We start from the raw sequence: 62385 nt of genomic DNA on the forward strand, positions 1-62385 counted from the left end.
ACAATGCAAATCTCATCAGAACTCATGAACCTGATCAACAGGCCAAGGAACAAAGATTAAACTGGCTTAAAAATTAAGGGCACACAGCACAGTTAGAGATAAACACTTTTTAGTACAGGTTAAGCCAGTTTAAGATTTAAATATGTACTTAATGTTCATGTCAAAATCAGTGGGATTTAAAGGTGCTTAATTTTGATTGGATTATGGAGTAAGCTAAGCATAGCTTGGAAACATTACATTTTTCGACTACAACTCCCAGAATTGGCCAGCCAGCATGGTCTAAGCAATTTTTGCTCAGAAAGACAGATTCACCATGAGAGGAATGCATCTGAGGAAGTAGATTTAAGTTTACGAAAGCTCTTGGACTACAAATCCCACCAGACCTAGACAACACAGACCTAACATCCACTCTCTGTCTCATTTTGGCAGGGAGAGTCCTGGTTAATCCTCTGCCATCCCAATTTTTCAGCTGCTTTAAAAACATCCCAGTTTCTCTCTCCTCCTCCCACTTCCCCCTTTGACCTCATCTGACTTCAATTGCTGCAAAGTGAAGTCAAAGTACAAAAGTAGTTTGCACGCAGTTAACTGTGCAGAAGTGAGTGGCGAGCGAGGGCATCCTGTCCTTCCCAGGAGTTTATCACATGGGAGGAATTTCTCTTAATTTCGAATGAAAAGAAAGTGGGGCCAGAACGCATTCATGTGAATTTGCTAGTTCAGCGAATTTACATGAATCCGAATTGCATTCGAACTGACTTCCCATTGCCCGAAAATAGCTTGCCATTGCCTGAAATTGCGTGTGATCACCTCTCACGCAATAACATGAAACCCCATGATTGCATTTGGATTGCCATTGGATTATACTTCCAATTTCCCTTGTCTCCCCAGTAGATTCAGGGAAATGTAAAACTGCAGCAGCCTGTCCTAGGAGATTATCAGGAGATTATCAAACCATAGCTGCCAACTTCTTTATTTCAATTAGTCTCAAAGGTGCTACAAGATCTCTCTCTCTCCCAACATGGCTATATCTCTGAATCCCCCAAATTCCCATTTATTCATAGCAAGGTCCCTTTTTAACTTTCATGGAGGTGACACCATGAGTTACCGCACTGGGTGACACCAATCCTGGTGACGCCACTGTTGCCAGGAAAACTCTGTCATAGTGTCAGCATCCCTTGAAGGGACACCAGAACAAAAATGACTCTTCACAACCGATTGGTGATAACAATTACAATCAAGTTAGATGTTTAGCTTTCTCTGTCAGAGAGCTCATGTGCCACAGCAAACTACAGTTTCCAGAATCATAGAATCATAGAGTTGGAAGAGACCACAAGGGCATCCAGTCCAACCCCCTGACATGCAGGAAATTTCAATCAAAGCATCCCTGACAGATGGCCATCTAGCCCCTGTTTAAAGACCTCTAAGGAAGGAGACTCCACTACACTCCAAGGGAATTTGTTCCACTGTTGAACAGCCCTTACTGTCAGGAAGTTCCTCCTAATGTTGAGGTGGAATCTCTTTTCCTGTAGCTTGCATCCATTGTTCCGGGTCCTGTTCTCTGGAGCAGCAGAAAACAAGCTTGCTCCCTCCTCAATATGACATCCCTTCAAATATTTAAACAGGGCTATCATATCACCTCTTAACCTCCTTTTCTCCAGGCTAAACATCCCCAGCTCCCTGAGTCGTTCATCATAGGGCAAGGTTTCCAGACCTTTCACCATTTTAGTTGCCCTCCTCTGGACATGCTCCAGTTTCTCAATGTCTTTTTTGAATTGTGGTGCCCAGAACTGGACACAATATTCCAGGTGGGTCCAGACCAGAGCAGAATACATAGCACTGAGCCAAAGCAGAATTCCACAGCACTGAGCCAGGGCAGTTAAAGCAGTCTCAAACTGGATTATTTCTGCAGTGCAGATGCAATTTTGGAAACCTCTTTCCCCCACACCTTCATATTGCACAGTTCTGCACAGCAAGAGTTTATCACACGGGAGGAATTTCTCTTAATTTCGAATGAAAAGAAAGCGGGGCCAGAACTCATTCATGTTAATTCGCTAGTTCAGTGAATTTACGTGAATCCGAATTGTGTTCGAACTGACTCCCCATTGCCCGAAAATAGCTTGCCATTGCCCAAAATTACGTGTGGTAGTCTATCACGCAATAACGTGAAATGCCATGATTGCGTTCGAATTGCCATTGGGTTATACTTCCAATTTCCCTTGTCTGATAACGTCCAGTGATTGAGAAAAACAGAGCCATTCTTAGCACCGCTAGAAATGACCCCTTGGAAAACTTATCCGGGGTTTGCCTTTCTAGGAGTGAAGTAACTTGAAATTTTAGTTGGGCATTTAGACATCCAAGAGGCGTAGGCTCAAGTCTAGGGAAGCTCATGTGAGCAGTTCAGGATGACCAGACGCCCTCCTTTTCCAGGACATGTCCTCCATTTCCAGGAGGAATGCCAAAATGTCCTCCATTTCTGAGCATGACTAAGAAGCATGAATTTATATTTATATTATTGCTTCGAGCTTTTATCTGGTCACGCCCTACATTTTTTCTTGAATGTCCTACATTTTGCGGTGCCTTGTCCTCTTTTGTGGTTAGGACATCTGGTCATGTTGTACCCCTTTTTTTCTTTCAGATAGGTCCAAAACACACTGCAGAAATAATCCAGTTAGAGACCATTTTAAGTGCCCTGGCTCAGTGCTAGGGAATCCTGGGAAGTGTAGTTTGCTGTGGCACCAGAACTCTCTGACAGAGAAGGCTAAATGTTTCACAAAACTACAGTCCCCAGGATTCCCTAGCACTGAGCCAGGGCAGTTACAGCGGCCTCAAACTGGATTATTTCTGCAGTGTGTTTTGGATCTTAGTCTCAAAGGTGTTACAAGGTCTCTTTGTATCCTGGTCTTTAGAGATGCACCATAAACAGTCCCTTGAAATGGAGGACGTGCCCTGGAAAAGGAGGACATCTGGTCACCCTGAACTGAACATGAGCTTCCCTAGACTTGAGCTTTCCCGGAAGTCCCGAGCAGAGGCGGTTCTCTAAATTCCTCTCTCTATGGGCTGTTCTGCCCACGTGACACACCCCCTCTGTGCGCAGGCGCAGAAGAGCCGGTTTCTCTAGACTTTGGCTCCTCTGCCGCAGGAGGAGGGATGGAAGAGGCCCTGCGGGACCGAGGCGTTGCGAGGCCAGAGGCGCCCCAAGCGAACGGGGTCAGTGGCGGCGGCGGGGACGTGGCAGCGCGGGGCCCCCCGCTCTCCGGCACCTCCTATTGGCTGGACTTCTGGCTCATGATCCTCTTCGACCTGGTCCTCTTCGTCTTCGTCTATCTGCTGCCCTGAAGCCGGTGAGTCACAAGAGGGGCCAGTGACGTCACTCGGGGGGTGACGTCACCTTGTGCCTTGACTCAAAGGGCCGCCCCCTCCTCCTTTGGACTCCATTTCAGCCCAAAGAGGACCCTGAGCAGCAGCGCTTTCTGGGTGCACTCGCCTTACTTGCCCCAGTCCTAATTCCCATATAGACCACTGAATGGCATGCTAGGAAGAGTTGTGACACAAAAGACACGGTTGCTATTATTATATTGGAAAACAATAGTAATAATAATAGTAATGTAGGGGCTCAAGGCACTCGCCTTACTCTTCAGTCCTAATTCCCATATATACTGCTGAATATATGGAGGGACTCAAGGCAGCTCACAGATAAAACCTCTCTCTCTCTCTCTCTCTCTCTCTATATATATATATATATATATCTCACATAAAACATGCACAGTATAAAAATCACATAAAATATAAAGGCAAAGGTATCCTATCCTAATGATCCTATGGTAGTCCCTTGACACAAATGTCTAGTTGTCACTGACTGTAGGGTCAGTGCTCATCTCTGTGACTAAGCCGAAGAGACAGCGTTGTCCAAGGACTGCTCCGGTGGGCATGTGGCCATCATGACTGCACTGAACGCTGAGAAGCTGTACCCATTTGCCTTCCCACTGAGAAGCGGTACCCATTTATCTGCTGGCATGCTTTCAGACTGCTAGCTTGGCAGAAGCTCATCCCATCATGCAGCACTGGGGCCTTGAACTGCCAACCTGCCAATCTTCCAGTCATCAGAACTGGCGTCTTAAGCACTAAGCAGCTGCATCCTGTTGTGGCAATACTTGGGACATAAACAACTGGCAAAATGTAAATTATATTGTTGCTGTTGGGTGCCTTCAAACTGTTTCTGACTTAATGAGACTCTAAGGTAAACCCATCATATAAAACAACTTTTCATAAAATAAAATAAAAAACTATGGGGCTGTTTAAATACTTGAAGGGATGTCATATTGAGGAGGGAGCAAGCTTGTTTTCTGCTGCTCTAGAGAACAGGACCCGGAACAATGGATGCAAACTACAGGAAAGGAGATTCCACCTCAACATTAGGAGGAACTTCCTGACAGTAAGGGCTATTCAGCAGTGGAACACACTTCCTCAGAGAGTGGTGGAGTCTCCCTCCTTGGAGGTCTTCAAACAGAGGCTGGATGGCCATCTGTCGAGGATGCTTTGATTGTGATTTCCTGCATGGCAGGGGGTTGCACTGGACGGCCCTTGTGGTCTCTTCCAATTCTGTGATTCTATGATTTTCATTTCTCCTCCTTCTGAACCTCAGTCTACTCACAACATATCTTCAGTGTTTTAAAGGGATGCAGGTGTGGCACAGTGGTTTGCACATTGGACTAAAACTCTGGAGACCAGGGTTTGATTCCCAGCTCAGCCATGAAACCCACTGGGTGGCCTTGGGCAAGTCACACTCTCACAGCCTCAGAGGAAGGCAATGGCAAATCTCCTCTGAGCAAATTCGTGCCAAGAAAACCCCATGATAGGGTCGCCTTAGTGTTGCCATAACACACACACGGAGGCAAAGCACAATGGCCCATTTCTGCCAAAAGGCAGATATTTGGGGAGAATGGTGTCCTCCCCCCCCCCCCCTTTAGAGTGCCACCTTTTGCAGTCTGAAACTCCTATGTCATGCCCCTGGTGTTACACACACACACACGTGTTGTTCCTATTTTTAAAACAAATAATGTAAAAAAACACCTTGCTCTGCGTAGTGTAATGGTTGTAGTATTGAAGTGTATACATACTGGAGAAATAGCAGTTTGATATAACAGCCATGACTATCTCCTACAGGATCCCAGGATTTAGAGTTTGGTGAGGCACCAGAGCTTTCTGACAGAACAAGCAGAATGCATCACCAAACTACAGATTCCACAATTATGTAGGATAGAGTCATGACAGTTAAAGTAGCATTAAACTGATTTATTCCTGCAATATGGAAACGCTGCTAGAGTGGGATCTGGCGGATCCTTGTTCTGTATTCTCCGAATACCCCAATCTGGCATGGATAATCTCAATTAATCTGCCTTTTCACCTTCTCAAATGATTTTAAAATGTACCCATTTATTCCTCTTCCTCCCTTTGTGATCACTTTACTTCAGTGGCTGGAGACTTGAATTCAGAGTGCAGAAATGTTTGCACTCTGTAAACCAGGGAGGAGGCAGAAGCTCGTCCTTCTCAGTGGGGTCAGGCAAAAGTAAACTGCTGCACCCTCTCCTTGCTTGGGGGTTGTCATTAATAACTTAGCCATCTTGACCACTCTGATGTTGCCAGGCTGCATATATCCTGCTTTTCCTTTGGGAGATGTTGAAGTGTGTGCTTTCTGAAACACTTTAGGTGATCTATGACCAGCTTCTTTTGTCCTAGAGGACAAAACTGTTGTGAGGACAAACTGGAAAGGAGGAGAATCGTGTATGTTGGCTTGAGGTTTTTGGAGGAAAGGTGGAATGCAAAGGTAATGGATAGATACAATGAAATTCAGAGTGATTTATTATGGTTAAACTGGAAGTCATAAAAGAAAGCACAAGCTCTCTAGAAGTTTCCATCACATTGGAGGCCTAAAGGTGCCAGGAAAGGAGTCTTTTTAAGGGATGCATGGTAAGGTGGAAGTGTGGGAAGAGACCAAAAGTGGGATTGTGTGCACATCTACTCAGGAGTAAGCGCCACTAAATCTATTGAGGTTTCTAGGTAAGGGGATCTAGAAATGCACTCATTAGAAAAGACAATGATGTTGTGCTGTGTTGATGTTCCAAATCAGAGGAGAGTGGCTGAGAAGTGGAAGGCTGCTGCTACTGAGCCCTGTCTTCCTCCCATGGTCCAGAGCCATGAAAGGGAGCAGTGTGAAGACAGGCATGACCAGGTTACAGTGCAAGTACCAGCCTTTCCCCCAGTTTGCTTTGGCTGAGAAGGCCAGCCAGGGGAGTGGAGGGGGTGGCTTGTATCTTCAAAAGAAATACTAGTAACAGCACCCCTCCCTGGTGTTCTCTTCCATGCCTGTTTGGCCTGGCCAGGAAGTGATGCCACCCACAGGAAAGCCGTGACAACACAGTAACTACACACCCAGCTCCAAATCAGGAAAGAGAGCAGCTGAAAAGTGGTAGCAGAGGGAGGTATGGGTTAGAAAAGGAGATGGATGACAACACAGCAGGATGTTTTTGCAGCAATGTAACTATCTTAGAAGGCAGACTTGTAGAATGGAGGTGGAGGCAGCTACATACTCCTGGATAATAAAATTCATGAAAGAAAAATCCATGGGCTGTTTTAATGTTGGTCATCCCTGTGCATTAACCTTGTTCATCTCAATGTCTGCTTCTGAGAGTGTGCCTTTAAGAGAACATTCATAAGCTAGGAACATGTTGTTAAGCAGACAGCTGATACACTCATAATTAAAAAATGTTTTCATTGATGTATTTGTATGGTGCTTATTATGCTAGAACACGGCTTCACAACCTGTGCTGAGAGGCCCTTAGGGCTGTGTGTGCACTTCCCAGGTGCTCCGTGGCTGCCCCAGGAAAATGAAAGAAATAAAAATGGAATGAAATTAAAGAATAAGAATATATTCTTATATATGCTCCTAAACGCCATTAACTTGTAAGACATAGGGTAGGCCTCATAAGGGCTCCATGAGTCAAAAGGGTTGGGAACCCTTGTAGAGAATAATACAGATCTTGATTACGGGGCTATATAAAACAGGCACAGGTAATTCCCTGTTGACAAGGTTGTTGTGTCCAACCATAGGGGGTTGTGCTCATCTCCATTACTAAGCTGAAGAGCCAGCGTTGTCAGAGACTAGTCTGATCATGTGGCCAACATTACTGCACAGAACACTGTTTACCTCCCCACTGAAGTGGTACCTATTTATCTACTTGTGTTTGCATGCTTCCAAACTGATAGGTTGGCAGAAGCTGGGACTAGCGATGGGAGCTCAACCCATCATGCAGCACATGAGCCTTGAACTGCCAACCTGCCGATTTTGCAATCAACTGAGTCAGCATCTTAATCACCTGAGCCACCACATCCCTTTGGGCCGTATAGAGACTAATAATTAAAGCAAACTTAAAATAAATCACCAGATTTCAATGGAAATCTTCCTGGCAGCTGTTATTTCTGAGATTGTTTGCTTCTGACTGGAAAAACTGAACGTACTCTATTGCATGGGATGTCCTGTCTTTTTTGGTTCATAAAATTAAGCTAAACTCCAGAGGAAAATTTAAGTAGGAGAAAAAGGAATCCATAGTACATAACCAGCTTAATGGAATTTTCTGCATGTGCTAGTGAAAAAGTGGTCACATTTGTCTAACTACAAATGAATTTAACTTTCATTTTCTTTTTCTGCCAGGGCAACCAGTCAATTCCAGAAAGCCTTTCGTTGTTACTCCTTGAGCAGCACTTCTCTTCAAGACAGGAACTGTGTTATACTCCAGGAAGTGTTACCTGTTTTGGAACTGATGGCACACTTGTTTGAGACTGCTAGATATGGTGTTTCATTGGATGGACTTGGAGCAGATTCCATTTGATATCTATTTTTCACCTGCAAGTTCAAGTTATGCCTGATGTTAAACATTACTAAAGTGGTTAAAAGTTTTCAACTATGTTGAAGTGCTGGTAATCGACTACTAACCTCACTCTTTAATAAAGAGTAATTTAAAATAATCAGAAACAGTATTTTTGTGATGTTATTCAGAACAGCTGAAGAAATCTGGTTTGCAGGTTGATCTCCAAGCAAAAGGGATCTACAGGATGTATAAAATGCTCAATTATAAGGGCCAAGGTAGATATATGGTAGCTTTGTCCTTGTCCATGCTTCTAAAAGTGTGTGATTTTTGTAAGAATATGAGATCAATCCAAACTTTCAGAAATATGTTTGAACAATATTATTTCAAAAATGAACAGTAAATACTGAACTAAGGAAGGTGCTTACACTTGGTCTCCAGAGCCTATTTGCACATGTACTGCTGCAGCTAGACCATAGAGGAAATGGGTATTTAAAAGCATAACAAGTTTGTGCTTAAGAGTTAAGATGGCTATAAAGTACTAAAGCATAAGGCCCTATGTAGTTCTAATACTTTGCGGTAAACATTGTCTTTACAAGTACCTTAATTCTTTGTTTGCCCAATTTTTTTCATTGGATGTGACAGTTTAACAGTTGCTTTAACTATACATTCTGGTGTAAATGAACCTATTCCCATGTTACCTTTATAGCCTTTTGAGACCAACTGGACCAAAGGTATCCATTAGCTTGAATGGATGAATCAGGTCTCTCTGTCCTAGCTATTATTATTATTATTAACCTTTATTTATGAAGCGCTGTAAATTTACACAGCGCTGTACATGCAATACACTGTAATCACTATAATACAAGGACCCAACCACTCCAGGTGAGGTACTCCATCTTACATGAAAACAGAATAGATTGGTATGAAGTTTGTGTTTTATAAGGTGCAGTACTGGTAAATTAGAATCAGATAGCTGTTTATGTGAGAAGAACCTTTCAAATTCTAACAAGCAAAAATTCTGTAGTAACTACTGGCCCAGAAAGACAGTTTCCCCACATTCAAAATGGGGGATGATGTTGCTATTCTTTCCCCTCCTGTGAAGTTTCCATATTTAACATAATCTGTATGTCTAGTATGGGGATATTTTCAACACTGACAACAATTTAATGTGCTGAAACCTAGTACTGAGACTTTCTCTTTATATTCCTGAAATGCTTTTTTCCATAAGTTTTCCACTTTCTATTGTTTTAAGTTGTCTGACCCTCAATTCCTCAGCTACCACCACCCTTTATGGACCAGGAGAGCTGTAGTCTTAACAGCTAGAAAGCCACCATTTCCCCCAGCCCATTATATTTTAATATATAATGATGATCCAGCCCCTTTATAATATTGTTACCTTTTCCCAGCCCATCAAAGGGGGGGGGGGGGGGGAACCATCATCTCCTTGGCTTGGACTGGTGGAGTCCAATATGTAGAGAGCGACATATTCCCCCACTTTAGGGTATTCACCTCTTTCCCCCTCCTCTTGTAATTGGTTAATGTTAATGGGAGTTGGCCAGGCAAATCCAGTTCCATCAGGACTAGCCTGGAAGAAGGAAGAGCCCTCCCTCCAATCCATCTGCCTTGGTCCAGGCCTTAGAGGAAGAGAAGAACCACTGGACCTCATCCCCTTTCCCTCCATCATTCCCTTCTCCTTTTGTTTCGTGTCTTTTAGATTGTAAGCCTGAGGGCAGGGAACTGTCTGATTAAAAATAATATTGTAAGCCACCCTGAGAGCCATTAAGGCTGAAGGGCGGGATATAAATACCTAAATAAATAAATATAAATAAATATAAATAATGTCAATATGTAGTGCTGTTACAGAGAAATGATGAATTGAACTGTATCTAGAATTCTACCTATAAAACTAGTTGCAGTTATTTGAATTTGAGTCTTGATTAACTATTCACATTTAGTTGGAACTTAATTCACCCTCCAAGTGTTTAAAAAGAGAATTCTATACATCAGAATTCCTGGTGTTTAACTACATCCAACATCATTGCCAGTGTTAGTTGTATATAAAAGTATTTGAAAGAGACCAGGTAGGGTAAGACAGCTATACAAACTTACCTAAGAGTACGGTAGGTTCTGTTGAACAAATTAGTATTTAATCCTAAATTTAACATGTCTACACAAAAGGTTCTATAGGAAAAAGAATGTACAATTCATTTAATAAGCTCTCAGACAAACATAAATAAGTTCCATTAGATAAAAACTACCTGCATAATTTATAGATGCAATAGAAAATGCCACAGAACAACATGTCAGTAAGGAATCTTGTTTCATACTAGATAGTTTGGTCATTGTGTTATTTCATGGTAAAGGCTCATGCTCCTAAACTAAGGAGTAGCTTTACTGTTTGGATATAAAATTAAACACACACCAATTGAGCTGCTCATGCTTGCTTGAAAGAACAAACCTAGCAGCAGTGAAACAGACCTTATTTGGAAATATGTACATGTAAGCTAAGTACTGTATAGGCTAACTTCATTTATCTGACAAGTTGAAACAAGCAGAAAAATGCACCTTTGGATCAAAACTTTCTAAAGACAAATGAAAATATTGTTTACAAGACATGTTAAATGCATTTAGCATTACAAAAGTCATACAAATCTATAATCTTAAGGGAACAATTATAAAAATAGGCACCCTGGAAAAAAAATTCTGCACATCTGCTAGCAAATATTCATCTACTTAGAGTGCAACGGTCTGTTATAAAACTGACCATAATGAAATAAGCATTGTTTTGATAGCCACAAATCTGTACAAAAGGTTGTCAAAAGACTGAAATAAACATATAATGTACAAGAAGAATATATACTATTGAATATCTTTCTAATAAGCATAATCGATTTACTAATTGTGCTTCTTAGCACTTTAAAAACACATTTACAGTTAAATGTTTCTCATTTATACAGAAATTTAACATTAGCTATGCACATTTTTAAAATGTAATAATGCTCTTACAACAGATCATTCACATTTGTTAATGTTTATATCAATACTGCAAATTCAAATACGTAATTTCTAGTAAGAGCTTTCAATTGTATATTTACAGATTCCAGTATCTTACAATTCCATTTTTACACATGAAGGCCTTAAACTATTAACACATTACCTGTGTAAAAGTCATGAAATGAGATTTTTAAAATTTCATTTTAAAAATTAGTATAAACAATAAGTTTGCATAGCTGCTTTTACATGAACCTTCTGGCCTATACTGAAGACAGAATTTTAGTTTCACTTGTAGTCATACTAATATTACATAGCTATTCTTTAAACAAAACACCTTCTGCAAAAATATTACTGTTAGGGACAAAGGTAGGAAACAACATCTAAAGCAACTGATGCACATGGATTTGGTCTGCTGCAAAATGGTAACAAATCACAGATTGCATTTACAGTAAAGATACTGTCAAAATAAAAATCAGAGTGGGCAGCAGCTGGGGGTGTTGGACTGTGCTCCTACACAGGGGACCTTGGAAGGCCAAACACTCTTACATTCTTGGGGGGCTGAAAATGATCCCCATGCACCTCTGGAGAGTATTTTCAGTCTCCAGGCCGTTTTAGATGAATAGGGGCTTTTATCTAACTAAAAAGCTTGGTTCCTAGGGTTGTGGGGGGATCATTTTTTAGGAAAAAAAGGGGTCTCAAAAGCAAACTTAGTGACTGCTTTTTTCCACACCCTCAATGTGGGTCTCTTTCTGTGTGTATACTCACATGCACACACATATATTGCTCAGATGAGACATGGTTCCTACAAGGCTATACGGATTATAATTTGAAGGGTTAGAAAAATCCCACATTCGGCCGAATAGGAAATTTCACAGTTTTCAGTCTACTTTTTCCTATGACAAGGGAGCAAGCAAACCCAAGACTACTCCCCCCCCCCAACTGCATTACAGTTAGAATCATGGAGCAAAGTAACATTTTCAGTTGATCAAAAGTAGAAGTAGAAATTTGCATTCTGTACTTAATACAAGTCCAGTGCAAGCATATGATAAAGTGTTTTAAATCACATCAGCTATCATGATGCTTAAAGCAAAAAGGCATGTCCAGTGGACCCTTGTTATATGCTGGGGTTTGGGTCCAAGATCCCTCGTGTATAACAAAATCCGTGTATGCTCAAGTCCCATTAAATATAATGACATAGCAAAATGGTGTCCCTTATAAAAAATGGAAAATCAAGGTAAATTTATACTTTTTTGGAACATTTCAAACCGTGTATGCTGGAATCCGTGTATAAAAAATCTGTGTGTAAGAAGGGCTGACTGTATATTTTCTCAGAGCCATGATCTTTGTAATCTTTGTATCGACCCGATGAATTTCATAGAGTTTTCTTAGGCAAGGAATACTCAGAGGTGGATCTGCCAGTTCCTTCCTCTGAAATATAACCTACAGAACTATTTATTGGTGCTCTCCCATCCAACTACTAACCGGAGCTGACCCTGCTTAGCTTCCAAGATCAAGTTGGATCTGGTGCCTTTAGGGCAGTGGTCCCTAAAGTGCCCTTTAAGAGATTTTGGACTTCAGCTCCCAGAAGCTTCAGCCATGTTGACCAACAGTCTGGGATTCTGGGAGCTGAAGTCCAAATCCCTTAAAGAGCACAGTTTGGGGACCACTACTTTGGGATATTTAAATGCTTACCCAAATTATGAAAGTATTGTGCCATATAGTTTATTTTTATCCTACAGCAACTAAATAGGAATTCCATGTAAACCTAAAAGAAATTAGTAGTTTGAATTAAGACATTAAGAACACCAAAAAGCACTTTCCATTCATGCAGAGAAGCATATGCTGCTTCACTCAGCAACACTGATACAAAAATATATCTATACAATTTATGATATGAAAATCTTTCTTGCAGCACAAGGATAGCCTCAAACAATCTTACTACATACAACTGCTTTGCAGTAGTTAAAGAATGCTGTATAGAATACCTATTATTGTTTTTAAAAACTCCTGTTGCCATTTTATATATTAAAATAAGATCTATATCATTCATTAAGGCATCATTTCACGCAATTAAAAAACTACTAGACAGTCATGTGTTAAAGAAATCCCAGACCACAGGAATAATTGACTCAACATTTTCAGATAAATTACTATTTTGAGTAATATAAAATATATGTCCATAATATTTTTTTCTGATTATATGTACCATTCTGTGCATAATTCTGATCCTTCAGTACATCACACCAGTATTTAAAGGACTCCAGGTTAGGCGTAAAATAAAAAGTTCTAAAGTGAGTCTACAAACTTCCATCTTACAATTTTAACAAGGCAAACCAGTAGTACTACTACTATGACTCAAAAAGATTACCTGAAAGTAAGGGAAGGTCAAAACAACACTTCCATTAAATGCACTTTACTTTTCATGTTCTTGCAAGGGATTCTAAAAAAGGATTCCTAGATAGAACTGGTGCTTGAAATTACCTTATGCAATAATTTCTTTTTATTCTCTTGACTGCTCAGAACACCTTAGCAAGAGCTGCTCACTCCCTAGGGAAGACCATCTCATATTACTAAGGTAGGGGTAGGCAACTTCAGGAAACCTAGACACCAGACCCATTATGGGTCACACCAGCTAGCATCTCCTGGCAAAACCAGAAGTTATTAGTCACTTCTGATTTTTTTTAATGGGGTTGTATGATAAAGGTGGGGGAAGACCTTGTATTTTTGAGGATACTTGGGCCATTTGGATACCTTTGGAGACACAATTCTTCTTCCACCACTCACTTTGGGGGCTACATGATTCCCACTACTGGTGTAGACAATGTGTGACACAATGGCTTGTGGATCCCCCCCCCCCCCCCTTGGTGCCCTGGAAGTGACTAGCTAGCTACATAGTGACATCACATAGCTATGAAAGCCTTGATAACAGACTTGGCAGAGACAGATGCAGCATGCAATCCATACATAGCCACCTTTCCCTGAACTAGTATATTTGTTCATATATACAAAGGGTAGAATGATACATGCCATGGTGAGGTAGTACAGTTCACATGAGAGTATAACTTTTAAGGTGAGTGTGTGAAAATGCCTCCATAGGAAAAATCACATCTCATAAAAATTCTGATAATTCAGAAATAATACCCCATGAAGAGCTTTACACAAGGGACAATTTTCATGTAGGGGCTAAAACTCCCAAGTGAAATCTGAGGTAGTGTAAGCCCCTAGTGGAACTGTACTACTTTGTTATTGCATGTATCCTTTGGCTGTCAATTTGCTCATTTAAAAATAAAGATATTCCCTATATCATTTCAACCAAATTTAGGCAAGTTAACAGAATTAATGGGATGTATTTCCCTTCCACTGCTTCAAACTTGTGGATGATTATTCAATATTAGATTTATCTAGATTGCTCAAATTCACTGAACAATTATGCCTAAACATTTCCTAATGTGCAAACAAAACGACAACTGAAGATTAACAAATACATGATTTCTAAGATGTAATCTAAAGAAAGTGCCTTACAATATAGTTTAATAACTAATCAACTGTGAGATCAGAGCCGACTGTTATGAATTTGAATCAATCTTATTTTAAGTTGATTTAAACAAGTCATGCCATGAAGGAGCAGCAATAATTGGTTGCAAAAGGCAAGCTATTCCTATTTCTCAAATGAAATACAAGTATAGATGGTATTTCTTGCATCAATTCTGGTTGAGTTTTCATTAGCTTATAATGGGCACAAATCTTGTTGAAGTAAAAAAAAGACAAATATATTAGTACAGGACCAAAATACCATGCATCTTTCTTGATCACACATGCATGTGCTAAGCACAGTTCAACAGCTGTAATTTCTAAATTAGGTGAGATACAGAAACCTAAACATCCCATCATGTACCAAGTATTTGTATTAATTCATTACTAATTTTACCTATTGCAATACACATTTCCAATGTTAGGTTTATGTCTTTGCTCAGTTGTGGGATAATCTGATTCACATGTATGGTATGAAGGGTTCAGATGCAGAGAATTTGGTGGTAATGATGTTTCTTTGTTCAATACACCACTATCTGCAAAATATAGCTTGGGTCTCTGGTGGTATTTTATCCTGTATGTATCAGTCATACAATTATCAACTGAAAAGTACGTCGTAAGAGATACAATATCATTTGCATTTGCATCGAGTGAGCTAGCATGGGATCCCATAAGACAAGCCCCCTTATTTGTAGAATTACCGGAAACAGCCCACAAATCATTTCCTGATAAACTTGATGGAACATCTGTCTTCAAGGACCCATTGTCCTGAAATGATGTTTTAAGTCTTTCTTCATCTGCAAATGGATTTGCTTCAGTTGTAGCTTTTAAAGTAACATTTGCAATATGCCTTTCAATATTTGAAGGATTTGTGCACAGTATTTCTGTTAGTTTTGGATCTACAGCGGATTCTTGTTCTGATCCATGCAAATTAGTCACACTATATTTCTTTGGTGGCAGAGGAGGAGGAAGATTTTGGTAAATTGCTTCAGGAGTATCATCAGTCTTGCTTCCATACAAAGGAATTTTACGCTCAACTGATAAAGATGATTCAGGATAGGAAGGTTTGGATATATTCTGTTGTAAAAAAAATGCAAGTGCTGGCTTGGATCTCATTGTCTGTGTGTGAGATAACTGCAACTGGGCAGAGAGAGATTCCCTATTTAGAATCCTGTCAGGCATTGTTGTGTTCTCACCATTGTAAGAACTTGAACTCTCAGTACTGTGCACTGGTATGATTGTTTCCTCAAGTATATTGTCCTTAGGCCATCGTGCAGAGCTTTGCTCACTTAATGCACTGTTGTTCTTCATTTCTCTGTCAGTGTGGTCTTTTAAAGTGCTCTGTAGCGTTAAAGGAAAAAACTTCTTATTGCAATCAGGTACATCAATCCTAGAACATAAAAGATTAAAGTGACAGTTAAAACTACAGAACAACCCAACAGACATTTCATATTATTTCTGTTATTCTAGCTGAGCTGTGAAGAGGTACACTAAGATGGTCGGGAAAAAGTGGCTTGAAGCTAACTTTTCCGAAGCCACATTGAAACCCCACCAACCGCACCGCCTGCTCCAAAGGTGGCTGGAGTGCACATGTCATGACTATATGACGAGGCTTTTTAACTGTTTCCCCCATCATCATGTGCATCTTCACAGGAGCAAACCAAGGAGCAAGTACCAAAGAGCCACTGCTGTTATTTTCCTGCCCAGGCATTGAAAGGCAAGAAATGCCGCCACAGCAGAAAGAGTAGAAGAGGTCAGTGCTTTTAGGTTCTCCCAGAACGCACTAAGCTCTCGCCTTTTGCCACTCTACTCAGAGAAGAGGTATGGTTCCGTATTTGATAAAAGTTAAGGTACAGAGTTTACGATGACCTGTGGATAAGCTGACCAAACTTTTTGGGGTAAATTTTTTGACTACCACTTCTAGACTTATACATGTGTACATACAGTATTTATATTTTAAAATTATTTCTTTTGCTTATGCATCACCATCAATCATTTCATTTAAAACCTGCCCTCATAAAAGCTGAGAGTAGCTAAAAATCTAGGTATTTTAACTGACTAAAATTATACATCATGTTAAGTTATTGAAACACAGTTGTAACCACAGAAATAAAGATATACATGTTCACCCTCCTTCCTCAGATGCTCTTCTTAACAATATTGAATTGCCCTCTCAAACACTGACAATTCCATATATTTTTTCCTACATGCCATCTACATAATATTTGAATGCAGGGCTGCTCATAGCAAGGTGTCTGATTATTTTACAACATGGACAAGGTGAAAGAAAAGAAGGTGCTATTTATGAACTTTTAGGTGAAGAACAGCACTTTGAGACCATACCCAGAAACAAGCTAAGGGCCTTTACAGACTGGGGGAAAGAGGTGGAGAGAGGCTGCCCCTTCCTCCCCCGGATTGTGGCTGCATCAATCAAATGGTGCAGCAACGATGCGCCTGGAAAAAGGAGCTGCGAAACGCTGAGGCGCCATTAGCACTGTTGAGCAGCACGGTAACATCTCTTGTGCACCATGCCGTTTGGTGCGCAGACAGCGCTGTAGGGCTCAGGATCGTGCGGATGCTCTGCTCTCCCGAGCCCTAAAATCGGGCCCAGGCTGGTGCAAGGCGCCAGTCTGTTCCGGGCCTAGGTCTTCAAAGATCATTAAACACTGGAGTAACATGTCAGACCTGTGAATGACAGTTAATAACTTTGACCACCAAACCAACGGTCATTTCCAGATATTTTACAAAATTGTCGTACAGTGGCCCCTTGTTATCCGCTGGGGTTTGGTTCCAAGATCCCCCGTGGATAACAAAATCTGTGAATGCTCAAGTCCCAATGAAATATAATGACATAGCACAATGGAAAATCAAGGTTTGATATTTGAAATTTATACTTTTTTTGAACATTTTCAAACCGTGGATGCTTGAATCTGTGTATAAAAAATCTGTGTATAAGAAGGGCCGACTGTACTTGTTACAGTTCTGTAACTTGAATTTTTCCAAAACTAACAGGTGCAAAACCAAACCAAAACCAAAATGAATGGTGCAAAACTAAATATGAAAAGCTTTACTTTTGTAACATTATTTTTTAATTAATCTGTATGGATGACAGTGATTAATGAAACAGCTGAAACAGCATTGCTGGTTTCCCGTTCATTTCTGGGCAGAATTCAAACAGCTTCATTTATATACTGCTTCATATTGAACTAACAGTGTCTAAACAGTTTACAACTGTAAGCTAATTGCCTCCAACAATCTGGGTACTCATTTTAGCAACCTTGGAAGGATGCAAGCCTGAGTCAAGCTTGAAGCCCTTTTGCTGGTATTGAACTTGCAACCATATGGTTTTGAGTGAGTGGCTGCAATACAGGCATTTAACCACTAAGCCACCAGGGCTTCAAAGTATTGTAGGTCATTACCTACAAAGCCCTACACAGCTTAGGTCCAGACTAAGAGAGACCATGTCTATGAGAGACCGTATCTCCCCATATGAACCTGCTCAAGCTCTATGATCCTCAGGAGAAGGCTTTCTCTTGGTCCCGCCAACATCACAGGTTTGCCTGGTGAGGTTTTGAAAAACAGCTTTCTCGGTGGCTGCTCCCACCCTCTAGAAAATGCCCTTCCGCAAGAAGCAAGGTTGCCCCACCTGCTTGCCTTTTGTTGGCAAGCAGAAACGGTTTTATTCAGGCAGGCTTTTAATTTGTAAATAATGGGATGGCTTTTATATGGGGTGTTTGTTATATGGGGTGGGTATTGTGGTTTTAATGTTTGTAACTTTATATTGGCCTGTTACAGACAGCCAAAATAAAGCTGCTTCGAGTCACAGTGGAGGTATGGTGTTTCAATGATGCATGCGTCCTAAGAGTCCAGAAGTCGCACCAAAGCCACGCTCCAGCCCTAAGGACTGGAGCATGGCTTTGGTGCAGCTTCTGGACTCTTAGGGCTCATGGATCATTGAAACACCATGCCTCCACTGTGACTCGAAGCAGCTTTATTTTGGCTGTCTGTAACAGGCCATTGTTTTTAGCTGGTGTTTTTAATTGTTTTATTGTAGCATGTTTGTAAGAATTTTTATTTGTGAGCCACCTTGGGTCTCTTTCTGGGTGAAAGGCAGCACAAATCAAATAAATAAATACATAAAATAAGTTTTCAAACTCTGAAAAATGTTTCAACTTAGGTATCCAAAACATGGGATCGAAAATATTAATACACAGAGATTTTAGACACATAGGTTTCATTTGTCTTCAAAGTTTTTTTTAAAAAAAACATTTTCAAGATATTTATTACAGTGTAACAAAGTGTGGTTTCATATCCGAACTGCTTTAGACTAAATTTGGGAAATCCATAGTCCTTGGGAGGTCTCTCCTGCACCCCACCCTCCATGCACCCTCCAAAATCCCCTCCTCAGGGAACAGTGGGTTCAGACAGTTTAACCTACATCCTCTCCATGTAAATTGGGGTCCACCCAGCTCAGAAAACAATTGCTTGCCTACTCGGGGAATGCAATTTACACAGACAATTCTTTGTCGCCTGACCATAAAGCACAGCGGCTACAATGCCAAATAGATATTCTACTTGGTGTGTTCCACTACTGCTCTCTGAAGAAAGGATCCCAGAGCATCTGAGCTCAGAGGGCAAACACAACAATACATACTTAGCCATGGCATTTACTTATTAGTCTATCTGGTATGTTCTACTGTGGGACAATTCAACACAACTGTGTCTTTCCATTCCACGAAGCACCTATTTGGCAAGTAGGAGAAGCTAGCTTATGATGGAAAGGATGGAGTGCAAGGATGGTCATTAACTGCATAGCATCTCCTACAGGTAAACTGCAGCTGCTTGGTGGGGTAGGCACAGTGTGTGCATCTATCTATTCTTCTGTTGCAGGAGTATATGTCCATTTGTTAAGGGGAAAGGGAAGGGTGTATGTTCTTGTCTGGCCTGAACTGGAAGCTCTCTCTCTCTCTCTCTCTCTCCCCCCTCTCTCTCTGGACTTTATCACACAGGGGAAATCGAGGGGTTTAAACAGTGAAAACTGAATAAAATTTGTGCAATCACGATTAACATTTTCACACACATTGCAATTAAAGAGTCATTATCCTGGGAATAAACAGGCAATAAACAGCAACAAATCATTCACAGGATTTCCCTGTGAATGATTTGTTGCTGTTTACTGCCTGTTTAATCCCGTGATAATGACACTTTAATTGCAACGTCATGTGAAAATTTTAATCGTGACTGCATGGTTTTCATATGATTTTCACTGTTTAAACCTGTGATTTTCCCCATGTGATAAAGTCCTCTGTTCTAGGAAGGATGAATATGTAGGACTTCACTCACCACCAGCACTGCTGCAGCACTGCAATACCTAAGAGGTTCACCAACTCTCCACTCAGAAAAGGTTGCCCAACACTGCTTTAGCTGTATAGATAGAGTTTTAAAATAGTTACCTTTTCAGTGGCATACTGTGCATCTGTAGATGAGATGCTGACGATGTGTTATGAGTTCTGTAGTTCACATGGGTATTCACCTGGTCTTTCTTCAAACCTACAAAACAGTGTTCATATTTACCTTCAACACATAGTATTGACTTGGTTTTGCCATGGCTTTCCTCTGAGGCAGAGAGTGTGTAATTTGTTCAAAGTCACCTAGCAGCTTTTCATGGTCAAATGGGGATTCAAACACTGGTCTCCATGGCCATAGTCCAATACTTAAACGATTACATTACACCGGCTCCCCTTTCAACATATTACAGTATTCCAAAAAATCTCTTAAAACAGCTTTATTTATAAGGGTAAAAAGATACTCCCTCTTTCCAGGAGCCATAAATGTTGCAAGCTTTTGACATTTTAACATGTTTAGATGTCAATAAAAGTACATGGATTCTTTTTAGACACTAGAAGTCAGCCAAATTTAAGCCCTTTTAAAGTCTGCATGAGTGCAACTGGAAAGATTTAAGCACTTATTTTCAACTGATGTAGCTCACTTGTGATCATGGCTGGCCATCACTATATTAATATAGATTTCTGAAAGTGAACATTATCTGCTCCAGGATATACAGCTCTCTGGATGCTTTCCAGAGGCAAGCTGAACATATGTTTTAGGGAACTGCTCACTAATCCTATCTATTGAACATTTTCCTGCTGTTCTGCTCTGATGATGAATTATAATGCATGCTGTAAAATGCATTTAGGACAAGATTTGGGATGCATGGAGAACAACTATATACACATGAACAAATAAATCTGGGACATACTTATAAAATTAAAACATATGATGTAACATATGTAATATATGACTTGAGAAAATAACATCAAGGTGTCAGTGTGGATTCTAAGATTGCTGCATTTACAAATACATGTTTTGGAAGTGAAATTCTGCTATTTTGCCATCAAAGTCAAATGATACTAAAAGAAGAAACACCAAGGAACTAAAGGCAACCATGTTATCCTACAAGAAACTAATGTGAAACTATTGTGAAAAGATTTTCTGTATACATTTGCATGTCACTGTACTGATGTTTTCCAAACATGCTACAGACACAACTGGTTACATTTTCTATACACATTAAAGAGTGTCGTTCATTGCTATGCAATTGCATGCACTCAACAGGAGGAGGCAGCAGATGCTCATAATATGAGACTCCTATAATATGGCAAGTGTTCAATCAAAGCTGCTCACTGACACCAGAAGGTTTGTGCCTTCAAAATTCCAGCTAATTTAAAAATAGAAGTGTTATTTTTCTCTTCTGCTGACATGAAGATCCATGCATGGTTAAAACCAGAGACAGTCCAATAGGAATTTGGCTCTAGGATCTAGTCAAACTAAATATGGCAGACATCAGGCCTATAGAGCACAGCATTCATTATTATCAGTGAAGCATTAACAGTAACAAAAAATAATTTTTGCTTCTGTTAATTTTAGAATTCACTTGGAAAATTGTTTCACTATACAAACACTTTAAAGTTCTCCCTGAATGGATGGAGAGGCAGCTATCTTGTCCAAAATCTTGAACCATCTTTCAGAAAACAATTTAGTTTATAAATGATTGTGTCATTTTTACATGACTTTTTGCCAGATGTTAGGAAACCAGAAAGCATGCTGAAAAGTGTAATAATGATCAGAGGGAAGGGAAAAAGAAATAGAAAATGTGTTACACAGCTGCAGCAATTGTAAGTACAAAGGGGATTACATTTCATAGAATCATAGAGTTGGAAGAGAACACAAGGGCCATCCAGTCCAACCCTTTGCCATGCAGGAACTCACAATCAAAGCATCCCCGACAGATGGCCATCCAGCCTCCACTTAAAGATTTAAAAATTAACTATCATTTAACAATCAGATAAAACAGCTAAATACTTACCATCCAAAGAGTTTTTGTCCTGCTGAGAGGTAGACTGCAAGACACACCCAGAATATCTGACCGATAGATTCTGATCACTATAATATACAATGATGTGTCAAACAATTAGCTGCTGCCAAAATGGAGATTTCACTAAACTTAAGTATCAAACAACATTTCACTAAAATGTTAATTGAACAATTATGTTTATCATATTGGAGACTTCCAAATGGAAAGCTCCTGTACAAGAAGACATATGCACAATAACTCCTCTTAATTTTCCTTTCTCTCTTCCAATCCTGGAAGAGATGTTTGTTAGCAATTCTGTCATGTCATTTGTCTCCCTTTCAGAAGACAAGCAGCCAATGCAGAAGCACCAATATAGTGTACCTGACCAAGCAGAAGTTAAATTAGAAATGGCAAGCAAAGACACTTGCAAGGTCACTGTACCTTCACTCTGCATGAACTCTCCTTTCTCCCCCTCTCTCTCCCATACACACACGCACATACAAACAGAGAGAGAGATTATGCTCTGGATATCCTCAGACATTTGGCAGCAGTACTAATATTTCAATGAAAGTATGTAAACCTTTGGAGCAGGGAAAGTTTTTTGTTTGTTTTTATTTTAAAGCTAAGAAGCAAGGTAAAATGCTGTAAATAAAAGTCAAACATTACAACATGAAAATGCAGGAGCATTATTATCAGTGCATATTTTCAAAAGGGAAAAAAGGCCGTGTTAATTGATACCTTTGTTATGTTATTAAATAAAAAATACAGGAAACTTTACTTAGGAGACATTAAATCCAGTAACTATTTTATTCAGAGTTTTGAGTACTATGAGAACTAGGGTTTTTTGACATTTCCCCCCACCAGGATGAATTTACATTGTGTCATTACGGTACCAGTACTTGTTTCCTCAGTCAAGGTTTCAAGACAAAAAAATTAAAATTTCTAACAGTATTTTATTACAATAGATATATATTAATAAATTTTATTTTTGTTACCTGGAAGAAGCACTTTCTTTACTGATAGTGTTATCAACTGGGCTGGTTCCTTCAATGACAGGTGAATCCAGATTGGCAGATGCATTGCTGATATGATCACTGCTTTCATAGCCAGACTCAGTCCTTTGTATCTGCCAACTGTCAGTATGAACTTTTCTCTCTGTAAATCCTTTGCCTTTCTCTGCATTTTCCTTCCCTTCTGAATCAAAGGAGTTACGGTTCCCTGTCTGCTTTGTTTCATCTTCATAAATAGTCATCAAGGCTTTTTGACTTGCATTTTCTTTTGGCCAGTTGTTTGAACTCAGTTCTTTTTCATGTTTTGGTTTGCTATTTGCATTTAGTTTTGGCTTTGAACTATGCTCTTTTTTTTCAGATTCACTAAAGATGCTATCTACATTCAGTGTTTCTCGCATGGGCTTCCACCCTCTACTTCGACTTTTGCTGCTACTGACACTTCCTTTGTCTTTGGAGTCTTGGCTACTGTCTGTGTCATAACCAGTGATGCTGTCAGCCTTCATGCGACTTATCTTCTCTCCATCAGGAAAGCCATCTGTTTTATTGGATCCCAACACCTGTGTAGTGGGTCTGATTTGGTTGTGAACCTTTTCATGTCTGTATGGCCCTTTACCCTGACTACCATACACACGCTCATTGGAATTCTGTCTAAATCCATTTCCAGATGGTGGAGATCCTGGTTTAAAATGTGTGCGTACTTCTCCAGGCAGGTCTTTAACAGAAAAACAAAAACAGAGAGAGCACTTTTAAATTTGCCTTCAGAGTGTTAATAAATTCTTGTTTTTTAAGCAATTTATTCTTCTAGTCAGATCATTAGAAATTCAAAGCAAATATTCAAAGAGAACGTTTAAAGACAAGGGATTCTTTAATCAGGGTGTGTAGGAGAGGTTAGTCATAGGACATTTTCCTTGTCAAAATACAGTTTGTCACCTTTCTGTTTTCCTGAGTCTCTCTTTGATCCTCTGTCCACATCTTTTCTTAAAGAGGATGAGATATTTTTCATCTCAGCAACCTTCTGAGCACACTCTCTGGAAATGTCCTTTGCCTTTTCCCTGTGGTCATTATACCCTAATTTTCCTGAAACAATAGAGGTTAATATGCATTAAGGATTCACAGACATGGCGGCAACAAACAGGCCAGCTTGCCATTAATTAGGACCATATACAATAGATCAACTCAACCAATTATAACTGATAGCAGAATAAAATGAATAAACAACATAAATATAAATAGTTCTTGAAGTATGTAAGTAAAAAAATATTCTACAGAGGAAATCCCTACTAGATGAAGCATCCCATTTCACAACAAAAAGAAAATCTGACATGAGTTGCCATTTTGTCCCCAGGAAGTTGGACTTTATTCAATGTTCGATTCTTTTGATTATTGCATAATACTGAATACTATATAATATGAGACATGTAAATTAATTTTGATCAAAACTAAAATTAACCTTTAAGCTGCAGGAGGCATAAAGAGACTGGGAATTAGTACCCCTCCCCAAAGCAAAATGTTTTATTTGATGCTTTGTTTGGTAATTCCTCAACTGTAGCAACCTTAAAAAGTCCAAATTTAGGAGGAAGGCTACAAGATCTTTTGGTACTGAAATGCAATCATCTTCAGAATAGAAATCATGATTAGACTTGGCAGCTTGCTGCTGCACTTAAATCACAGCATTTCAGAAGTGTAGTAGCAAAACATGTCTCAACCTTCCCTGCTGAAAGACAATATTATTCTAGTGTACATCAAGCTGCAGCATTTTTCATTCAAGTCAAGATTAGGTACAAGACTCTTCCCTTGGAAAAGGAACAACATCTTGGTAAAAATCTATTTTTGCTTGGAGATAACCAAAGCCAATTAGTTCAAGACGACATTTGTTTTCACTTAATGCTATATGGACACTAGTCAGTTAACAGTTCAGTATAATAATGTAACAAAAATTTAATGTAATAATGTAACAGTTTAAGTATGTATTACATAATTATTTCCAGCAGATAATTTTAAAAAGTTACTAAACTATGCAACATGTTTTGTAAATAACAGTTATAAACTAGTTCAAGTAGTTTTAAGATATATACCTGATCCTCTGACACCGCTACACTGAATATGGTTCCGATTAAAAGATGAGTTTTCTGGTTGGATTTTTTTAGTGCTTTTCTGAATAAAAGGTTCTCCAAACCCATTCTCTTTTATATGGTCTGACTTTGGAAAACCATACTTTTCAAACCCTAGTAAGAGGTATATTAAACAAGGTTAGTACCCCTCAAAATTCTGTATTCATTTTTAATAGAAAATTAATTTTCTTATCAGCCCCAAATCATTTATTCATCAAGCAAGATGTAACCATGCCAAAGTAGCCCAGCTAATACAGGGAGCAAAAAAGAGATGAGGAATTGAAATACCCAAAATATCAACATCAAACTGCTTCAGCATTTCAGACAAGCCTTCCTCCCTGTTCACTACTAACAGAAGGTTATCTTAACCTATCCTTCAGATTAACAGAGTGGACCAGTAAGTTAATGCAATTTAAATGAGCAAGAAGAAAATTTCTCAATGATGTGTTTTCCTATTTTTCCTTAAGCACCAGTTCAAATTGGACAGCTTCACAGTGGCTTCCTGCCGGCTTGGGGTTGTGCATCATCTAAATGATATGACCTCAAGCCATTGGGAAGCTGTCGGAAAGAGGCCGTCTGTTTGGCCCCTTACAGTGCAATTCTATGTAAGACTACTCAAACGTGACTCCCTCTGAGTTCAAAGAGGCTTACTTGTAAGAAAAATGGCTACTGGAGTACAGCCTAAATAAAAGGCTATATTTTTATATTCCTATAATCTAACATTAATTTACTCATTTAAATCGGCTCTAAATAAATAAATAAATAAATTACAATATTGATTTTTTTTAATCCATCCAGCCCTTGAAGTATATGCAACACCTCCATCATATCATCCCACTTGAAATTTTAATTGCCCTTAGCCCCATTTTTTTTTTAAATTTTCCCTCTCTATATAGCATGTTAAGAGCTGAATTACGTTCCATCACAGGGATGCTGATCTCCATGACTAGTTTCCCTCTCCCAGGCTGTATCATGCAGCAGAATTCAGCACATAGGTTTGGCCCACCATGCATTCAGATTTCCTGCCTTGTGATTGCCAGTGGAGAGGGACAAGCAAATTTACAACACAAGAAGAGGTCTGTAAAATTATTTTCCTCTTAGGAGTAGTGATCTCAGGTAATAAGTGCATTAATAGATTACATACAGATTCATATATTTTTCTTACAGTACTAAGTAATACATCTGTAAACATTTAAGTCTTTATTACCAGATTCTTCTCCATTTCCTGCAGAGGCTTTATAATGTGACCAGTTAATTATCTGCCTAGGTGCATCTTCAGTTGATACAGGTGTACCATCTGGGTTTGCATAAAATAACAGCAATGGCTGAAAGTGACACCGAATGCACTTGGACACCACATCCTTCCATTTTGTTCCAACCTAGATGTTTTCAGCATACAAGTATTATTCACTTAATTCAGTTACAAGGGAAACATTTAATGCACTCAAAATGAAATGGTGATCATCTTTAGACATTCAATGAAGTCTAACATCCTATTAATGATAACACAGACATATGAACAGAAAATGACTGCTATTTGCATGTTTGCTTTTTAACGGTAAAAACAGATAGCAAATTTCTTGCACAACTCAGTATTACAGAACATTTTTCATTTAACTGCCACTTTCCCAGAAAGTGTGTATGTTTAATAAAAAGTCAGGTAATTTGATTTGAACTTTAAGCATGTCATAAATTCCTATAAATCTCCCTCAAGAGTTCTACAATACATCCATATGTTCAGTAAAATGCCAAGAATGAGTACATGAGATCTTACCTCTTTCACATTAGCATCGTCAAATAACACCCATTTGCAACTCTTAGTATGAAAGGCAAAGGCACAGTAATGTTTGCTTGCATAGCAAATCATTCCAACAAGAAAAAGCTCACTATTTTTGGCATGTTCATCTGTAACCCTATAAAATAGCTGTAAGAATAATGTCAGTCAACAAGGGGCATGGCACAAAAGCATGAAATCTATGAAGCTAAGCTAAAAATTGTGTTTTAAATTTTGGCAGCAGAACAGATAAAGCATTTTTATGATTCCTTAACACATTCAAAATTCACAACATGGTTTGAAGTCCATCAGTGCTGTTGTTTTTGTTGAGGCTTATTTCCAGCACCAGTCAATACAACATTCTCCTTCCCTTCCTCAATGCAACCCCAAAGCCTGCTCTAGAGGGTTTCCCATAAAGTTTTGCAGCACAGGACAAGGATCTGGCTGTGGGATGAAGAGATGTTTTACTAAATTTCAGTAACTGTAGCCTACCCATTTTCCACATAAAAATTTAAAAACCATCTTACCTAGAGATGTAAAATTTTCAGGTTTTGGGAAAAATGTGATATTACCACCCTTGAAAGACTGAAACTCCCTTTGCTACTTTATGAACATAATATGTATTATGACTAATTTGGTTTGGCATAAAATTATAAGTTTTGTTATGTTAAAGAATAATTTATTCAGAAAATAATTACAAATTGAATTTCCTTTTAAATTTTTTTATTATTTTGTTACAAATGGGAGCTACAGGGTCTTGAACCATTGAAAATTTCTTTGGTTTTGCCAGTTTATTAAGAGGAGGTAAAAACAATAAACAGAAGAAGTCATTAACATTAGTAAAACAGAGGATATTATTCTGTCTTCTCTAGTTGTTCACAGTGTCAAGCAAACATAAAGCACTCAAGTCCATAAAAAGAACTGAGAAAAGGAAACCCAGCCCAAGAGAATAGCAATGATCAGATGCTATATATTATCGTACATAAAAGTCCTTCTGTTACGTTGTTCTTCAAAATAATTTTTGGAGAATACATATGTGAATATACTGTCTTAAACATTTGCTTCATCACTTTAAAAGGAAATATTACATAAACCAATCTTTGCTTTCCATCACCTCCAAAATTTTAATTTTTCTAATATTTCCAGAATAAAAAAAGAATTTTGAAAAACAGATAATCAGATTTTACCAATTTCTGTTAGTCCCCAAGGCCTTCATATCTCTAATCTCACCATATTATTTTATGAAGCCACTGTGTTACTTTCTCTTACAGTTAAAAACTGTGATGTCAGAAAAGGTGGGGTGTCTCACACACACTAAGCTCTTAAGTAATTTAGACTTTTTTTTAAAAAAAAAAATGCACATAAGAATACAACTTATGCTAAATAAGGTTGTTTAAATACCCCTGGAAGATAGAGTTGTGTCGCCAGGTTTCGGATAACATCTTCTGTCAGGTCAGAATGTTCTGAATCCCAGACTAAACCAATTGTGACAATTTCTGGACAATTCATTAGAACACGACGGATTTTTATTTTTTGGCCACAGTTACTCTAGAAAAAGATAGGAAAAGTACCTATGTTTAATTCACATGGCTTCATTTTAACATGACAGAATCCAGATTCAAATTGCAGCACACATGTTTATTAATATTTTCTTACTTTATTTCTAACCTAAATGGCAAGTAGCTAACACTACACTGCTAGTACTATGGCCCTACTGATCTGATTTTCCTGCTAAAATCTCTACAATGTGTGCCTGGAGAGACAGAGATAAATAACTATTATTTAGTTCTGTGATCACTGCTATTTAACAGTTTGGAATATATCTACTACAACATAGCTGAGCAGTGACAGAATGAGGAGGGAAACCACTGAAGGAAAATGGTTATGTTTAAAACAAATTCATGTGGTGAGCTAAATGAAACAACTGCAGAACATTTAATCAGGATACCTTAATTTCTAGTTTAAGCCATTTAATATAACATAATTGCTGCTTGTACGATCCATATACTGTAGCAACAGTTAAGACAAAACCCTCCATAATGAACTCTTCTATACTTGTAACTAAGTATGCACAGGGTTAATACATTTTATGAACACATTCATCCAGTTGTGAAAAGAGGAGAATGCATTATAAATATGGACAGTGTCCACATACAAAGTGTAACAGCTACACTAAATTTTAACAACAGTGTCTTACTTTTCTGTATCATAAAAATTCCCAAATGTACTTCATCTGACAGCCTTAAAATATAGTTATTGGTTTCATCTACTGTTCCAAGGGATGGCTATCTATCTGCTCTGATCACTGCACTTATTTTATGTCTCTCTTAAACTCAGAGTGCACTAATCCAAGGCAACTTTAAGACTTTGAGGGCAAAGCAATGAGACACTACATGAATTTGAAAAGTCAACATTTTAAAAAGGTGATATTTCTTTGTCCGTTCTGTCTTGACTGAGTATTCAGCTTCACTACTATCAAAGACAATTTGGTGAAACAGAAAAGTATAGTTGTTTTTAGTTTACTTACAGGACAGCTCCTGAAGTCATCTGTAGTATTTGCAGCTTGAAGCAGTTCTGCAAACATTTCAGGCTTGAGACGTTCATGCCTTTCAAACATTTTATCTACTTCATTGCTGTTTAGAAGAATGAGTAACATTTTTTAAGTTTGTATAAAACACTGTGGTAACAGCAACCTACTATTAGGCATTGCTTGTTTCTTTTACATATTTAGCTTTATTTAGAATTGTGAATTTTTAAATTCATCTAAGTAGAAAATATTATGGAATAATGAAAAGTATAAAAATACAATATGTGAGTCAGAATAGTACCATTAGTCAATTAAATGAACAACAGGAAATAATCTCACGTTACTTCCAAAAGCCCAGGAACCATATATTGTTTTTTTTAAAAAGCACTACAAGTGTATAAATAAACAGACTACATGCCCTAGTGTTACTTGGATCCCTAAAATTTCCCCAAAGGATTTTGTAAATAATTGTTGAATAACAAATTCTGATCATATGCACCAGAACTGGGCATGCAGTAGATTAGAAACATTTTAATTTCTCAAAGAAACTGCTTGTGGCATATAATGGAAATACTTGTGAATATGATGAAGTCTAAGAATTTTGTTTAAAAGATATTTCATATTTTTATCTCTAAATCTCCATCCTACTTGGGCTGACATGAAATCAAGTCATTTGGGATGGCAGGAGGCAATTAAGTTATTGCTTCATTTGCTGTCTGCTCAGAGCACTTGCCTCTCCTATCCTGCTCTACTGAAATAGGCGAGGGATGGGATGAAAGAAAAACCTATAAAGCTTCTTCTAATTCTCTTGCCTTTTTTGGATATCTGTATCTATATGTGTGTGTGCCCTTAAGCAGGTTTATGTAATTTTTGCTGATTCTTCAGAAGCAGGAAACAGAGGTTTCTAAAATAAGTCCCTGCCTTGACACAGAGTTAACTTTCCACCATCCCAAAAACAGTTCCTCCTTATCAGTTCATATGGTGCCTTGAAGACATACAACAACTAAAACAGGCCTTAAACAAGAAGCAAGCTGTGAAATGCTAGTACTGAATAAGATTCCATTTACAGTACTTTAATTTTTTCCAATTTTTGCAAAACCTTTAACTAATTCTGTTATTTTCTTTAATATCTAAATCTATTATTACCTCATTGTATAAGCCTGTCTAAGTTTTAATATCATCTGGGGAGGGGTTTCTCTTGGTCCCACCATACTTACAGGGGCATCTGGTGAAGACAGGCTTCTCCATGGCTACTCCCAAGCTGAGTTCCCTCTCACAGGAGGCTTGGCTCTGCTTTTTTTCTACTGGTAGGCAAATATCTTTTTATTTAGAGAAGCTTTTGATTGTTAATTGGTTGTAGAACATGGGTGTTTTAACCAGTGTGCTGAACTTTTATCTTCTTTACTTTTGGTTTTAAAGGAGTGTTTTAATAGGACTGCTAAATTACTTATTTTTTTAAAAAAAAGTTGTTTTTTATCAGGCTTTCATCTTTTTGTTTTAAGCTGCCTTGGATCTCATGTCAGGAAAAAGGTGGGATAAAGAATAAGAATAGAATAAAATAATTTCCTTGAATATCTTTGGTTATCTATGATTCAATAACATGATAAGGAGTTCATCAGATTGTTTATCAAGCTAGGAATATTCCAGATACAGACTTACACTCAATGTGACACTGGTTTTGTATTGCCTAAAAACTGGCTTCAATAAATCCTTCACTGTAGGTTTTGGGGATGCATGGGCACTGCAATGGTAAAAAGAATCCCCCCCGCCTGACAGAAGCAGTTCTGTCAATAGAAGTTCCCTATTAGATCCGATCCATACCTGTAAAATCAGGCTAATATTAACCTGAAATTCACAATTCTAATGCCATGAGACTGTGGAGAGAAGAAACTTCCAAACTGGTTTTGTCGTAGTACTTTTATTAAGACAAAGAAAAAGGCACAAAGACAACACAAAAAGAAAATAAAGCAACAGCTCTTACCACAAGGCTTTAGTTGAAATGTAACGCACAAATTCTGTGAAAGGCAAAGGATCTGAAGATGCCCCACAACTGCGACATACACACTATAAGTTTTAAAAAAAAGTTTTAGTTTTTACAGCTTTTAAAAATATCTTCAAAATAATAAAGTAATATCCACATCTATCTTACCTGTTCATATAATGTCATAGCAAACTTCTGATGAGTAATGCAGGATTTAGAAGTACACATATCTGTTTCATTGCTTGGCACTATATGATAGTGAATCCTTTCAAGGATATTTTCCTAAATGAAAGAAAGCAGCATTTTAAAAAATTTATATTCTTCCTTTCAGGTCTTCAAGGTTGCTTACAAGCAAAAATAATAATAAGTAAAAGTTGCTTACAAGTACATTTGGGGGAAAAAAGTTTTTGTTTCTGCAGGTGCAAGATTTCATATCAGGATCTTCCAGTTGCTCCCTTGTTCTACATCTGATGCCCATTCCAAACTGTTAGTACCCACTCCAGGTCATATAGCAAAAAGCTAAGAGCAAACTAACCAGAATGTCCATCATCTCCTCCATATAGTACACATTACAATATTCAGAGCCAGTGAATTGAGATCATTCCACCAATTTCAGGTATTTGTCAGTAAATAATGTCTTAAAGAATGATTGTATAACACTTTTTATAACCCAGAACACTGTATCAGTGAGGCAGAACAAAATATTTATAGATATAATTTTTTCCTTTAGCTAGTCTATCACAATGGCTACAATTTTTTTTAAAAAGCTTTTAAACATACTGTAATTATGTTAAGGTACTGAAAATCACATGCTTTCAACCTCAAGGAAGGCAATGGCAAACCTCTTCTGAACGAATCTTGACAAGAAAACCCCATGATAACCTTAGAGTCACCATAATCAGAAACATCTTGAAGGCACACCACAACAACAAACTTACAAAACATTCTGCTGCATCATCCATGAAGCCAAGTTGAAATCTTTGTTCATCTTTAAAGCTTTCAGCTAAGGCATGCCTCATATTATTTGATGGGAGTGCTTTTTCTCGACTGTGTTGGAATTGTGTAAATATGGTCTGGAAGTCAATAGCATTGATTAAAATATTTTTTGTATATTTGTTGTTTTAAAAGTATAGCATTTCAGGTTCTTTCTTCACCGAAAAGATAACCCAGTAACGCTTGGGTATCAAGAACACAGTGTACACTTGTCAAATAATACCTAATACTGCATTTTCTTTTTTTTATTATAGAAACTATAAAAAATAATTACTTGTATGTCCTATGCTGTGTGGAAGGTTTCCCACACACCTAGATCTTAATGAACTTAAAGACTGCCAGGGAGCAGCATTGTTGCTAATGCTTTAGTAATAAAACATTTGTAAAAACTCTAGCTGACTCAGAAAGATATTTCTGGCATCCCACTTCCCACAATAACTAATCAGATGCCTTTAGGAAGCGCACAAAGAGGGCATAGAAGCAAGAGTCTTTCCCCCTTTGTTGTTCCCTGGCAATTGCAAGCACAGAAGAATATGACATAGTCATATACAGTACAGTTCAAAACATGTTGTAGTGTATTTTGCCCACTAACAGGATTGTTCCTGTAGAAGGTTCCAACCAGCCCTGGCTTCCTCCAGGATACTCCAAGATGCTAGGGGCTTCAGCTGTTTCCTCTTTCATTTCATATTTTTCTTTTCTAATCAACATTCCATTGCTCTGCTTCATTAAGTCCTGAATATAATTTATGACAGCAGTTAAAGCTGTCAGCAAATGTTACCTTAAAAAGGAATAAATTTTAAACTACCCTAAACTTGTAAGTTTTACAATTTCAATGTTATTAAATTCATTTTCCTGTATTATTCTTCAATAAAATGAGAAGACAATCAATTATATAAAATCAAAATATGTTGATTTTATTTACATCATATGTTGGAAATGATTATCAATTAGACTTTATTCTGCCATACTTCGCCCTCATTCCATATGAAATGGGTAACACAATTCTGTTTACCTTTAAAGCACAAAATATGCAAGCATCACCCTGACAAACATGTCCAGTTAGTCCTCTTAAACTCCGTCGAAATATGTCGAGTTGCCATAAAACCTAGAGGGAAGATGAAAAAGCTGAAAATGAAGGTTTCTACTTCTTTCCCAAGGATTTTCCTGTCTCAGAGTCAAAGGACTACAACAAACATATCTGCCACTGATTTACAGACAGAATACATTAATTTAACCTTTTTTGTGAAATCGTGTTAAAATTCAATACAAATATTGAACATTATCATTATTCAAAATTGCATCTTACTCCCTCTAACCAATTCATTATTGTGCAATCATCTGACGACTATTTAAGAAACCATGAACAATGTTTTACCCAGTAACTATCATGGTCTTTTACTGATACTTATTTTTATCCCCTTTACATTGTACTGCGCATAACAGTTTGGAACCACCTTAATTCCTATGGCTGCATCCTGTGGAATCCTGAGATTTGTACTTTGGTGTAACACTAGAGTGAGCTAGCACAGAATTCCAAATAGAGTTCCAAATAACAAATCCCAGCAGCCATGGTGGTTAAAACAGTATCAAGTCTTAAGATACATGTATAAGATGAACTAATATGAACAGTACACACACAGAAATTTATTTTAATGGCTTAAAAGCAATAATTGTCATTTGATTCACTGCAAATATCTTGTGTTCATAAAAATTAAATCATGAAAATCCCAATAGCTATTGTTAGAACAAAGGAATGTTCTTTGCATTCTTGTACTATGAATAATACTCAGATTTAAAGGGTTTAAATTTTCACTGAAACAGTAAAGCTATTTTTTTTCTCATAAAATAAAGGGTAAAGTCAGCATGGTGTAGTGGTTTGTGTGTTGGATGATGACTCTGGAGATAGAGATTAATTCCCGGCTCAAATATTTTAAAAAAACCACCCAGGTGATCTTGGGCAAATCACATTCTCTCAGCCTCAGAGGATGGCAATGACAAACCCACTCTGAAGAAACTTGCCAAGAAAACCCTATAAGTTACGCTTAGGGTCATTATAAGTAAAAAATGATTTGGAGACACACAACAACAACAAATATTCATGCAAATACAGTGTACATCACATTTGGAAGGGACAAATGTGATCAATTTGGGGCAGAATCAGCAGAACCTAATAGATTAATAAACTATGAATGTTAGCTGAAATCTGAAGTTATGATGCTACAGATGTCACTGTTTCAGAAAGAAAAATTAAAAAATCTAGAGGTCAATTTAAACAGTGGCTCATTTCAAACAAAGCAAATCCAACTGAAGAACAGATGAGATGAAGCTGTTTGCAAATGTACTTCTTACATCTCATATGAAATAACAAACCTTCATATCCTGGTTATCTTTTGAAAACAAGTATTAGAAATGAAGGAATATGTCAAAAATGAAAATGAAAAAGTCTTATGGCTGCTTCAGCCTATATAAAAACTTATAAAAGAATATATGTTCATTAAATAGTTCATTCATTTAATAAGCTGTGGGGAATGTTAGACCTTTGGGGGAGTGCCAGGCTTTGGAACCACACATGGCCCTTTGAGGGTTGAGCACAGCCCTTTGCACTCCCATTACAGCCTCCTAAGCCAACATCATCCCCCCAGTTCTCCTGGTGGAAAAGAACAAACAAAATTGTTTGCAACACTCTGCAAAGTGATATTCTGTGTTTCTGGGGGACATCTGGCTGTTTTGGAGGAAGGGAACATCCCAAGATGCCCTAAAGATGAATGGGAGTGACATGACGTCCCCTGGAGAGTCACAAAATCGAAAAGTGCCATATTCTGAATTTGAGGTCATGACCACCCCAACTGCAAAATTATCTCTATAATCACAAACACATCTGCACAAACTTTTCTACATACTGGTCACAATAAAAAGAGAAAGTTATGACCCTTCTGAAGATTGTGGCAGCTGAAACAAGAGAGGCCATAAATTTAGAAATAGCTGTAATCAATTCTGTGTAAGCAGTCAGTGGTGACATTACTACAACTAAAGCTAGGTTTAAAAAACTGTTTCTTACCAGATGAAAGTTACTTGTAGTGATAGAAACTATTATTATTATTATTATTATTATTATTATTATTATAGTTTATTTATAGAGCGCTGTAAGTTTACACAGCACTTTACATAGTCATCAATCAAGATACAGATAAAACCTGCCTACGGCATACAATCTAAAATCAAAAGCAGCAAAAATTATAAAATAACAACTTATAATAAGACAGTATGTAAAAAATACATAGCAAATAACAATAAGAATCAAATAACATGGCAAATCACAATAACAATAAAAAGCTAAGTTTGGCTTGGAGCTGGATGGTAGTGTTGAAGGCAGGGCAGAAGAAGCCTCAGTCCCGCCCTCTGTCCAATTACTTAAAATCAATTAAGCAACCACTTAAGTTAGATTTTTTTGCAAAGAAAAGAGGCAAATTAATTCAATTTATTTTTAAAGTAACTGATGACATAAACTTCAGCATTTTCATTGTTACATGAATACTAAATATAGATTGTACTTTGCATATGAGTCTTTGCTTGCACAATTGGAGCACATTTTAACAAACTTCCCAATAATTAAAATGGCTTTTACTATTCATATCTTAAGATACTAGCACTGTGATTTAAACAAAAGGTGTGTTGATGGATGCCAAGTAGCAAATTTTTTAGTCATACTCACAAAGTATGAGATGCCACTTGGAAGCCTTTTTGCCAGTTAACTAAATTACACATTAACTAAATTATGAAAAGGTTGACTTTTGATTATTTATACAGACTGAATTCATTACTTCATTTGGTTTAAATAGGAAGTACAATTTGATGTACTTGACTGATATATTTAAGTTTTCACATGAAGGTATTCTGTATTTTATTTGTTTTTCATTCATTTTGTAATTTTCATTGCTTAATTTTATGGGACAATGTCATGTGAAAGTTATCCAGTAGTAAATGCATACTGCATTTCTTTTTAAAAGTTACGGTAGCACCAGTCATTTTTATTGGGCTAAATCCAATTGCTAGTCCCAACCAGAGAAGACGCATGGAATCAATAAGACTTACATAAGTGCTGACTTACCATTTAACAACTGTTTCAATATGTCTCTATAGCAATTGTATTTTATTCACTGTTAATACATTTCAGAATTGGCATCTTTACTGTGGCATATACAGAAACAACTTTAGCAAGCTTGGAAATCAATTTTGCATCCCATGAACTCTTCATGGGATCCAGAGATTAAGAAAAATTACACAAATAAATAACTATAAGAAGCCAGAGGTCCACTTCTGATTTGGGGGGGGGGGAATGTGGGGGCAGATTAAACAGTTTTTTTTTGGGGGGGGGGGGTTGTGACATATTTTACAGCTGAATTGTCAGTCCTGGAGCCTTCTAAGAGTGGCTCTTATCCTTGTTGCTAGAAAAAGTACAGTCTTGGTCCACCAAAACTGCCTTTTCCCACCTCTGCTTTGTAAATTTAGATTTCAGGATTTACAAGCGTTTTGTCTTGCCTCTTTGTAGTTCTGACTTGTCAAAAATGTATAAGGACTGAGTAACTGTCTGCCGACCTTCACTCATAAACAGTGAGTTGCAATAATAATCAAAATGTCTTGTACAGAATTTATATTAATTTTCGATTCATAGTAGGGGCAGATATCTACCACAGGAAAACTAACACATAAGTATTCCAAAAATAATTCTTTCTCTCAGAATAGGGAAGGGGAACTGAACTGGCACCAGAAGCCAGATGGCCCACTATGACTAAACTTCTAGAATGGACGATGTTACCACAAGAAGCTTCCATTAAGCCCCCCCAGTCCCCCAATATCATTTATACACTCCTCTGACATACGTTCCCCCTTCTCCAGAGTGACACACAACACTCTCTAAATGGAAAACGTACTTGTTTCCAATTTTAGATAGAAGATAAGGGCATTCCTACCCAATAAGGAACACAGGTGGTGGTGATGTTGGGAAATGTCACTGTTATTTCTGGTCTGAAAGACAGCATGAGGTCCCTTCTACCTGTGTATGTATTTCCAACAGGGAAAGCAAACAGAGACAGTAGCATCATGTTGCTACATCTTCTCTTACACCAGAGGTGGTGGAAGCAGAAGGAGGATTTCCCCACAACTGGCTTGCAATCCTGGATCAAAAATGGGTGAATTAAGTCTCCTGGGAGCCTCCAGAAACAGCACTTTAACTGAAAAAAACAAATGGGTATACTACAGCGTGCCCGCGCCATACGCGGGCATGCCATTCGCGGCCTTGAGCATACGCGCTCAAGCCGTGGGGTGCGCGCAGGGCGGAGCGTCCCATTCGATTGAATGGGCACGTGCGCCCGTTGCACCCTCCTGCGCCGCCGCGCACGAGCCCCATTGTTTCCAATGGGGCTCAAGCATAGGCGGAATTCGCCTTACGCGGCGGGATCCGGAATGGATCCCCCACGTAAGGCAAGCACGGACTACTATTATCCAATCTTACACCAGAGATAAGAGGGATGCTCCTGTTTGGTGGAGGGGCGGGGGGAATAATTTGGGAAGGACGTTCGCATACCCTTTGCAGGCCAACTCCAGACATTTTACAGACAGAAAATTATTTTCATCTATGATCATTCTTTAAGAAGTCACTTTGACCTACAAATTTGGAGGAAGCTTCTGTAAGAGTTCCTCAACAGGGCCAACTCTTGCCTTACTCAGAACTGCTAATTCATTTGCATTCTCATTCTATGAAACCATTTTTTTCTAAAAATAAGAGGCAAGCAAAAATGGACGCCGATGCTGACTTGTCATTGTGTATAGGCAGGGAGATGCCAAGTGAACAGGCAGAAACAGTGCTGAGGAGTAGAGAGGGAAACAAGGCCAGGGAGGTCTGGATGACAGCAATGGATCTCTTGTGTAGTATGTTATTTAGCAATTGTCTCACGGTGCGTTGACACTGGCTTTGCTTACATGAGAGGTTCTCAGACCTTTTACCCTTGTAATCCTCTTTACATCTACATATGGATGTTGTGTTTATATAGTCACACATTCATGTACAGTATATTCATATTTTAGTATTTTATAAGGAAATAGCTCTCCTCTCCCTCCCTCAGGCAGAGGCTCCAAGTGCCCTCCTTTCCTCTCTCTTCCTCCCAGGACAGAAAAAGTTGAGCAACTCTCTCTGCCCCACCATTTCCAAACCACTGGCTTACATTTAATGAATCAAAATTACAACTGTTTGCTTTTCCCCAGTACTTAAAGTTCTTTAATAGTAAATTGATAAAAGAAGTTTTGGACACATATATGACCCTGTGTTATTTTGAATTCTTTCTACTCTAAGGATATTGCATGACAACAGTACTGTATTCTGCAACATCCATTCTGAAACAGCTTATATAAGAATTTATACTACTTGTGAAGATTTCTGGAATGTGGGAGCTCACAACTGTAGACTGACTGGTATTGACTTTCATTTAACTGTGGTTCAGTGGAGTCAGCAGGGAGTCCATTTTTCACACATCAATAGGATTTCATTAGTGCTATATGAAATGACACATGAATTGTTTCTAATACTTATGTGCATCTTCTAACCATAAGCACTTTTTAATATCAATTCTTGCGGGCTTCCCAGAAGCATATATCTGGCCACTAATGAACTAGTCTTTTGATGTATCCAGCAGCATTCTTATATTTCTAATTTTATTATTTATGTTAGATATTCTTTGAAGTGAATTTGATATTTATAGTCATGGATGCCTACCTCAGTTCTCTGCCCACACTTTACTATTTTATCTATTGCAAAGGTGAGATAAAGTTATTCAACAGAACATCTTGGCAGACTTTTAACAGGAACCTAGATTAATATAACTGAAGTAATATAGCGTTATAATACATTCTAGTAAAATTTCAGCATTAAAAATAAGGACTGTTATATTTATGCAACCTTACCTGTACAGCACTGTTTAAAAAGCAACTGTTTTGTCCTGGTTCATTTAATAATCCTTTGGTAGGAGCCAATGACATGACACTTCCAGGCTGATATACTTTTCCAAGATTTCCTCCAGGTTTCCTCAGGAATTTTGCCCATGCCATTATTTAGGAAATGAGTATGTGTTGATAAAGTAACAGTAAAGACTCTGAATAAATAAAATAATTTCTGACAACTGCCTTTAAAAAGTTATGGCATTGTGCTCAAACAGACATCCAACTCTTCAGCTCACACCAAGCCAATGTTACTTTTGCTTTGTTTTGTTTGAGAATAGTTTTGGTTTTTTGTTTTATAAAAAGGAGACAAAAATAGAGCATAAAAACTCAGAAGTGAATAAGTTAAAATATACTAAAAAGTCATAAAAATCTTGACAATCTTCATTGAAGGTACTTCTCCTTTACTTTCATCTCAGTGCAAATTACTCTTTGGAAGGGGATTATTTTAATATTATGACAATTGTTCATTACAAGCAATAGGAATTCTTATTATATTTAGTATTTTGTGAGTTGATTTTTGTTCAGTTTAGGCAATCACATTTCTTCTTTCATAAGTAATTCCACCATGCACAATATATATATTTCTTCTTCTAAAGCCTGTGAAGAAAGAAAGGGCAAATAGTTCAAAGTTATAGTATTAACCAAAGGAAAAATGTTCTGCACAAAGAAAGCAAAACATATATGGATACACATGTGGCTTTTACCCCAGCTTTCTAGTGAACGTCCAGATTACTATTACTGAAGATCTCTGGATCAGGAGAAAGGTAATTTACTGAGAACATAATGTTCTAAGATTATTTCAACATTTAGAATGATCAATTCCAGGATTCAAGCAGAAATGCCTTTAAATAAGGTGAAGGTGTTCATAGTGCAAATTACTCCTCTCCATCTGTTTTGACACAAACAATATCTGATTCATTGGCATAAACAGCAGCCTTAATCAGTGTTGAAGCACATACACAGAAATGTTCAAAAAGCAACGTAATCCAGCTAACAGTAAATTTTTGAATTACAAAACAAAATGTATGGACTCCGCCCAGTATCTTTCATTGGATGTGGAGAGTGATTATTTGCCAGAAATGATAAAGTAAAAAGGAGTTTAAATAATGGCAAATATGAAGTTTGCACAGCTACCGGTAAATCAAAGTCTACAATCTATCACTTGCCAATGTTAGAAAATTCTGTCAGTTTAATTTCTGAGGAGAGTAACAGTTCTGATCGTAAATTAGTTTCATATATTCAAAATCAAAATTTCTGATCCCATCCCTCTGGAACTTTTACAAAGCCCCTCTGAAAGATTGAAAGCACTCATTAACATGAACATCTGTCATTAGACCTATATTAGAAGGTAAGGCTTTTGACTAGTTCTCCATGTTCATGTATAAAAAGTACATCTAGGTTTCAGAAAAGCTTATTAAAGATAATTTAATGGACAACTTCTGGTTATCTTTGATGCTTACTGACTTTACAAGCAGCTGTTACAAGTGTAAATGCAACAGCTTGAAAGAAGATTAAGGAGTGGCACCCAGAAATCAGGAGGTGCTGGAATTTTATCCAGATAATTTCTCATCTGGAGGGAGACAGTACCCTCCTGTGTCAGGTGAAAAAGTAAGAATTCACTATACGATGTTCTCTCCTGTGTACATTCTGGTTGAGGGAAGGCCGTTTTTCCTATTCACATCCACATTTAGATTCCTCTGCAGTGTGAAAGAGGGGCAGAAACCTGGAATGTGACATTCATTAACAACTAGGGGTGATGTGCTGATAACTTTCACTTGCTTGTAGCTTGTGAACAAACTCATAGTGATATACTGGAAGTTTCACTAATGCTCATTGAACTGTTCTTTTAAGTCAGGTTATGTCCAACTGCAGCAGGGACCTAGTTTTATCATTGTAGCAGGCCACATCTCCTGATCTGGAGGGGGAATGGGGCATATTCTTCCCACAACTGTATCAGCAATTTTCAATAAAAAGGGTACACAGGCAATGAGTCAATCCAGAAGTCAAAAAAGAAGTGACAAAATGGAATGACTTTTGAAAACAGATTCGCAGCATTCACAGGAAATGTGGACACAGATTTAGGATGTGTGTGTTCAAGTCCCCTGTCAATTTATGGCAACCCCTTGAATTTCATACAGTTTTATTAGACAAGGAATACTCAGAGATGGATTAGCCAGTTGCTTCCTCTGAATATAACCTACAGCACCTGGAAGTCACTGGTGACTTCCCATTCAAGGACGAACTAGGGCTGACCCTACATAGCTTCCAAGATCAGATATTCTCCACACAATGAAGGAATAACATTGCTTTCAACCAGGGCAACACAAGCATTATCACATTTAGGTTTCAAAGCATAGATTGTACCCATGCAACATAAATAATTTGACTTCCTTTGGTTGTCTGAATTTTACTACCTTGGGTAATGTTCAAGAAAAAAAAAACATATGCCAGTTTCAAGAGGAAAGCTGAAAGATCATTCTGCATGTTATCAGATGACCAGAATCGATGTAGCTTGGTATTTCTCTCCCTACACACACACACACACACACACACACACATCCATTATGAATCACACACATTTTGGTTATTATGACTCTGATCCAAATATAGGACTGATACTGTAACATTTCCTTTGCATTATTTGTGAAATATGATGCTCACTAGAACACCATCAGAGAAACCAATGTTTTCACTTCATCATTTCTAGGCAGTGTATCATGGGTGGTCTAGAAACAAAGAACACAGCATGTTCTCAGATAATCAGTAATTACAGAGATGCTGACAAGTACAAGCAAACCAAATTCAAAATGTAAACTCTTTGATCCTAAATTCTCATCAGCTGTGATGGTATCCATTAGAACACCTCCAAATGGGTTACCTGTATTAACAAAGGCTAACACATGCAGAATGTTTTATTTAATTTATAACCCACCTATCCCAACACACTATTCAACCAAAAACAGTATTTAAATACTGCATAATCTCTGGTTTAACAGTCTAAAAAATTCATAGGATGGGATTTGGAGGACAGTTACTTGCAGAACCATTTGCCATCATTTTTCAGAAATGTTGAGAATGGGTGAAGTGCCAGAGGTGGAGCAACCATAGTCTTTCTCTTCAAAAAGACAAAAAAGGTCCAGGAAACTACAGGCCAATCACCCTCACCTTTATAACCAAGAAAAAAATATTAGAAAAGACTATAAAGCTGTCTGTTTGCAATTTCAGCAAATCATTTGAGAAGTTTCTCCCATTATATTTTGACTAGCAAACTAATTAAACATGGAATAGGCAGAAATCCTATCAGATTGACCCGTAAGTGGTCTTAAACCCATGTTCAAACATCTTTATCAATGGCTGTGCCTCAAAATGGAAGGAGATCTTGAGTGGAGTGCCCCAGGCTTCTATCCTAGGTTCATTACTTTTTAACATTTTTATCAATGACTTTGATGATGGGGTTGAGGGAAGCCTTATCAAGTCTGTAATGATACAAAATTGGCCAGGGTGGCTAACACATTGGAAGATAGGAACAGAATTCAAAAAGACTTTGATGAACTAAAAAATTGGGCAAAAATTAACAAAATAAAATTCAACAGAGACAAATGCAAAATACTATTTAGGCCACAAAAACCAAATGCACATGTACAGGATGGGGGATACACGAGTCAGCATACTACATGTGAGAACACCTTGGAATTATTGCTGATTATAAATTGAACATGAGCCAGCAGTGTGCTGCTGCAACAAACAAGGCAAGTGCTATTTTAGCCTGTATTAACAGAAGCATAGTTTCAAAGAATAGGAAATAATAGTCCTACTATATTCGGTGCTGGTCAGGCCTCATCTAAAAGACTGTCTTCAGTTTTGGCCATTTTAAGGATATTAACAAATTGGAGTGGGTTCAGAAAAGGGCAATGAGGATGATAAGAGGTAAAGCAAACAAAACAAAAGGTTAAAGCAGCTAAGCATGTTCAGCTTTGTGAACAGAAGACTGAGGGGTGATGTGATTGCAGTCCCTAAACGCCTCAAGGGCTGTAAGAAGGGGCAGGTTTATTTTCTATTGCCTCACTGGGTAGGACCAGGTTTAATGGTTTCAAATTACAGGAGGGTAGATTTCAATTTAACATTGGAAGGACTGTCTCGACAATAAGACCAGTTGACCTCTCCTTCACAGCCACAAAGGAGAGGCTTGGTTTTCCTCAGCCCAAAGGGAGTCTGCACTCGGCCCAGGTCTTTTCTCGGCGGTTTGGTTTTCCTCAGCCCGAAGGGAGTCCACGGACTCCCTTTGGACTGAGGAAAACCAAGCTTCTCCTTTGTGGCTTGGAACCTCAGCCCTCTCTCAGCCCCGGCAGACTCCGCCCCCCTCGCTAAGCCGGGGCAGAAGCCGCCGCAGAGGAAGCAGGACTCAGGAGGTAAGCAGGGAAGGAGAAGGGGAGGGAACGAGGGAGTGAGGGGTGGGAGGAAGGAAGGAAGGAAGGAAGGAAGGAAGGAAGGAAGGAGGGAAGGGAGGCAATGGACTTTTGTCCCCAATGGCAGCGTGCCATTATCCGACACCCCATGCTTCTTCATGAGCGCGCTGTCTGCAGTGCACTCACGAAGAAGCATAGGACGTCGGATAATCTGGAACGTCAGATGACTGAAAGACAGATAATCGAGACCACTGTAATGCCTATCATGTTGAAAACTTGCTGGAACCTCAATATTTGCAACTTCTCTAGGCCATGACTTGACAACCTGTATTAAGCAATCATAAATATCTTATACATACCCAAAAGATCCAAAACTTCCAACCCTAAAACCAGACTGCTCAATAGCAATAAATATTCCAATATACAAACAAACAAACACCAGTATCTTTACATGTGTTTGAGAGGTTGATGGTCTTGGGGAAAAAATTAAATGTTGCTATTATGTAGGACAGCGGTCCTCAATCTGTGGGTCACAACAGCTTTGGGGATCGAACGACCCTTTCACAGTGGTCGCCTAAGACCATCGGAAATACCGCTCCTCTATCTGTCTCCAGACGGGTCCGCCCACACTTTATAGTTGGGGTCACCACAACGTGTGGAACTGTATTAAAGGGTCGCAACATTAGAGAGGTTGAGAAACACTGATGTAGGAGATCTGTGTCTAAAAACCAAAAGGTTCAGATTCTGTCTGATCTTGGAAGCAAACCAAAGCAACCCTGGTTAGTACTTGGACAAAAGGTCACCATACTAGGTGCTGTAGGCTATAATCAGAGGAAGGGACTGGCAAAACTACCCCTTACCTAAGAAAACATTAAATCCATGGGGTCACCAAAACTAAACAAGTGGAACTCCATGCATCTGCGGAAGTAAACCAAGTCTACGAAAGCATATGCTATGACTTCTTTTGTACCGTTAGTCTCAAAGATGCTACAAGATCCCTTTGCCTACTGTATATTACACATGAACAGTGAATGCACACAGATTAGCCCTTAATTCTAACTAATTTCTAAAACCCAACATAAACTGGAAAAATCAAGAAACTGGAAAAACCAAAGGAACAGGAGATTCAACTGTAAGAATATATTCAAATCTATTTAGAAGCAATGTAGAATGAATGTCATAAACTAATATCAGCTGTAAGTACAGGTAATGAAGTGTAATGTGCTCTTTAGATCCCCAGATGTTGTGGAATTTCAACTCACCAAACTCATAACCAGCATGGCCAAAAATCAGGGATCAGTCAAACAGCATCTGGGGGCCCAAGATTGCCAACAACTACTCCACAAAATCTTATTCAATAAAAACAGTATTAAAGTTCTGTATCACTGAATAGTTAAGCAGCATACTCACTTTCCTACTTATAATCATATTTCATATATGCCGACTGTTATAAAAGTAGCACTACTCTATCATTATTTAATCTTACAATTGAATCCTTGTTTCAAAACGACAATGTCCTGTAGAATTCTGTTTTTTACAACATTTATTATTTTTTTTAAAAAAATTACTATGTGGAATTAATTTATAAAGAAGACATCATCTCTTGGTTCATAGATCTACTTCTTGCATTTATTCATGGACCCTGAGTAAAAAAATTGCAATCATAGGCATTGTTAGAAACAATCAAACTCCACTGAAGTCAGTAGACCTTTTGAGTTAACTGGTCAGGATCAGTTTGTTTCTGTGGCAACCTCCTACTAGTAATCTGTTAATAGAATCTAGTACCTTTTTGCGTTTTCAGTAGTATGGTCTGATCAGAGTAAGTCCTAGCGTGAAAGATAAAATATATAAAAAGCATTATCTACTTCTATTTACGCCATTTCTAATGCATTTAATTTTATCCAGCTCGTTCTAACCTGAAGGACATAATATACTATGAAATCTGAAATTAACCACAGCTGATCTAAATTTTTGCATAATGTTTTGAACTTGTAGAAGGATATTATAATGCTATTATCAGATATTGTATCCACAAAACTGGTTTTGTCCTACAAACAACATTAAAAGGAATTTTGTGATCCCCCGTATGTAAAATCTACACACAATTTAAATTTATGCATGTCTTCATATTTCAAAAAGTAAGAGTGACTTCATCATAATATTAGAACAATATATTTGTAGTGTACAAAAGTGCAGTCCGCTCTTGCCATACATGGGGGATCCTTTCCGGACACCTCCTCCCCCCCCCCCCCCCGTATAAGGCAAATTTCACGTTTGCTGGAATCCCATTCATTTGAATAGAAGTGTGCTCCTGTGCCATTTTGCCCCTCGCCGCTTGTCATCTGTATAAGCTCAAAGCCGTATATGGCGAGGGTGAGTGTGGCAAGGGTGGACTGTAAACGGGATAAGGTGAAACTAGTGTAAAAAATTTCAGACCCTAGTGTCTCAATCCTATTTGCAGAAAGCTTTAAAATATTAAGCTACTTGCAATGAATAGTTCACTAAAAACATTAACAGTAGTAGTGAAAGGGGCACATTTTGTGTCACATATTACTAAAAAAAGTAACATTTGCAATTTTGTGTAGCTTTCTGTGTACGTCTGCTAAAACTGATGCATAAACAACTCATGAAATTTCCTGCTATGAGATAAGGCAAACTCAAGGATAAGTTTACAATGATCAGAATATACAGGTGCTGACTACAAACCATTTAATTCCAGTAGTTGGGCAACAAACAATGAGAAAAGGCTACTGACTTCATGCTTTCTGCAGGAAGGGGGCTTCCAGGAAGCACCTGGCTGAGAGCTTTGGAAAACAGGATGCCTGGCCAGACAGACCCTTCTTCTTATCCACTTTGGCTCTTATGTTCTAAGTTAAAGATGACAGGCCTTTTGCAACACCTGCTGATTACATCTTGTTTAACATCTTCCCCACTATGTCAGCCATCACCATCATTACTCTTCTACAACAAAGGCAGCCCACATTATTAGATTTTATCAGACTTACCTCTCCCATATGAGAGCAAAAGCAAATCTGATCACCATCTTATGCACCATTTTCAGCACAGATGAACCACAGCCACATATATTTTATTGCTACAATGCCTTTATTTTAGTCTGAAGTATGGCTATGTTGCCACACACACCAGTGATTTTTTAACAGTAAATATCACACAGAGGATTCTCTGATCTCCAAAGTGTTTAGTCATCTGGAAAAATAAGGTCCTTTCATCAAGTATTTTAAATTTGACTAAATAACATTTTAAGGCCGAAACAGACAGCCCATTTTGGCCAGCTTGGGGGCATGGCAAGCCAGACAGAAGCCGGACCAGCCATTATATGCCAGCCAGCCTCTCTCCCATTTGGGGGTGTGGTGTTTATGTGCCATTTGCCCCAGAGCCAACTTCTGGTGGGGAAACCAGCTCTTCCAGAGAAGGGGCACCTTTTTTCCACCCGAAAAAGGAGGGGATCTTATCAGCTCCTTAATTTTCTAGGTCTAATTGACCAAGGATACCCTGGACACTGTTACTGTTGTTACCTGCTGTTGAGTCAACCCCAACTCATGGCAACCTATGGATGAGATATCACCAAGCCCCCTATCCTGCAGTCCTCTGCTTTGGTCTTGTAAATTAAAGCCCATGACATCCCTGATTGGTTCTAGCCATCTGGTGTAGGGTCTTCCTCTCTTTCTACTGTCTTCAACCTTTCTTAGCATCACTGTCTTTTCTAATGAGCTGTGCCTTCTCATGGTATGGACAAAGTATAAAAACCATAGTTTCATCATCTTGGCTAAGAGTTCTGGCTTGATCTTTCCTATGACAAATTTGTGTATTTGGCCACCCACAGTAACCTCAGCACTGTTCTCCAGCACGACATCTCAAACGAGTTGATTTTCTTCCTATCTACTTTCTTCACTGTCCAGCTCTCACATCTTGCACATGCTGATGGGCAATACAATGGCTTAGACAATTCTAACTTTAATACTCAATTTTCTATCTTCACACTTCAGGATTTCATCTAATTCTTTCATAGCTGCCCTTCCTGTTCCGAGCCTTCTGATTTCTTGACTGTAGTCCCCATTTCTGATCATTGTTTGATCCAAAGTATGGGCACTCTTTAACTATTTTGATTTCCTCATTATCTAGGTTGAAGATATGTAGATCCTCTGTGGTCAATATTTTTGTTTTCTTGATGTTCAGCAGCAAGACTGCCTTTGCATTTTCTTCTTTGATTTTCCTTATTAACTGTTTCAAGTCTTTGATGTCTTCTGTTAGTGTTATGATATCATCTGCATTTCTTAGAATGTTGATGTTCCTTCCTCCTACTTTCACTCCTGGGTATCTATTATACTTGATAAGATTTTGCAGACATGAATCCTACATGAGAAAAGTAACTACTAGTATCCCAAGCAGGACTGGCTGCTATTACTAAAGTTTAGGGGGGTAGGTTGTTTGTTTGTTGTTTAAAAAAAATATTATTCATGTCTGATTATACAGTTTGAGTACCCCTTATCAGAAATGTTTGGGACCAGAAGTGTTTTTTGGAAATTCCAGTATTCACACAAGTATGATTCTTGGATCCACAAGAACCAGGAATTCAAAGATAAATCTAAACCAAGGGTGGGGATGCTGTATGATCAGAGATGGGATATAATACATGACCACAAGGGGGGAAAGATGGAGGCAACACAGAGAAGAGCTTTATAAAAAATGTGAAAGGATGAATGACACACGACTTCCTGTACTCTGTTTTGCATGACCATGTTTAACACGTATTTTAAGTGACAAGAGCAAATGATCGGTTCTGTTACTTGATTTTTTTTGTCTGAAAGCTCAAAGTAATCTATTTAAAGGACAAAATACTAACGTGGAGGAGGAAAATGAAAATGAGAGATCGTTCAGATTTTTGCTCTCATGAGTTACTATAAGACAAATATTCCTTAGTTGAGAAGCTTTAGTATAATTCACCTTCATACTGCAAAAATTAATGAGGCTTACTGTTCTAAGAGTTCATTACTGTAGAAGGCTAAACTGCTAAAACACTTCACAGTCCCATGTAATCAGACTTATAAATGTAAGATCAAGATGCTGTAATAATACATTGTGCTGGACTGGAAACGGTCCAGATTCCTATTACAAACATAGTTCCTTGTTTTTTAGCATGTGGATCAAAGCTGGCTCTGTGTTTAGGCAAAGTGCAGCAGCCAATTCAGGCAGCAGATTTGGGGTACGATTTCCCATTACCACCAAGAAATCCTTCAAAGTAAACCATTAAAAGGTGCTTAAGAGCACATTTTTAAAATTTAAGTCATGAGCATTCTCCACCTATCTTTTATTTTTCTTAGGTCTTGAAATAATATGGGGGTTGGTTTATATGGAACTTAGAAAAATAAAACTGATATTGACTATAAATAAATATTTAATAGCTTCAAATTAATGACTTATAACAATGCATTATGAATATTAGAAAACATTTTAGTATCTATTAGGAATGTCACAAATATGAAAGATTTTTAGCTTCCTCGTTGACAATGATATTTGGTGCTGAGGATAAATATTAAAAATGAATAGATAATTGCAATATTTTTTGCAGATGTACACAAGGCAATTCAAAACTGAAAATATTTCACAACTGAGTCACTTCAATTCACAAAAATATATATTGGTGCAAATATTACATCTCCATTTTGTGGATATAAATCCCAGCATGGTAGGAGTATCAATGCAAATCCATTTGGTATTTGTATATGTGTGTGTGTGCGCGCTCACAGGTGTGCAAAACAAAAACAAATGTCGTGCATCATTCTTAAAGTAACAGTTTTCAACATGCAACCTGAAATTATAGTTACAATATTATCAAAATGAATTAACAATTCTGCCACATTTACACACAGTGAACTACCTACAATCAAAAAGAACAAGCAGGAAAATTGTACTTTGGTTCAGCGTAACTAACTAACTAACAACAACAAAAAACCTTGAAGATGAGATCTTTTAAATATAATGTAAAGAAATATAGCTTAAAACATTAAAAATGTAAAGTATCAAGCAGAATGGTATGGTGGCTGAGTGGTCTAAACCTCTAACCTTTGACTGTGCACTTCAAAACCAACCTGCACCTGCATCTATATGACTTTTCAGTGCCTCCTGTACTTTATACTCCCTTAGAAGATTGTCTCAGATGTAACAGCGAAGGATACCTAGATGAATTAACAACTGCACCACACTCCCTTCTTAAGCCAGCCATGGGTACTGTATAAGCATGTTTTCAGTCCAACCTTCAGTTAGAAATGCTACAATAGCAAATGTGAAACATTTATGTAAGATTTAAGATAAGCTATAGCCTACAGCTTGTTAATATCAAGTAGGACAGACCCCCAAATCGATAAAAGTACAGTGGACCCTTGTTATACGCTGGGGTTTGGTTCCAAGATCCCCCGTGTATAACAAAATCCGTGTATGCTCAAGTCCCATTAAATATAATGACATAGCAAAATGGTGTCCCTTATAAAAATGGAACATCAAGGTAAATTTATACTTTTTTGGAACATTTTCAAACCGTGTATGCTGGAATCCGTGTATAAGAAGGGCCAACTGTATACTGCCAATTCACATAATTGTTTGCCTTGACAAGTTCCCATTCATTCAGTAGATCTATTCTAGTTAGAGCCTGCAGTTAGGTAGGTCTTTGTGCAAGTGCTTTCCTCACTGTTCCTAACACAGCATTCACACTTTGATACAGAGTACATTGCCTGTAATTATTGCCTAAATGGATAAAAAAAGTTATTCAGCAATCAGATTTGCACTATAGTTAAAAATATCTGAAAGAGCATCACTGTGAAACTTTATATAAATCTATTACTTAAATCAGTTATTACTTGAAGAGTTAAATCATGATTTTAATTGTAATATCCATCAATCCACCCTGGATGATTATCTTCAGAATATGTGTATATGTGTGAACAAGAAGTTTTTGAACATCCCTAGTAACTAGGGTAAGAGGTTTTTTTACACTGTGAAGTAATCAGGAAACTATTTGAATCCAATGTCTGGATATGTAAGTTTAAAATGCTTCCAAAGTTTGATGAAGGGAGGGAATTTTAGTAGCAGATATGTGACCCGTTTAATTTTGGGCTGTATGAACTATTTTCACATAAAACAATTGCTCTGACATATGTCCTCATGTTTTCACAAGTGACATTATTTAGTATGATAAATAGACCAGAATATCTATTTGATTAAAATGCATTTGTTATCACATTGACATGACTGACATACTGGATACTCAAGGTCAGAAAACTCATTAAACTCAGTGGAACTTATTTCCATGTAACTATACACAGAATAAAAGCACAGTGCTAGGCACCTTTACAAGGAAACAGTTCTACTGAATTCAACAAGACTCACTTGCAAACAGCAGTGTTTTGGAGTGCTCTGTAAAGTATATGCCTTACATCATTTCCGAGACTGCCTTCAGGGCCCAGATACTGTTTTAAAAGTGACCTTACGTAAGCCTGAAGTACAGAGCACTACACTGCATGCATTTGTGTATACACACACACACAATTTCTGATCAAACTTCTGAGAAAACCGAAAGCTCATGTTGGAGAGACAAGTAAAGATGTCAATATAGCAGATCACTTTGTAAAGTATGTTTTTGGGGGTGGGTGGGGGGGGGGGGGGGGGAGGACAGAATACAATTTCATTGGAGAAGACCAAGTTAAAAGGCTTAGGGCCCCTTAGCATGAGCAAAGAAGCCATTATTATTTGAGAGGATTGTAGTGATTCTCCTCCTACGGTTGCAGCCACCTGTGCCACAGGTAGTGAAATGCATGATACTTTCAATAGAAACCAATGCTTATCCTCTGTCTGCTGTCTTACATAACACACTACTAACATTTGGGTGCATTTATTTTCAAGTCAGAAATCCAGCTCTTCAGAAATTCACCCTATTCCCTACATCATCATCATCATCATCATATTCATTTGTATCTCACCTCTCCCATTTGAGGATTGAGGTGGGTAACAGCAAGGAAAATTTCAAATACAAAGTCACAGAAAAAATAACAAAACAGTCCTCGAAACCTCCCCTTTCTACCCCCCTCACATCGATAGAAAACAATAACAATAAAAACATTTAACTGAAATAAAGCTCAGCAAGAAGTGACAGCGGCATGACAATACATTAATCTGGGGAAGCAGCATATCCTGCATATATCTGTGTTCTTCTTTGATATACAATGCTTAATAACCGATGTTCTCCAAGTGGTTTTCAAAAACAGGCAAACCTAACCACAGAAACCACGTTATCACACAGCCTCACAGAGAATCGAATTTTAAAGCATAAATCAATGAAATAATATTAAATAAAGCAAAACAGTAGTAAAGCCTAGTTTTTGTTCCGCAAGAACAAAAGGGCCAGATAATTAGGCTATGCTAGATTTCAGAAACAATTTTCCAACCTTTGATGCCAACTGCATACTTAACCTTACGAACAGAACAAACTTTTGTTGGTTTAACATTACAGATTCACCAATGTGAATTCTGAAAGCTGAGGCATCCCATATACTGACTACGAATCGGATGTATCTCTGCTTTTAAAAAGAACATACCTTTTGATGTAAGGACACCAAGCTGAGAAGACAGAGGTCCAAAACACACTGCAGAAATAACCCAGTTTGAGACCTCTTTCACTGCCCTTGCTCAGTGCTAGGGAATCCTGGGATTTGTAGTATATTGTAGCACCAGAGCTCTCTGGCAGATGCGGCTAAATGTCTTGCCAAACTACAGTTCCCAGAATTCCTTAGCATTGAGCCAGGGCAGTTAAAGTGGTCTCAAACCTGAATTATTTCTGAAGTGTGCTCACTCCCTCTCTCAAACAGGCGCAGCACAGGAACAGGCAAATGGAAACTCACCAGTAATTTTGTTGCCTTTATACAGAAGTCTTCAAAAAAAAAAAATTGCAAGGTTAGTCTTGCAAAAATTAAGAAAAGCTGAGAATGTGGGTCCCTGGTGCCTTTGCCTTAACAGCAAACATCCTCATGCGTAAAGCGGCCCTATAGCCACACTGGCATTCGCATTACATGCACTGCAGTCCCTACCTTCTCCTCTTTTAAATGCACTCTCTTTCGAAGCAACGACTTAGCTAGCGATGGTACTTTCTGCCAGGGAAAGAGGGGTATAATAAGTAATACGCCAGGAAGAGTCACCAAAGGATGTTGAAAGAGCTGTCACTTGCCAAAACATCTCAAACAGCCAATAAAGTGGTGGAGGAAAAAGCGTGAAGAAGTAAACAAGCCAGAGAGAGAGAGAGAGAGAGAGAGAGAGAGAAAGGGTTACAAAGGCTGCCACAAGGATAAGGTTACAACAAATAACCAGGAATGGGCGGCTGGGGAAAGCAAGCCTCCGCCACACGCCTCCTTTAAAGCATATCTATGTGTGTATAAAGGGCCAGCGTGGTGTAATGGTTCTGAGCGTTGGGTTCGAATCCTGCCTCGGCCATGGAAACCCACTGGGTGGCCTTGACAAGTCACACTCTCTCAGCCTCAGAGGAAGGCAAGGGCAAACCCCTTCTGAACAAACCTTGCCAAGAAAACCCCATCATAGGGTTGGCATAAGTCAGAAATGACCTAAGGCACACAACACTCATGTGTGCATTACAGTAATATTATAATGTATGTACATCACAATAGATAATGTACATATACAAATATATATGCATACATACATACACACACCTATATCTGTGTGTGTTTAACGTTACATATACGTCGTAATGTGTGTGTGTATATTATGCAAGTATGTGTATAAAGATATAGGTGTGTGTGTTTTAATGTATGTTACATATACACTGTAATGTGTTGTGTCTATAGATAGATAGATATAGATGTGTGTACATAATGAATAATGTTACACATACATTGTAATATATGTGTGTGTGTGTATAATGATATAGATGTGTGTGTGTACAATGTTACATTTACATTGTAATATATATATTTGTGTGTGTGTGTGTAATGTGTAATGGACCAATGTGGTTTAATGTAGTGGTTTGAGTGTTGGCCTAGGACTCTGGAGACCTGGGTTCGAATCCTCAACCATGGAAACCCACTTGATGGCCTTGGGGAAGTCACACTCTCTCAGCCTCAGAGGACGGCTGCAGGCAAAACCCTTCTGAACAACCCGAGGCAGGTTCTCCATGAGTCATGAACGACTTAAAGGCACACAACAACAGGCATGTATGCATCATATATAATGTACACATACATATATAGATCTAGTGTACAATGGGTCAGCGGGCTGTAATGCAGTGGTCTGAGTGTTGAACAACAACAACAAACCCCAACTCCCAGAATTCCATAGCCTCCAGCCAGAAAAGAGAGTTAAAGCGGTGCCAAAGCGGGTTATTTCTCCGCTGTGGACGCAGCAGCCGAGGACTCAACCCCTCTCCAAGAGGAGGGAGGGACCTGGGAGGGAGAGAAACCCACAGGCGGACGCCACCCTCCTCCTCCTCCTCCTCCTCCTCTTCTCGGCCAACAAACCCGGAGCACACCGCAGCGGAGGCCGGGTCAAAGGGAGGCTGCGAAGGGCCCCCTTCTCTCCTCCTCCAGCGGCCGGCTTCTGTGCATCACTGAAGCATGCAGCAACCCCTTTCCTCACAAGAACAGCCCTCGGTCCTCACATCTTCCATCTCCCGCCTACAGTTCCTCCTCAGGACTCACCTGCTCTTCCTCCTCCGCGCCAGACGCTTCCCTCCATCCCGACCGCGACTCCTGGCAAACGCAGACTCTGCCTCAAGGAAGGAAGGAAGGCTGCCTCCCTCCTCTCTCGCCCCGCCCACCAACCGCGCTCAGGCCCCGCCCCTTTCCGTCTTGCTTTTTTAACTTTCCGACGTCCAGGAAGTGGGGCTTCGGTTGGTCTCGCGCTCAGACTGAGAGGAGGAGGAGGAGGAGAGGAGGAGCGCATGCGCACATAAGGCAAATCAACTGACACCGGAGGGTGGTTGGGGGAGTTTTTCTACTGCGATCTGATTCGGACGCCCCGAAGGCGAGGACGGCTTCTGATTGGAGGGAATGGGCACAGGCGCGGGAGCTGATTGGACGCGGCGGCGGAGATGATGTGACGTCATCCGAACAGGAGCCAATCCTGTTCTTGCCCCGCTCTCCTACTTCTTCTCCTATAGTTAAAGCGAAGGAGTCGGTTGGCTGGAGCTCAGTAGTTCAGTCGCCTCTGGAAGGTGCTGAGGGAGAAATCAGATGGCGTCATGAAGGAGGTTTTTTCTCCTCGGTAGTTTGCATTACATTACATTATCATATTAAATGATGTCACTTGTGGAAACATGAGGACATGTGTGTCGTGTCTTTTTGGTTTGTGAGCCTGCGGTGAGAGCCTTTGTGGCCAAGGATATCAATACTCCCAATAAACAGCAGATAAAATAGAATTCAGAGATATAGCCGTGTGAGTCTGTAGATTCGGTACAGTAGAGAGATCTTCCAGCAAACTGGCAGCCTCAGCATTCGTAGGCTTCAGTCATGGTTTTCACACAACGGGACCAAATGTGCCTCCATCCCGATAGTGATAAAAGGGTCTGCAGCCCGAAAAATCCATCAAATGTGCAAATGATTTCCACACGTACGCGTGTGTCCCTGCCTACCTTCGGCAGCTGTTTCTTTAAGAAGCCTGACCAAAGCAGACTAGAGTGGCACTATTATTTTGCTTGCTCTACACACTATACTCCCATCGATACAGCCTAGAATTGCCTGATCGCGCAAAGATTATCAGACACATGGCGCTTATACCATGATTATCCTGTCAATGAAGAGGGATTCTCCTGTCACTTCAGTATTAACAGGTTATCCCGTTATTAAGAAATGGAGGTAAATGATGGGACAGTTCCTCTTCATTGGCAGGATAATCACGAGACGTTGTCTGATAATCGCAGTGTTGTCTGATAGTCTTTGTGCAATCGCATTATGCTTTGCTCCTGCTGGGTCTGGGCTTTCTCATTACTCTTGGGATTTTGTTGTTGTTGTTGTTTCAGCAGGTGATTCTGTCAAAACCTCTGGTTGGAGGAATTAACAAGGTGGGGGTACAATTTCTCCAGAGCACCCTCTCTCCCGTATAAAGCCTAAATCACCCAAAGGCACCAGAACCTGTCTGATCTTGCGAGCTAAGTAGGGTGCTGCTGCTCCTTAGAAGCAGTAATGTGTAGTACCTTGGAGCACCTACTTGAGTCTCAGTACCTTGAAGGAGAAAACTTGCTTTTTTGAGGAGGGGGTGTAATTCTAAGAATGTTCCTGCCAGGTTTGTTGTGTTTTAATCCCAAGCTTTGAAAAATGTAACTTTTCTGAGCTCTGTGAAGTCGAAAGCTTTCATGGCTGGCATCCATAGTTTTTTTTGTGAGGTTTTTGGGCTATGTGACCATGTTCTAGAAGAGTTTATTCCTGAATCTCTGAAGATGCCGGCCACAAATGCTGATGAAACGTCAGGAATAAACTCTTCTAGAACATGGCCACATAGCCTGAAAAACCCACAAAATCCCGCAGGTGTGAGTCCCTTTCCAGTTGCTTCTAAGGAGCAGCAGCCCTAAGTGCAGGAATTAGGACCAAAATGATTGGATTCCAGTCCTCTGTGCTGTGCCATAGCTTATGGCAGCATCAACCGACTCAGCTCCGTCTCTTGATGCATCCTCAGCATCAAGCAAATGGCAGTTCCAAAAAACCAGTAACAACACCCTTCTGCCAAATTCCCACTATGCTTGGAAAAACCTAGCTCAGGGTGATCATTGTACCTTCTGGCTCACACATGTATAGAATGTAAATGAAATGAAAACGTGTCTTTGTTTATGTGCACTACTGTGACTGTTCCAATGAAGCTGAACTACAATAAGGTTGTATTTTTTTATTAAGTTGATGTAAAGGAAACAAAAGCTTAGCTTGGTTGTGAATCCAAAACCTCAGGGGCAGGAAGAGCTATAGAAGGGATGCTGAAATGGAAGAAGTCCAAGACGTTGTAGAATCAAAGCATGGAAAATCTAGACATGGATTCATTGGTGAAGAGTACAGAATAGCCCTAGGGCTGTTAATTAGAAACCAGAAGGAATGGCAGGTGAGCACAAGAGCAGCCAATGGAAAGGGAAAAAGATATTCTGGTGTCTTGAAAGGAGACATCAGTGAGAAAAGAAACAGAGTCATTGCATGCCATATTAGGACCAGTACTAACGTTTGGACTGGCTGTGGAAGCCTCTTGAGCCTTACTACTTCCAACATTCTCAGGGTAACACACACACAAAAATGTGGGCTACATACAAAGAGCATGCGTTTTCTCCATGCCAGTGCTTGAGAAATTATGGAGTTTATCGCACTGCGTTCTGAGACCGTTCTCATCACGTGATGAGAACGGAACGCATTTGAGTATACCGCACAGTATGTGTTCCAATCGGGTTCTCAGAACGCTTAAATGCGTTCCAAATGTGTTCCAGGAGGGTACAGATATGAATGTGTTCCCAGAGAGCTGGAACGGGATGAGAACGTTCCAACAGAGGTGTGTGCGGTATTCTTATGTGTTCTCAAATCCGTTCTCGCATTCCTCCGTCTCCTGATTGGCTGAAAGAATGACAGGCAGGGAGGGAGGCAGGCAGGCGAGCGACTGCAGTGAGGGAAGCTGTGTGTGTGTGAGGGGGGAAAGAAGGAGGGAGGGAAGGGAGGAAAGTTGGGACAAGTGAGAGAAGAGGAAAGAAGGGAAAGAGAGAGAAAGAGAGAGGGAAACAGGGGGGCCAGAGCAGAGATCAAGAGGGAGAGGGTCTGGCTGCTTCTGCGGGGGGCCTCTAGTGTCATGTCCAGCGGGGCTCCTGTGCTGGCAGCCTGCAGGAGGCAAGGATGGCAGGAATGCCCAGGACCTTCTCCTCCTTCCCTCCAGGAAGGAACCCACAAAAGCTCCTCTGTTTGGAGCAACACACAAAAGCAAGCAAACAACTCCCAGAATTCCATAGCAAAGAGCCAGACAAGAATTAAAGCGGGGAGGGAAGCTCACAGGCCCCACCTGGAATATTGTGCCCAGTTCTGGGCACCACAATTCAAAAAGGAGCGTGTCCAAAGGAGGGCGACTAAAATGGTGAAAGGTCTGGAAACCATGCCCTACAAGGAACGACTTAGGGAGCTGGGGATGTTTAGCCTGGAGAAGAGAAGATTAAGAGGTGATATGATAGCCCTGTTTAAATATTTGAAGGGATGTCACATTGATGAGGGAGCAAGCTTGTTTTCTGCTGCTCCAGAGACTAGGACCCGGAGCAATGGATGCAAGCTCCAGGAAAAGAGATCCCACTTCAATATTAGGAGGAACTTCCTGAGAGTAAGGGCTGTTCGACAGTGGAACACACTCTTTCCTCAGAGTGTAGTGGAGTCTCCTTCCTTGGAGGTCTTTAAGCAGAGGCTGGATGGCCATCTGTTGGGGATGCTTTGATTGTGATTTCCTGCATGGCAGAATGGGGTTGGACTGGATGGCCCTTGTGGTCTCTTCCAACTCTATGATTCTATGATTCTATGAAGGCACACATTACATGCGCACACACACAGGAGGCAAAAGGCTGACAAGCAGCCAAAATGGGGAATTGGGATGACAGCAGAGGACTCTTCTTTTCTAACCGGTTTAAAGAGCTGCTATGGCTGCCGGGGCTCTGCCCTTGGCCCAGTCCCCTCCCTGGCAACTTGCTTTTCTTCGGCTTGAAGAGACCTGCATGGAGCTCCTCCTTCTTCCCAGCCTTGCAAAGGAGATTTGGGATGTAACTGGCAAGGCTCATCTCTCCTCATTTCTCTTTCTTCCTGCCTTCCTCCCGATCCCTCCTTCTTCCCTCCCTTCCCTCCCTCCTCCTTTCCCCCCTCTCTCTCTCACACACCCCCCTTCCCTCACTGCAGTCGCTCGCCTGCTTGCTTTCCTGCCTCCCTGCCTGTCATTCTTTCAGCCAATCAGGAGACGGAGGCGGCCTTGGTGGAATATGTTCTCGGAACGGTTTCAGGAATCGCTGTGCGGTAAAATGCAGTTCTGATCACGGTCTGATCACGTTCTAGTTTACTAATGCAGTAATATCTGTTCCAGGAAAGTTCTCATCACGTGATGATAGGAACGTTCTCAGAACGCAGTGCGATAATCTCCTATATTAGTGCTGACATGAGAGGAGGTGCAACCTGAACAATTCCTGAGTGATCCTAGCTTGTTTTGCCTCTAATGTAAAGGAGTAGCATTGCTATGGTTCATGGACTCCCAAGTAATGTGACTAACAGGCTTAGCAATGGGGTGTTCCTGGAGTCCATGGGCCAATTTTCTTTTCTCAGAACCTACAGCTGGCAGCAAGTATACCCCCTCCCCAAACCCCAATTCAAAGCATGAAGTGTCTGGATTATCTATTTTTTCTTGGGGGGGGGGGCATGGGGATTATTGGAAAAACCCTGCTCTCAGAACCTTCCAGGAGTGGGAAAAGCAATTTTTCAGGGGGAGAGAATTTGGGTGAGGATGTCCAAGTACATTAAAAAATAAAAAGCCTTGGAGCTTAATGTTGTTCACCCATGCTAGACAAATGATTCTGGGCTGATATCATTTGTGAAAACGAGGCAGGTAAGAGAGAAAAAGCAGTTTCTAAAAAATAAACAAGGTGAAATGGAAAAGGTAAGGTAGGACATTTTGTTTAGTACCTTAGCTTCTTCTGCTCAAACTCAAGTGGAGTTTTTTTTCTTCAGAAATCGAATTAGAAAAACATAATCTTTCATAGACAAGAAATAATACATGCCTTTTAGGGGATAGTAAGAATGACATCGTGTGTTTTACAGACATATTTATTTCTGTTGTCTTCTTAAACACATATTTTGGCCCAAAAGGTCACATTCATAAATTACCTTTGCATTTTATTTGTAATTTTCTCCAATTATATTTGTGATGGTCTGTAGACTTGTAAGTAAATTCATTGCGAAACATACAGAGTATGGTTCTGTAATTTAGCTGGCCTAAGCAATATGACATCTGCACCAAGAAGTGAACTCTCCAGGGTAACACATTCTGGCTCTTTCCCACCTTATTCAGCCTTTCAGATTGCCTTGCCAATGTCCTGAGAGAAATAACTGGACCATATCAGCAATTTTGTAAGAATGATGCAAGGGTTGAAAAGATTAGTTAAGGTCTAGTTCTTTTTATGCTTTGTAAGATGCACATTTTGTTATACCATGCATTATTTCATCATGCACCAAGGGTTTTTGTTTTGTTTTGTTTTGTTTGCACAATAGAGGGCACTGAAAATTTTGGGAACATGTGCTCCTTAATTTGTGAGTACCTTATTTCTATCATAAAATTAGAAACTGGTGGGTAAAATTAATCTGTTTGCAAAGGATATGCTGCTTCATGCATAATCAGTTGTTATTCCAAGTCTACTGTCAATACCCTGGAATAAAGAAATACATTTAATTGTTGGAAATGTTAGAGCATTAAAGAGGAAATTTATCTGACAGGGTTATGCTGAGGATTTTCAGAAAACTCATAGAAATTAAATAAGCTTGGGAGCAAGTTAAAGGTGAAGTCAACATGGGTTGAAATAAACAGTGGGAACAAGGCTTATTATGTGTCTGCTGCTGTTTTGGCTACTGGGAAATGCACAGGAAGGAGAAAAAACACACAAGTGAATGTTCAGACTATTTATAAGCATGTCTGTAACTACTGTAAGCTAAGCTTAAAGATTAAAAAAATGTCCTGAAGAAATATACAAAATAAGCAGGGGGGGGGGGGTATTATTGAGGTATAATCTGCCTCCCCTCCCCAAGATGATGGGGTGGTCCTGCATGAGGCTAGTATCCAATGAGCTTAACACTAAGGGAGACTCCAAGATGAAAAAATGGTTACTAAACAATGATAAAACTGCAGTTTAAATGTTATATAAAATTGCTTTAAATGAGCCATGCTCTTTGCCCTTAAATGAAGTGATGAAAGGAGGCATGAAGAGGATGTGTGATAGAATATGGCTGATTCTGGGACCAGTAAATCAGACTGTTACATCTGAATCTTACATATAGCCAGATTGCCTCCACACAGACCTTTTAATGTGCATTGGCCATGTCTGCTTACAGTAATTTCACTGGACAGTCAGACATTATTACATTTTAGTGATTAGTCCACATGTTATCTTTCTTTTTCCTGTTAGTGTTAATGTTTTGTTTTATGTTACTATTGTGCTAGAACACTGAAGCTAATTTTAGCAAGATGGTTAATGATGGTGACTAGAAATAAGGTTTAATTAGGATTCATAGAATATTGTATAGTACTGTTAAGGAGGGAATGCAGCTCCTTTGGGGTCATTCTCAGAAAATAAAGGCTGTTGGCTCTTGGCCTATTTTTCTAGTATTGTGCTAAAGGACGGGCAATTTTGCAAGCCAGCCATCCAAGCTCTACAAAAACAGACACCAGAGAGAGCCAACACTAAAAATAAAAAATAAGCTGCTTAGAGCCAGAAGTTTTCATTTATTGCTGATAGCTGTGAAGAATTTACCTTTCTATGCAATGTCTTCAGTCCCCCCCCCCCCGCCCGCTACCCCTCTGTGCTGTCACTGCATTCTGTGCCAGCATAGTGACCTATCTTGACTGCACTCTGTGTATGGATCAAAGTTTCCTCAGTTGAATCTAAAATGCTGGACTTATTTCAGTTTTTCCTGTTCCACTATAGATGAAGTGGTTCCATTCATCAACAATTTAGCAGATATTTTAGCATTCAAAATCTGAAATTTTAAAAGAATTTTCTGAATGAGAAAGGACCAACTGGTAATCCAGTAAGGAATTCCCTAGTTCTGAAGGGATTTTTTTTGTTATGTTCACTTTTGTTTTACCCTTGTAAAGTTTTACCCGTGTAGTAAAGACTACGACAAGATATAAGCACTTGTCCAGATCCATCTGGAGTTTGGATTTAGCAGGTTTGAATGAAATAAAAAACATATAAATGTGGGGAATATGATTTATTTTGAAAATCACATCTGTGCACATCTGGTCAGGCAAATCAGTTTACAGAAACAGTGTACAGCAAATTTAATAGTAAAACCCAAGTAACATTGTCCAACTGCATTGTACAAGTACAGCAGGATATGGGTTCTTCCTGACACCTGTTGAAAGATTGCCTTGCCCTGATTTTAAGCATATTATTACTAGTCACCCTTTTGTGCAGTTATCCAGAGAATATATTATTGTATTGAAAAAGAGAACATCATCTAGTACACTAAAATAAACTATTATACTCAGCTAAAGTATATGCTTTGAATCAATAAAACTTCGGTAAGCACTCACTAAATTCCCACTGATTTCTTGTGAGAACAGGGGCTTTTCCCATCCGTGAGTTGTATGGTCACTCCCAGTGCAACTTGGAAATGAAATTGTATTACTTCTATTTCTAGAAATTGGCCCACATAGGGTACATTTATGTGTGGTGGTGCGGGTAGCAGGGCACAGAACATTAGCACTATTATTCTGCTTTAATTGCCATGATTCATCCTGTGAAATCCTGAGATTTGTGATTTAAGAAGGGATGCTTAGAGTTCTCAGCCAAAGGGTTCTAGTGCCCCATACCTCAGGGATATATAGGATGCAGCCATGGCAGTTAAAGTGGAATAATAGGGCTATAATTGCATAGGGTGAAAGAGCCCAAAGGGAGAGACCACCACACTTTTTAAAGCGTTTTTAGTGGGGGGGGGGGTGTTTTATCTAGTGTTTTTAACTTGAAAACATTCCTTAGGATTCTGGGTGCTTTGGAGGCCACACAACAGCAGCCATACTTTCTCCATTCCTAATGTACCTCTGTTCAGAACAAATAGTTGGATTCAGCATAATAAT

The 62385-nt window shown here is 39.1% G+C and overlaps 1 protein-coding gene and 1 long non-coding RNA gene across 3 annotated transcripts; one reads left to right on the plus strand and one right to left on the minus strand.

The window, feature by feature from the left end:
- The first annotated feature begins 3079 nt into the window (after positions 1-3079).
- LOC149313020 (uncharacterized) lies at positions 3080-8026 on the plus strand. Its single transcript, XR_016281340.1, has 2 exons — positions 3080-3338; positions 7706-8026. It is a non-coding gene; the product is annotated as an uncharacterized LOC149313020 (long non-coding RNA).
- Positions 8027-9987: 1961 nt separating this feature from the next.
- Positions 9988-54417, minus strand: USP53 (ubiquitin specific peptidase 53). 2 transcript variants are annotated; one of them, XM_089525882.1, is made up of 16 exons: positions 54255-54417; positions 39095-39727; positions 33150-33242; positions 32083-32217; positions 31313-31426; positions 31145-31227; positions 29164-29269; positions 28038-28184; positions 26637-26786; positions 26070-26241; positions 24827-24976; positions 23682-23828; positions 22737-23463; positions 21754-21830; positions 19841-19937; positions 9988-15777 (listed from the first exon to the last, which is right to left on the minus strand). In XM_089525882.1, the coding sequence occupies exons 2-16, from the start codon at positions 39236-39238 to the stop codon at positions 14781-14783; spliced, it is 3339 nt and encodes a 1112-aa protein (XP_089382008.1). In that variant the 5' UTR covers positions 39239-39727; positions 54255-54417; the 3' UTR covers positions 9988-14780. The 2 variants fall into 2 exon arrangements, with proteins under 2 accessions (XP_089382008.1, XP_089382009.1); XM_089525883.1 differs by lacking the exon at positions 28038-28184.
- Between the last annotated feature and the right edge of the window lie 7968 nt (positions 54418-62385).

This window comes from Sceloporus occidentalis, unplaced genomic scaffold, assembly GCF_023333645.1.
Source record: "Sceloporus occidentalis isolate IW3139 unplaced genomic scaffold, rSceOcc1.0.p SCAF_5, whole genome shotgun sequence".
In the NCBI taxonomy this organism is placed as follows: domain Eukaryota; kingdom Metazoa; phylum Chordata; class Lepidosauria; order Squamata; family Phrynosomatidae; genus Sceloporus; species Sceloporus occidentalis.

Excerpts from the sequence above, each read along its gene's own strand:
- USP53 (XM_089525882.1), bottom strand. The coding sequence starts at position 39,238 with ATGGCATGGGCAAAATTCCTGAGGAAACCTGGAGGAAATCTTGGAAAA. Across the intron at positions 32,218-33,149 it reads GCATATTTTGTGCTTTAAAG|ACCATATTTACACAATTCCA; the intron begins GTAAACAGAATT and ends ATTGACTTCCAG. Across the intron at positions 26,242-26,636 it reads ACGATGCTAATGTGAAAGAG|GTTGGAACAAAATGGAAGGA; the intron begins GTAAGATCTCAT and ends GAAAACATCTAG.